Source organism: Papaver somniferum, chromosome 8, assembly GCF_003573695.1.
Source record: "Papaver somniferum cultivar HN1 chromosome 8, ASM357369v1, whole genome shotgun sequence".
Lineage (NCBI taxonomy): Eukaryota > Viridiplantae > Streptophyta > Magnoliopsida > Ranunculales > Papaveraceae > Papaver > Papaver somniferum.
Window position 1 is genome coordinate 56,725,400 of NC_039365.1, and position 71,805 is coordinate 56,797,204.

Sequence of the window (71,805 nt, forward strand, 5' to 3'; positions counted from 1 at the left end):
TCTTTGCATCACAGTGTTCAGAACTTGGAGATAATTGAGCCATTAAATTCATCACTTTGGGGCACAAGCAACAAAAAGAGGAGTGTATTTTATATGCTCAAGACAACAAGAACTATTGGGGGGTATGTTGATCCCTTGCAAATTATAAATCTTCTCGTCTGTCTTCAGTGGGCTTTTAACTCAACAAATCTCTACTCTGGGTTTGAATAGATTACATATCTAGTACCACTAATTTTTGAGGAGATGGGAACTCGCATTTTACACGGATGTTCTTTACCCAGGACTAGACTTCTTCGGGCAAATCTTTTGCAGCCTTTGAAAGATATCGAGACCATCAATGCTCGACTTGACTGCTTGGTGAGTACTAAACTAATGCTTGTCAATCTTATGTTTCAAAATTGAAGTAGAGATGTCTTCAGAATAACATAATTATGCTTATGATGATTTTCTGGTTTACGCAAACCAAAAATCAATTTATTTGTCGATAACCTTGCACTTTATTTTTCAAGGATGAATTGATGAGCAATGAGGAGCTATTCTTTGGACTTACTCAAGTTCTTCGTAAATTTCCGAAGGAAACTGGTAAGTGGAACTTAATAGTTCACATGCTTCTACAAATTTGTATATAGTTTACACTTTCATCATTGGTAATTGTTAGTTCTTCTGACTCCCAAACAGATAGGGTTCTCTGTCATTTTTGCTTCAAGCCAAAGAAAGTTACAAATCAGGTGCTGAGCTATGATACTTCGAAGAAGAGTCAAGTGCTGATATCAAGCATCATTCTTCTTAAAACCGCGTTAGAGGCCTTGCCATTACGATCAAAGGTTTGTTGAAAGTTTTTTTTTTTTGAAGTCTTTAACTTTTTCCCTTGAGTACCAAACATGTAAATAGACAGTTGAGGGTTAAAGTATACTTTAAATTCTGCCAGGTGCTCAAGGATGCAAAAAGTTTTGTTCTTGGAAATATTTACAAGTCGATCTTTGAAAATAGAAAATATGCGTCCATACGGAAAAGGTGCATATGAATACAATCTTTGTGTTTGCATATTCCTCCCTTGTAGTAAATTATGCCTTGTTTTTTGTCACTTAGATTGTACAATGAATACATTCAATGATACTCTGGAGCAAATAAGAATCTTCTTGTACCTTCTTTTATACCACGTGCTTAACTTTACTATACTTAGAGGTTCTCTTTTGCATGTCATACTTGCAGGCATTTTTTTTCCTGTGATTTTGATCGATCTTATAGACATCTTATGCGGAACTGTTTTTCTGTTTGCTATTCTGAATAGTGTAGCAAATGTTACCGCTTCGATGCTATATTTTGTTTTCTATCTTATATATTGTAGCATGTAATTTATACTCTATTTTTTCAGTATATGTGATGTCATTGATGAAGATGTACTTCATGCCCGAGTTCCTTTTGTTGCCCGCACACAACAATGTTTCGCTGTCAAGGCCGGAATAGATGGGCTTCTGGATGTTGCACGTCGATCCTTTTGTGATACTAGCGAAGGTGTTCCATTGCTCACAATTACCAAAATCAATTTATATAGATGTCACTACAGTTCTGGAAAACTAATGTCAACAATGCCTTCACAGCGATACATAACCTAGCAAACAAATATCGTGAAGATTTCCATCTGCCAAATTTGAAAATTCCTTTCAACAACAGGCAAGGATTTTACTTAAGCATTCCGCGGAGGGACATAAATGGAAATCTCCCTGGAAAATTTATTCAGGTTTGGATAGTTCTGCAATTCTTCCGACTTATCCATCAGAACTGTTTCAAACATTAGCTGACTTGATAACCATCAGCTCTTGAAACACGGGAACAACATCCATTGCTCGACTCTTGAACTTGCTTCTGTAAGTATCACGGTGCTTCCAGTATATTTTAGCTCCACCTGAATGGACTCCCATGAATTTTTTTTTGATTCATTCTTCGCTTGATTGGCAGTTGAATGTTCGAAACAAGTCTGCAGCAGCAGAGTGCTATGTACGGACAGAACTATGCCTGGAAGGTGCCATTAAATTATGTATTTGGTGATATAGTATGACTTGTGTATAAACTTGATTTCTTGCAGTATTTATGTTTCTGGGTATTTATTAAAATTATGTTCATTAATAGAATGCGAAAAGATTGAAAAATTAGATACAGGAAAACCATGCTCACTTGTGAAAGGTAAGGGATCGAATTACATCACTGTTGAATTTTGCATGAGTAAAACCTGAGTAGCCTACTGTCCTCGCCACCTATTCTTGGATGAAATTATAAAGTTTTTGTTCCATAAAGAAGTTAGTTATGCGGTAAAATAGATTTTTTGGTTTCCCTGTTGACGCCTGTAATTGATTATATCCCTGTTCTTTTACTAGTTTGTATCCCTGTCTCTAAGCACCAATTTGGGTTGGAATCTATCATTTTGGTTCAGTAGATCCTTTCAAGGCTATCATGAACCATATGTAGGGAATTCTTTTTCGCATCCACTGCCATTTAACCAGCATCTAATGCTTTTGTACTTAGATTGTTTTCTTCTATGCAGGATTAGTAGATGCCATCAGGAAAGATGTTTCTGTTCTTACACTACTTGCAGAAGTGTTTTGTCTTTTGGACATGCTTGTGAATTCATTTGCCCATACAATATCCACTAAGCCTGTTGATCGGTACACTAGGCCAGAATTTACAGGTGGTTTTCTGGTTCTCTAGCTTATCTGTTGAGAAATGCTTAAGCACAACAGAGTAAGAGATTAACTTATCACAGCGTTCCTGTTTAGTAGAGAACGGCCCATTGGCGATAGATTCTGGAAGGCATCCCATCCTGGAAAGCATACACAACGATTTCATTGTATGTTCAAATTTTGGGTTGATTTATGTAGTTAGGAGTTAATTTATGTTGATTGTTGTACAATATGCAGCTGTGTTCACCATTACCTTTTCAAAAAGAAAAAGTGGTCACCGTTATTTCTTAACGCTCTTCATAATAGTTTTAAATTCGGTATTGGTTTACAGCCCAACAATATTTTCCTTTCTGAAGCATCTAACATGGTGATCGTCATGGGACCAAACATGTAAGTGGATCTGTAAGGAGGTTTTGGTTGGTCTCTCTCAATTGATAGGATTTCGGTATTTGCAAACTGCTTGTTGAGAGCCATTTGCACTTCAACCTCAGGAGCGGGAAAAGTACTTATCTCCAACAAATTTGCCTTATAGTCATTCTTGCACAAATTGGTTGCTATGTTCCTGCCCGTTTTGCATCTCTGAGAGTGGTTGACCGCATATTTACATGGATGGGAACAGGGGATAGCCTCGAATGCAACTCTAGCACGGTATGTTTTCCAAACTTCAGCTTTTCTACATTTCCCTTCAAAAAAAAAAGGAATCTGCTCACTTAGATTCTTATTGGTAGCTATGTAATCATTTGGCAAAATTATTAAGCCCGAGGAGTGCAGTCTAAAGTGTGTTTAATATGAATCAAGTGTTAAGGAAGTCTCTTAAGGTACCTCTGTTGTCTATAGAAAATTCCTATTTAGTGAGGTCCTCGGCCTTTTCATTTAGATTGCTGTCAGTATCTGTTGGGCAACGCTTTTTCATCTTTCATGTGATGGCACAAATATCAAGTGTAGGAATTTTAGAAAACGTTCTTGTAATTTGTATGTTACATATGAAATGACATCTCTTGATTAAGCTTTTCCTATCAACACAGTTTATGACAGAAATGAGAGAGACGTCTTTCGTAATGCAAAATGTCTCTCCAAGGTATATCAACATAATCCTTCATACTTGTTTGAAATTGGGATTTTGCTAGTTATCTTGTAATACATTCTTTTTTGTGGCCTTATCAATAAATAATAAATTTTGTAATTTGGGTGTGTATAATTTTAGGAGTCTGATTGTTACGGATGAACTTGGGCGTGCTACATCGTCTGCTGATGGATTTGCCATTACGTGGAGCTGTTGTGAGCATCTAGTATCATTGAAAGCGTACCTACTGCACACTTAGATGGATGATAGTTTTTGCATTTCTACACATAGATGGATCTATTATATTCACCAGTGGATTTATCTGTTTGGAAGAAACTAGTTTGTCCATTTCTCTTTTCCCAAATTTTTTAACTGCAACTAATAGTTAGTATTTCTTCGAGCCTCAGATATACTATATTTGCCACTCACATGGAAAACCTATCCGAGTTATCAACCATTTACCCGAATGTGAAGATTCTCCATTTCGACGTCGATGTCAAAAACAACCGCTTAGATTTCAAGGTAATACGTAACAGATTCTCTCAACTGCATTTTGATGGGCATCCTTCCCATTCTTTCCTCCTTTATTTACTCAAAAATATTATCTGCTTTACCAATTTCAACTCAAGGATGGCATCAGACATGTGCCACACTGTGGACTCTTATTGGCTGGAATTGCAGGGTTGCCTAGCTCTGTAATTGAAACTGCAAGAAGCATCACATCAAAGATAACAGAAAAGGTAAAATCTACCATTTTCTATTAGCACCATATATACTCATCACATGATTTTTAAGTAGTTGGGATTTCCTTTTTGTGGACCTAACTAATCATGTTCAAATATGTGGCACAAAACATATTATTTTGACATATTTCTGTCGAGCTTTAAAACCAATGCATAGACATTTGAAAACTTTGGAAACAGCTAAACAAATACCATATGCATGCATCAAACTGTTTTATATGCATGAGGTCATCAAATGAGAATATAAGTTTTGATGTAAAACATAAATTTTTAGTTGTATTATTTAGTTCTATGTAGGATCTTTGTAATACTGTTGGGTCGTTTTGGGGGTTGTGCAGGAAGCAAGGAGGATGGAAGTTAACTGCATGGAGTATAATTCGATTCAGATGGTGTATCGAATTGCTCAAAGACTTATTTGCTTGAAATGCTCCAACCAAGATGAGGATTCTATCCGAGAAGCATTGCAGAATCTGAAGGAAAGTTGCATCGAGGAGAAGTTATAAATAGTTAGGGTTCTGACTTCTGATGTATATCTTCATTTTTGTTGTAATGATATTTGATAGTGGATGGTCAAGAAACTGAATAATGTCCTCTTTAATAGTCTTGATTGAAAAAATAAAAAATAAAATGTACAATATACATCAGCATATATGCTCCAAAAGTAGGCCTTCAAACTTGCAATTAATTCAGAAAGGCACGATCCTAGATTACACGTCTTTCACTTGAGATCGCCTTGTGAGATGCTAAATTTGAGCTGCAACACCGATGTCACAACTTGCATTTGAGGAAACTTCACTCCACTGCTCTATGTAACCAAACAGGTAGCACAACAGATACAAAGTCAATGAGAGAGCATACTAATGAATAAGCTGGATGGTATGCGCACCAACTTGGATGGTATTTTGTAGCGTACTTGATAAGAGATCAATCTATTCTGGAAATCACGTGCATCTTTAACTTAGTCGAAATGTAATTACATTTCCCATAAGCATTAGCATTTTCGGGTTTTCAAGCAGATGATTTTTCAAAGTAAGATGGAACCTGGAAGCTCAGCAAACACTAATGCAGAGGAAAATAGGCTAAAGCTTTAATGTTTAGCTCACTAACTGAAAATTGCGATATAAATGGGCACGAGAGTGGACAATATTGTAAATATATTTCTCAATCGTCTTTATAGGGATACATGTCAAGAAAAACGAGATAAGTTTAGTACTGGTCTGGCAGATCATCAATGATATATGTACCTCCATGTACTACACATTCTTCACGTATTGACCGAGAGCTGTATTAAAAAGCTCACACCTGAAAACAAAAACCACAAGAATGGGTTAAGTTGCAAATCCAGATTTCTGTCAAGGAGAAGAAGGCAGAGAAGCTTCCCATCTCAATCAAAGAGACGAAAAACAAAAAACACAATATAGTTGGCCTCAATAGTATTTCTTAAATGTTATAACTACTAACCGATGGTAATAACCTGAGCCATATGCTTTCCTGACTGGTATTTGCCAATGAACCAGATAACATAACAATGGTTCCTAAGATGAGTGATAGGTGGCATGAAAATCAAAACTATTTGTCAAATGCCCAATTCGAGTCAACTGTGGTTCCTAAAATGAAAAGTTCACTGAGTCCAGCATCTTAAACTAGTCCTGAAAATCAAGAATGGCTGTAACCTATGTTGTGTTAGGCCCTAGGCGAGGCACCAAGCCCTTCGCCTCGCCTAGCCTAGCCCCTAGGCGCGCCTGAGGAGCCCAGAAATAAAATAACACCCATTTTTGCACCTAGTGCGTTTTATTATCTAGGCGCCCTTGCACGACTCGTGCGCTTAGAGTGCCTTTCACAACATAGGTTGTACCAACAAAAAAGTATAACACGATAACAGCTATTACCAAGTTCAAGAAGATAATCATAAAATAATTGAAAAATTACCTAATTTGAGTCCCTGGGCTATAGAGGGGATTCTTGACAACATACTCCACGTACAAACTATAAATGTGCTTTAGGGATTCCCGTAAATCACCAGTTTTTGGATTTGTGACCAATATTATCTGCACGAATTAAATAAGTCTGACTAAATTACAAAAGCTCATCCTCCTCTTTTCTTTTTGCATAAAAAAGACGTATAAATTCTCAACGTACCTTTATCCCTGAGGGGGTTTCCATCAAACTTAATTTGTAGGAATTTGTACTGAAGCTATGGAATGAACATCCTTGACCTGGTAATTGAGGCACCCCAAGGTTTCCTTTGTCAACACTGAAATACAAACATATATATATAGAACAAGAAACTGAGCCGAATGTTATAAGAATGTCGAATGGTGCAGGTTTTGTCTACATTACCTGGAAGGATCCATCTTTGCAGTAAAAGATTTTAGTGAGAAAAGAAGTCCGAACATGAGCTTGTGATCTTGTTGGGAACTAAGGGTTCTCAGAGGTCTATTCCACTCTCTATACAGCAAACACACACCATTCCTATTAAACACGTACATCATGTGAGCACGGTTCCCAGCACCACTGGGTATAGGAGGTGATGGACTGACCTCAGAGCCTCCAAAGAACTGCATCCCTCAGAAACTTCAAACAGTTCTTACAGCAGTCTCTTGTAGCCTGCCAAAACAAATTCATTCGCCTCAATGCCAAATGCTTAAATATGATATGCTTTCTATCTAGAATAGCAAATAAGATGGGTAGTAGCAAGCTTAACACAAATATAATATGACATCACAGATACAAACTAGAGTAGAACTATGGAAGAAAGACATTTAGAGAAGCCGAAACTAAAGCCAAAAACCTGAACCCTTTCAGGCATGAAAGACATTCTAGAAAAGAAAAAAATCAAATATAACATAAAACTTATCAAATTAAAATGTTTCAGGAAACAATTTTAGCTAAAAATAGAACCTTTACAGCTTACACCATCATCCACGAAAGGTCAAAAGAAAAGAAAAACTAACACCCGCTTTGCAGAGTTCAAAATCAAGTACAAAAATATATACAGTGTTTTAAATTTAAGGGAACAAAATATGCGAATTTCTAGTTTTAAAGCTTCGTATTCAAACTAAATGTAGTTCCTTCAATAAACACTATCTGAGATCTTCGTAAAAAAAAAAATTAAATCTTAAGAAAACCCTATATTATTTGATGTGTCTAACATAAGATTACAATTTCAGATCTCTAGTAACAAAAAATATCAATAGTTGATCCTAAATATGAAAACATAAAAAAAATAATCAAATATACCTAAAACTTTGGGTGAAATTCAATTTCAATCGACCTAAAATTAATATCAATTCTAATCCAACCAATAATGAAATGTAAAGAATGTAAAGGGGTTGCATTTATATTATATAATTGATCAGACCATAAATTTTCCGTACCTGAATTCTGTAGTCCTACGGAGTTTTGTATATCAAGAAATGTTTTGAGGTACTACTAGTCTAGATTCTAGAACTAGAAGTAAAACCACTTTGAATCGGGGAAGAAGACAGAGGCGCAGTCTTAGGCGTTGTTTGGTAAAATTTATGAATATAGATAATTATAAATAATGGATTTTTTCAATTATGATTAAAATAATCAATTATCATAATGGTTACCAAACAGATATAGAATCCATTATAATCTGCATAATGGATTATGGGTTGATAATCCATTAAAATAATGGTTACCAAACAACCCCTTAATAGGAGCATTCATTTTTTTCTTCTTGGATTAACACGTGACGGTAGATACCAAAGGACACTTTGAGTTTTTATACTAGATTTTTGTTAAAGGGAGAGCAAAAACGGATCCGAGGAGAGCGAATATTGTTATTGACTCGTTAACTAGGATCAACTTGATATATTTGGCCGACTCGGACGAAATTTCCCTACTTATAATACAGACTCATCGCAACTTTTTGATAAAACCAGAAGATCTTGGCTAATCTTTTTGCCAAACCATATGCACGAACAAAAATTTTCTCCTACTTCCTTATTTTTCTGAAACTTGAGAAACACCGCCATAATCTGAGTCATGTTAATAGGAGGGAAACAATGGATTTGAGGAGGGAAAAGATCACGAGGAGGGAATTAAAATTTCAAAGGAGGGATTGTCTTCTCTAAAGGGAAATGAAATATCCAAAATATCCTTGACATCAAAATAGTTAAGACCATCAGCTAATTCAATCAATTCTGAAATTGTATCATCTTCCTCTAAGAAAACAGTGCAAAGTGGTAATGGAGCTTCAAAGAATAGGCATAGAAATGGACGCAACAATCAATTATATGAAACCGACGGGTCCTCATGAGATAGCCTACACGCTATCATCATCATTACAAAAACCGTTCAATTTTTGTCATTCCATCATCATCTTTTTAAACCTATGATTAATCCCCTTTGACGGGAATGAATATCTGACTTTGATAACATAAATATTGTTAGCCGTCATCTCCACAATAGATTTTAGCTTTGTTATCAGATGAATGGCATATTGATTTGATTAATCATTCTTAGGGTTTTCAATTTGAATCTAGAAAGCTTTGGTGGGTAGTGGGTAGTGTTGATGTCTATTTAATTGTTATGAAATTATATTACACAAATGATTTCAATGACCAACCGATTATGAGAATTATTGCAAGGGATTGCTGTATCGATTCTTCATATGAAGTTTAAAGCATATACCGGGGAATCCATTGACGCAAATGGAAGAGTTTTGTTTCAGAGTGGGGAATCTAAGAATCAAGTAAGGGTGCAACGCCCAAACGCATTTCAAGTTGGAGATATGGTAGTGAGAGTTGCTGCTCAACCTGCTCTGTCTGATTCCGCAGAAGGGAAAGACGAGCCTTACCTAATGGCAGAAGTTATTTTGGGAGGTTATTGCAAGCTCATCAATGCAGACAAGATAGAAGGTGTAGTAATACACACCCGGTGGCTCAAACCCTTCAATACCTAAGATGTCACGCCGCCCTTTCCTCCAACATTCCTTTTAGTGTTTCCTCTAACAATTTCCCTTTTAATACAATATTTGTAATTCCTACAAAATGATTGCACTGCTTGCATTCATAATTAGGGTTTCAATTTATCAGTTACTCGAAATATCATTTTCCTTTTAGAAATCTCTTTACTCCTGAATCATCTCAAGGCAAGGTCTCGAGTGTAAGGACCCTCAAGCTCGTTAACGCTATTCGACTAGTCAAAAGACGTCTTAGCCGATAATGATCCGATTAGTTTAACATGAACGTGAATTAATAGGAATTAATCTAATAACGAACTAGATACGAAACTAGTATCATTTGATAGGTCTCAAAAAGTTATGTGGAATGGACTACTCGAACGTCTCTTTCAGATATCGGACGAAGAAGATATCATTGGAATCGTGGGGAGGGAAAATTGTTGTTTGCGCTTAGACAAGAGATAGGATTCTCTATATAAGGTGGGGAATTTTTGAATATTAGATGGATGGTTTGATTTTCGAGGACGAAAATGAATAAGGTGAGGAGAATGTAAGGACCCTCAAGCTCGTCAACGCTATTAGACTAGTCAAAAGACGTCTTAGCCGATAATGACCCGATTAGTTTAACGCGAACGTTAATTAATAGGAATTAATCTAACAACGAACTAGATACGAAACTAGTATCATTGTCGAAAATTTATGCGGAATGGACTACTCGAACGTGTCATTCGGATATCAGACGACGAAGATATCATTGGAATCGTGAGGAGGGAAAATTAGTCTTTTCATAAATAGACCGACCTGGACTGCACCTTATCGAAGAGAGTGGGTGTACTAGTAATTTTGTTGGTCTTATCTCAAAACCGACCGTGGAGAAACTCATTTCTTTTCTTTCTTCTTCTTCTTATTCTTCTTCTTCTTCTTCTTCCTCCTCTTCTTCCTCCTCCTTCTCCTCTGCTCTTTCTTCTTTTCTTCTTTCTGTCGATTTTAAGTCGACGAAGAGAGATTGGTTTGATGTGGGAATCGATAACGAACTCTCTTGTATTCATTATTGTTTTACAAATATATCTTGTGTTAAATTCATGCATGTTTGATTTACTTTTCGAAAGTTCTGTTGCTTCTTTTAATCTTTCCATCGCTAAAGGAATTGAAATGCTTTGTTTATGATTATGAATGTTCTGGGAAATCAGAATTTCCATCTGTGGTATATAGGATACTCGCCTTCACATTTTCATTTATATCCATTTTCTTTCGAGCTTTTATGCACTATGTCTAGGGAGATACACCACAATATTACCTATTCGGTGTGGAATTGGCATCAATATTACTATTTAAAAGAAGGAGTTTGTCCATATACATAATTGTTTATTTGAGTGTTTAGTATGAGATGTGTGACCTAAACTTTATATATCCAGTATTCTATGGCTAGGGCGATATACCGCAATATTACACGGCTAGGGCGATGCACCGTAATATTATTCTTTCTTTATATCCAGTATTCTATGGCTAGGGCGATACACCGCAATATTATACGGCTAGGGCGATACACCGCAATATTATTCTTTAGCATTGTGCGGGCAACACATGTCTCTTACATGGACGTATATTGTTCTTTTAAATTGCTTAGAAAAATTTTCTACAATATGTTTTGTTGTTTTCCCGTGTTTCATCAGTTTTCAATGATTACTTGAAAGTTAGTTGTTATTCCTACTGGGCACCCCTTTTAGGGATGATGTGCTCATCCATTCTCACTTTCAGTTTCAGAGACAGATTAGAGTTGCGCAGCGGAAGCTTCGAGGAGTCGAGTCTGTTAGTTGGTTAATTTCTACTATGTTAATTATGTTGCATATTCTTTGTAAACCAAATGACTATTGTATATGTATCATTTGCGAGGAGTTCTTATATATGTGTGTATTTCAGAGCGGGGCTAGTTTTGGGTTAAGTTTTGTAGCAGATTTTTTTAATTGAATGCTTAAGTATATAATTTAGATTCGTTAGTGCCTCTTTATTTAGTTAATCTCTTGGATTAGTCAGGTGCTAACTTTGGGGGCGCTACATCGAGTAAACCCAAACCCTCATAAAATCATTACCCATTGATTTAAAACCTGAAAAATAAAACCATGAAAGAGACATCTCATATGTTTCAAAAATACCGAAGAGGGGAATACATAAAGGAAAAGAAAGAGCAAGGTGACAAAAGGAAATCACAAGCAGCCAGTACATGATTTTTAGGGCAAGCGTCCTTTGTACCCTGAAGCGCAGCCTGCTTCAACGACGAAACAGCCTCTCAATCACCACCTCAAGGAATCAGGAAGTAGCGATCTAGCGCACGTGGTACTCCTGGATTGCAACTACTTCTTCAGACGTGTCCAATCACGTCACACACGCTATTAATTGGAGATAGAGCCTCTACACCTAACAAATACGACTCTTGGGTTTCTTGTTCACGGAAGCACAACACATGTGATATACAAGGGTAATATCAAATGGAAGTTACAGGTTCGTGGCCGAATCCTCAATTTTCATCATTGCATCCTCTACTTCAAGCTGTTGTTATTAGGGTTACATGTAATAAATATCATCATGGAAGCGGTATCCGGTTACATGAAAGGAAAATACATCACCACTTTTTATGTCGCCTTCCCATCGGCCACATCGCCTCGATAGAATGGGGAGATTCTACTGTAAACCTACCGGAGAGTGCTACATCTAGAGTTTCAAGATCCGCAATCTTTCTATAATACCCCAATATTCGACAGTGGTTAGCCGAGTGGAATATAAGTAATGGTTTGTCCTTTCCTAACACCGAGGCCTTTTCAGCATAATTGGCTCTAGAGTTGGCAGAAAACTCTGCAGTTAAGCGTGCTCGGGCATGAGTAATCCAGGGATGGGGGACCATCCAGGAAGTTTCTGCTGGATTACTGCAGCGATGCCCGTTAAAAACCCCACACTTTCGGATAACCACAGTGGCTAAGTGGGGACAGTATCGATGGAAGGGACGGGTCATTACAAATGGTATCAAAGCCGACGACGGTTCACATTCCGAAGGGTGAGAGAGTACGCTGGACGGGATATGTCAGGTACTGCTCTCATGAGGGGAAGGGAACGTCGGAGATCGGGGCTTGAGTATATATATTCCGGAGCCGAGGACGACTCCAATTTAAGGTGGTGGTATTGTAATACTCCAATATTCGGTAGTGGTTAGCCGAATGAAATATAAGTAATGGTTTGTCATTTCCTAACACCGAGGCCTTTTCAGCACAATTCATTATAGAGTTGGCAGAAAACTCTGCAGTTAAGCGTGCTCGGGAAGGAGTAATCCATGGATGGGGGACCATCCGGGAAGTTTCTGGTGGATTACCGCAGCGATGACTGTTAAAAACCCCACACTGCCGGATAACCGCAGTGGCTAAGTGGGGACAGTATCGGTAGAAGGGACGGGTCATTACACTTTCTAAGAATTTGGATTTCTTATCGGGAGGTTTCATTCACTCATCCAACTGGAAATATAAAGTTATGAAAGCAGCATGAATAAAGAACTATTATTTGATAAAGTCCAGGCTCCAGTCATATAAACAAAAACCACCGAATACCAAAAAACGTCTACAAGCTACGAAAAGATGCTCATCTATGAAGGGAAATAACAAAGTGGGAAATCTAGTTATCAGCATTAACACAAGGATCAACGGCGCCTTCACTGGAGTCCTCATTGGAAGATGCTTCAACATCTTATTCACAAGCCGCTCCCACATCCTCTCCAGAAACCGTCTTCACCTCCCTTTCAGAAGCTGCTTCGGCATCTTTCTTAGAAACCGCTTCAACATTCTCTCCAAAAGTCGCTTCAACATCTTCCTTGGAAGCTGCATCAACATTCACTTCGGAGTCCGCTTCAACATCTTCTCCAGATGCCACTCCTCCTATACACTTATTAGAAGCTGCCCCGACATCCTTTTCAGAAACTGCTCCAAAAGCCTTTTGAGGATGTTCCGGTTCGTCCACGTCAGAATCGAGAATTATGATGCCGTTATGAATAGGGTAATCATGTTTATTTTCAATTGGAGGCTGCTTATGCTCAATCCTTCGTCGCTTTAGCCGAGCCGCGAATCTTTCAGCTCTGGCACTCGTTGGCTGGGACGCTTCATCGCTCCTCCACTTTTCTTCCATGCTGACCGAATCCAGGAAAGCTTGAACACGCTCTCGAACGATACACAAGTGTGCGATAGGCATAACCTGTATGGTACGACCAACTTCACGAAATGGAGGACATTTTAGCTAATACCTCCTCGAATGCGGTAACCCTGGATTTGTCGACTTCAAAACTCTTCTCTGGAGAATCATAAGAATAATCATCACCAAGAGTTCCCATCATATACTGCAGAAAAGCGTTATGGTTATATCAACAACCGACGTGGTAAAAAAAAACTGCAAGGGAATACGAAGCAATACCTGGAACAAAGAAGAGTGCAACTCTGTGATGATCGGTATGAAAAGAAAGACACAAGTGCTCCCTTTTATACTCCGCAAATCGTCAAGATCCGGGAAAAGAAAGGACTCTCTACCCATCATGTATAAAGGCCTCAGATGCGAGATATCAACCAATTAGACGCTTATCTACCTGGAGACAATTGACGTATGCTAGGAGGACAATCACTGCGTGCTTTGATACTTATTTAAACATGTCTTGCTCAAAGACCTAGCGGGCCTCTATCCTAATAACGTATGTCTACTTTGCCTCATCAGTTTTATCTTTATTTGTCACCATCTAGTGCTTACCCCGCAACAATGTCATTGTTACGTACTAAGCAGGGGACTTAATATTGATGGTGGTTTTTAGTTCGGGGCTAAAATTGTGAAACCCAGTATTTAATGTGCGGTCATTCTGCAAACAAATATAGTCATTCAAAATTAATGAGTGCATATGCCTCTTTATTTACATATGTATTGAGCAATTCAGTATATTTATATGAAATTTATCCAGAATGGTGCATGTAGCAACAATCCCAAATATTCTGCAAATTTTATTAATCTCCGACTTGCATTATTCAATAATGTACAACCTGTCGAGTATTTTCCTATGCTATGTTCCCCAGCTGAACTCTTAATATTGGCATGACATGACAATTATTGTTCACTCGCAGCGGAGTAACATGAATTTTCCGAAGTTTCAGTATTAAGATCCGCATGAAAATACTCAAGAACACGCAAATTGCATCACTCTTTGATAAAGAGGTTTTTGTGCCAACGCGCAGATAATTTATCGAAAATTGTTTGATTTTGTGTCAGCCCACGAAATTCAATTTTCTAACTTAATTTTACCTATTTGCAAAAATTAGGTTTTTGCGCCCTGCACGATATTTCAAACCCTATTGGTCGAAACTAAACCTAGGCAATCTAGGAAATTGATCCGCCATGGACAAGTAAAAGCAAAATCCTACCAAAATAGAAAACAAGAAGTAAGAGAAACATCGACAAATAAAAGCAGCAACAAAAGGAGGCGCGGCCACACCACTTGGCTGGCCGGCCATGCCCCATATTATTGCTTGTTGTCCCCTTTTCCCATCGACCAATCAGACCACTTTAAATGTGCCACATGCACTTTTAAATAAAATTAGAAGTTGGTTGGTCGACACACCTAATTCCTTAGGAAATCTAATATAGACTGCCCATGTCAGTCTTAAAACGATCACGGCCGTACGTTTTGGCCAGTCGATTTATCAAGTCTAGTCACCTCCTAACACGGTCAGACAAGCACCATCATGTACACCGACGAGCCAACTAGTGCTTGGGACAATCAAAATCCTTCCCACTTGCAAGCGGAGCCATCAAACGATTACCCAAAACAGTTGGCCGCGTGAGTTATAAAACCTTAATTTATATTAGCAGCAGTATATTGTTGCCGCAAAGTGATCTTGGTCGCCCAACTTCTCCAGCCTAATTGACTGGCCTAGATTCAATTCCAATCAACGGGCAAGGTGCGGATACGCTCACCAGCATCCCGACTATTGTGTTGGCCGGTCAAACAACTCCCAACGCGCTGCTAACACCAGAAACCGTTATCCCAAAATAGGTTGGCCACACGGCATTTAAAACCTAAATTGAATCAATGGCAGCCATTAACTGCCGCAAATCATCCCGACCACCCAACTTCGCCAGTCGAATCGGCCGGCCTAACTCCTATTTTAGGCGGACAACAAGATGTGGCCATGATCACTGGCCACCCCCCTTTCATAAACCGCAAACAACCAAGCCGCAACTTGCCTATAAGGCCCCTAAACGGTCGCCCAAAAGTGGCTAATCGCGCTGCATTTAGGAATTTTAATAAATTCAAAAACATCCATTAACTGTCGCAAATCATTTCGGCCATCCAACATCGCTAGCCGAATTGACCGGCCTAGATCTAATTTTAGGCGACCAATAAGATATTGCCGCGATCGTCAGCCGTCACTCTCCTATAAGGACCGACTGGCCTACCCTTGGTGCACGTGAATGGCTCCTGGAAGCTTCCCGAAAATGGTCGGTGGTGCTCCTTTTAAGACATTAAGCTCCGCGACTGATTTAAGCGAGTTTATACAACGATGCTTTATGAGCATCGATTACTTTTAGTTGCTTGCCTAAAAGCGATGCTTTACATGCATCAAATACATACGATTTTTGATGAATATCGTCTTCACAAATAACTTAGATATTTAACCTGAAAAGACGAGGGTACCCAAATATACCTCAATCTATAACTTTTCCACCTATAAGTCCTTTCTCCGAAAGTTATCCAGAAGCAGAGTTTAAACGCTTAGCATTCTACAGTTATGAAGAAAGAGCTCTTGCACAACATAACTCTGATGGTCTGAATGCCATCATACACGTAGTAAGTGATGATCTTCTTCATCATATTCTGTCATGTGAAACTTTTAAGGAAGCATGGGATACTCTTGAGACCGTATTTGAAGGAAATGATTCCGAGAAAGAAGCACGACTTCTGTCCCTTTCTTCTGAATGGGTATATCTTAAAATGGATGACAACGATACCTTTGAGGAGTTTAACTCTAAAGTTTTTGAGATTGTCAATGATTCTTTCTTATTTGGAAAGGTTATACCTGAAAAGAAAATAGTATGAAAAATTCTCAGATCGTTACCATCCAGATACGAGTCTAAGAAACATGCCATAATAGAAGCAAATGATCTTTCTATAATTTCTCGAAGCTCTCTTGTAGGAAAGTTAAAGATCTTTGATAGAGAAATTTTGCTGAAGAATCAAACTGAGTAACGTTGTCAAGAAGAGAAGGTACTTGTTGAAAAGGAACTTAACTCAACAATTGTGCTTTTAGCGCAACGAATTAAGGACATCTTATCTAATGATAAATATGTTCCTAATACATTATCTTTTTGTCATAGAAAGGATAGTGAAGAAATCCAATGTTTCAAGTGGCGTAGATTCAGACATATGGCTAAACATTGTTTCAACAGAAGAGCTCAAAAGTGTAACAAGGGCTATGTCTCTACTCTTGTGATATTCCGGAGAAAGAACCCTATGAAGGAATATCTAATTGTAATGCACTTATTGCCAACTATAACAGTAATAAATCCTGTGAGTCTAATCAACTCCTAAAGAACTGTTTAGAAAAACTTGATCCGGGAATTAAGGAAAATAAAAGGTCAATCCTAGATCTTGAAAACCTTTTGAAATTCCTGTCAGATAAGACCTGAAAGGTGAAGTCTAAGCAAGAAAAATTGGTTGCAAAACCAAAAGGGTCAGAAAAAGTTGTTCTGATAATATACTAAGTTCTTCATGTGGAAGAAAAAACCACACTGCAATCTTCCATGAAAATAAATTTATCAAGGCTCTTCACAAGGGGATAAGGATTCTGAAAGCTGGTAAGTTTATTAGATCTCAAAAGGAAATTGCAAACTCTTACAATTACAAGAGGAAGAAAGAACATAAGGAAATACAGTATATTGCGTTTATAAGTCATCCTAAGGATGTCTTTGTTACCTATGGTGAGAATAACTCTCACCTCAACATACACTGATTGTGTTGAAAAATGCATCCTCACTTGTTGCCCAAAATTCTGATTGTGAGGAAGCATAAATATTTGAAGGACATACATATTTGTTCCTTAAGAATAGTGTTAATCGATATTAGAGCTGCACAAGACCCGGTCCAGACCCGGTGACCCGCTCCAAACCCATAATTCCCGGACCTGTACCGACCCAGACCCGGAGTAGCCAGTACAGGTACCGGTTCTGAATGTTGATACCCGGAACAGACCGGTACAGGTATTGGTTCTGGCCTATTCCCGATCTGTACCGGACCGAAATACCCGGTAAATTAGAGCCATTGATATTTTTTAGGATATTACATCCTAGCCATCCCTTGTAGGTTTAGTCTCATCTTCAAACATAGGGTATATCATTTTATTTTTTTTCGTTTTTCCCGATCTGAACTCCTCCTTCACTGAAGAGTCTGAAGAAGAGAACAAGAACAAGTGAACAACATGCACCATAGATCGTGAAATTTCTTTGTTCATACGTATAAATTTTCACCCCCCACAGATTCAAGGTTAGTCCTGGACTCCTGGCTTGAATCTCAATTTTTTTTCTCTTTTTTTTTCTCAATTTAGAAATTTGCTTTCCTTGTTTTTCTTCTGAATCTTCTTGGGTTCTTGTTTACTGATTCTTCTACAAAGTAAACAAAGATTCTTAATAAGCTTAACGAATAAGGTGACGCACTGACGCAGTGACGCTGATGCTGTTGTTTGAGTTCTGAAAGAAGTAGAAAAGGGTAAGATTATTTAGGTTTCTGAATTGATTGATTTCTTTCCTTGAAGTTGATTTGTGCTGATAGATTAAAGATGAGTCTTCTGTAAATTTTTAGTTAGAGTTTTGCATGAGGTTTAATTTTTGAGTTTGTAGAAAGTTAGGGTTTTCCCCTGTTTTTCCCAAAAACCCAAAAATTAGGGTTCGTATGAATAAGGGTGACTGTTTTGGAATCCACAGATGAAGAAGATGAATTGGTTAGGATTGAATTTGGGTTGATAGTTTAAGGTTCTGCATAGGAGAATTAGAAACTAGGGTTTTAGGTTGTATTTAAGAATTAATTGGATTGTTTTGGGAGGAAGATGAATTGGGTGTTGCTGTTGGTGTTCTTATGTAGAAATAGATCTAGTATTGGTAAATACAATTGATAAAGTTGTTCTGTTGATATGGATTTGGGTGGTGAATGATTTGGATTCAGTTGAAGGGGTTTGTATGAATTAGTCTTTGTAATTAGGTTTGGATAGAACTTAGGTTTGGATTGAACATATTAGCAAATATTACCATTCAAAATCAAAATATAGAATCATGAGAAATCAGTGTGTAGAACCTAATGTTTGTTTGGCGTTTGATCACTGACAGTAGACTTAATGTTGTAATGTTTCTCATATAGTTTCTTGTAAGATGCTTTGATTGAAAACCTTTCTCGTTTCTCTATCTTGTTGTCTTGTTAATTACCTGCACTGAATCACTGATATGTTGCAGCCTTGTAGGCCTTTGAGGTGCTAAATGGGGAAGCGCAAAGCACCAGATGATTCCAATGATGCTGATGGCATTGCTCCTGTTAGTGTAAGACCATAATAAACTTTTTTTTTTCTTTTTTTCTTTCACTTTTGTCGAGAACATCAACTGGTGGCATTAATTTGTAGATGAGTTGGTGAAATCATGTCGTATTTTTGATGTAAACAGTAATGTGATGTATTAAAATACCAAAAACACATGTGCATGGGTGTACTGTACAATATCCATATTCTTTTAGGGTCCACTTTGCTACATTATTATCATTGCAGAAATGTCAAAGATTATTCTTTTTGGGTCCACTGTGCTATGCGTGAATGCAGTATCATACGGCACAATGAAACATTGAGCATTAGAATTTCTCACACAAGAGAACTAAGGGTCATAATGCTTCCTAATCCCAGTGTTTCTTAACTGAATTGCTTACAATTATTGTTGACCAATGTCTGCTCCCTGAGTCATTGCAGAAATGTTTATTATTGCTTAATATTTATGACCAATGCCTATTTTATTACTGCTTATTTTTAATGTTTTATTATTGTTTAATATTTGTTAGATGACATTGAATCATTGACAGTTTAATGTTTAATGCACTTAGAACACCTGACCAATGTCTGCTATTACTGTTTAATGTTTGTTAGATGACTACTCCAAATACAAGTACAACTATTGGAGCAGAAGTTGGATCATCCTCTCAAGCTTCATCTCACACAAATGAAGCTGAAACTACACCAACAAGTACAACTGAAGTTAGTGCAAGCAAAAAGAAGTATGGCAAAGTGAGATCTGGAGTTTGGTTGGAGATGACAAGGGTAAGTGACACTCAAGCTCAATGTCATCATTGCAAGGGATTATATGCTGCTGACAATGATGTACATGGCACTTCTGGATTACGGAAGCTTATCCAGTTAGTGTGCAATCTGTTGGTCTGTTTGCTAGAATTCAATCAAGGAGGAAACAACATTGGGACACCCCAAGTTGTGTTGAAGAGGCAAGAACAACTGAGCTCGACAGGTATTTGACAGATGTGATTGAAGGTGGAATGCGTGAAATAGGTCAACCTGACCATTTTGACATATTGGCTTGGTGGCAGGCTAATGCAAGCAGGTATAAGATACTTTCATACATGGCAAGAGATATATTAGCCATGCCTGTGTCTTCAGTGGCCTCTGAATCAGCTTTTAGCACCGGGAAGCGCGTGCTGACTCCATGGAGAGCTTCTATGTCTACAAGGACAGTCGAAGCATTGCTCTGTACACAAAGCTTTCTTCAAAAGCCCATTGCTCTTGATCTTCTATGTGACTATATACCTGATGATGCTGTTGAAGATGAGGCAGGTAATATATTAGGTTTTCTTCTATTTAATAGAACTTACTTTTCAAGTTTTCTTGTATTGCTTGCTTACTTTCTTGTTTTACTTTTTTGTTCCATGTTGCAGCCATATGGGATTCTCTGCTAAAAGAAGCTTGATGTAAACTCCGTGTCAGTGACTCAGTGCAGCCAGTGCCAATTGTTCGAGAAGTCCCCCATCCTTTGCAAGGATTTCTTTTCATTTCTTGTCGCAGACTTATGGAAATGTTGTTTTTAGTACTATGTTTTAATGTTGAACTTTGAACTTAAAGTGTGATACACTTATTATTCTGTGATGTTTTAAACCTTTGTTATTTTGAACTTTGTAATGTTGAACTTAGTCTTAGACTCTTAGTCTTAGGTTGTTACTTTACTGTGTGTGTTAAAATTCAGGTAAAAAACCGGTACCGGAGTGGAACCGGACCGGTCTTACCGGGACAGGTACAAGTCCAGGTCCAGGTACAGGTACAGGTCCTCAAATTGAAGAACCGGTCAACTCCGTGTACAGGTACCGGTTCCCACAAAAACCCGGTCCGAACCGGCCCATGTGCAGCTCTAATCGATATGTGTTACTTTTGGGAAAAATATATTCGGTTTCCATAAACCAAATTATCCCTTGATTTTCTTCCATTGTATATAAATATATATTTCTCTTGTCCGAAAGTAAACTATATTGTGTCAATGGAAAATTCGGCAGAAGAAGGGTCGTCTCTTGATGATTAGCACTTTGTGCATCAGTTCTGACTGAAACTCATGATGTATCTTAGCATGATAATCCTCATGATTCTCTGAGAAAACAGATTATTAAACTGTTAGAAGTAGCATTAGACATCATGAGCTGATGATAAAGGATTCAAAAGAAATACTAGTTGATCATCATTCTCAATTATTTAAGATGAAAAAATCGTCTACTGGGAAAGAAAATGCTCAGAAGAATTTGAATCCAGTTTTTGAAAGCAATCTTCACAAGAATTGAGATTAGAAAGAGGATAGACATCAGTTTTTGATTTCTTTCAATATTTATATAAGGTCTATTCTGAATAAAACTATTATTAATGAATAAAATTATTATTTTATAATTTTTCTTGTGATAGTTTTTCGGTTACATAGCATGTGCTTAAATGCTTTATATTATTGCTATGTATGTTATGGGATGTTTGATTTCGGTTTTCATAACCTTAATATTCGATCTCATATGGTGTGAACCCTTATGGTTTGTGTGACTTTTTGGTTTAGCAAGATTAAGTTCTAACACATGTTTGTAGGCTTTATCAAAGGATCATAAGGGGTTCTGATTGAAACTAATATGTGAAAAATTCACAATATGTTGAATCATTGGGTTTAGCATAAAAGCATACGAGTTTCGGGGTTTAAACTTTTGCATCGCATTAGTTAAAACCGGTTTTCAACCTTTCTCTGGTAAAGGTTGGTCCTTGTTGTTGTTCTTTTGTATTACGAGAGGATGACAACACAACGGGGGAGAGTTCTATGTGAACTTGCGATTAATGATATATCTTAAGGGGAGAAGAGGATGCAGAACTTGAGGTAACGAATTTGTTAGTTAATCGTTTTCCTGTTTAACAAAAGCCTGATTTTATTTTTTTTTTGCTTAACAAAATTTCGGTACAATTGATGTTTATTCCATTATTTGTGTATGGATGTGTGTCTGATTCAATTGTTTCCGGCTAAGAAAAACTATTGTTATCTTGCTTTATTGTTTGGTATCAATTGTTTAGGCTTGTGAAATTTCGGTGCAATTGTAGTACTATAATGTCTATGTTTGTTTCAATTGCTTCCGGTTGAGGTAAATAATTATGCAAGTCGATTTATTTGGTTTGTATGAATTGTTTATGGCTTAACAAAAAGAGTTTTCGGGATCAATTGTTTAGTCCAATTCGATTCCGGATAAGAGAATCTAAGTTAATTCTGATCTTAGTTAGACTTATCAAAGTGGAGGTTTCGGTTATTCAAGTCTAATCAAATACCTTAACAAGAAATGCTAGTTAACTAACCTAGTACTTGTCTTGTTTAAAAGTGAAAGTTCTAAGTTATTTTTTAAATAATTAGAACCTGATGAGAAAAATAGAGTTAATTCTGATCTTTATTTTTGTCTTATCGAACAAGCGATTGTATTTGTATAGTCGGTTTAGCAAAGGAACTAAGGTGCTTATTAGATTTTTGATTTGCTAAACTATTAGGGAAAATTGCTTCGGGCAATTGTTTCATCGGTAACTTATCAAAACAAAATTACTTTGTAGTTTTGATTTTGATATTGGTTATCTAAAATGGTGTGTGGAACCATCGTGCTTAACTCTTATAGGTTGCAAGTCTTTTAAGATTTGTAAGATCCTTTCGATTTGTCTTTTATTTGCTCGTACCTTTGTCATTTTGTGACAAAAAGGGGGAGAAATATATGGAGTAAACAAGTGATTTGGCATCACTAAGGAAAGGACAATGGTGCTTAAACGTTATATCTAACAAAAGAGTAAAGCATAGACTAAGGGGGAGTAACATATCATATTGATACTTGTGGTTATCTTAACTACAAAGGGAATAATAAAGAAGTGCGATTAAAAATCTACCTGTCTTACCTTTAGGGGGAGTATTAGCTTTGTTATTATAATGTCAACAACGACATTTATGGATTGAATGTATACAGGTTATTGTGCTTTTAAAACTTGGAATCAAGCGTATGTGTAATGAATTCTTGTAATTTGTTTATCCATATGATATAAGAGTTTTGTCACTAAAATTGACAAAGGGGGAGATTGTTAGAGCATTTTTCGGTTGAACCCACCAAGCGTTGGTATGTCAAGTTTGGTTGTCATATTTTAGTGAATCAAAACTCATTTAAAGAGTCACTTGACTATATACTAGAGTCAACTTCGTATAGGTTAGCTAGAAAGTTACTAGGATATGAGACTTACAAGTATTACGTGGAGACTTGAAGAATATGAAGAAGTAAAGGACTACAACGACGACATCATCCTTCCACTTGAGGTTAGTAATATTTGACTTGAACTGTTTCATTCCTAACGTATCTTTCAAGTCGTGCACATTGAAAACATAACTGCGAAGCTGTGAATGATTATACTCTAGTTAGACATAGTATTAAGGAATTACAATACGAAGTATAACGTCTATCTTTTGAACTTCGTATACAAGACATCGACATAATCGTATGAATGGTATTATAATTATGTATGGGTATGGGTGAAGATTTCGTCCTAGGAAACAATGTTTTACATTTGTTTAAAGGAAGTACAATTCATAAACTTGTTTTATGGATCGAAAGGAAAATCGCTAGGCTTATTGGTATTGTTATTCATTGAAAATCTTTGGATTACCAATATGTGTGTTTAGTATAACCGCTCATAACTTGTTTATGTATCTTGGTAAAACTATTCACAATGCCTGACTTTTGTATTGGTATGACTTCTATCTTAAGTAATCACCTGAGATGGTATGATCGATATGTTGTAATTGGTATGACCAACTCTAGACATTGGGGAACCGGTCCTAGTAAGATGTGCAATCTATCACAAGCATTGAGAATCGATCCTTATAAGAGGTATAACAAGTCTTAGTAATTGGTTACCGATCCTATGACTAGTGCAACCGAATACAAGTTAAATACCATAAATATGTGGTAACCGATCCTAGTACCTAGTCAACCAATTTTTGGAAAGCTAGTGTGACCAATCCTAGTACCCACATGGAGGTAGAACCGAAGCTTTTTGTTTTGGTAGAACTGTGAAACCCATTAATGGTGATTTGATAGGATAATCAATCACATAGTTCTTGGAAGTCAGATGAACCAATTCTAAACTTGTTTGTAAGTGTGGAAAATCGGTTCCAATATTGTAAATATGAAAAGGATTTACAAAGTAAACATGTCGACATACTTTGAACATGTGCAGTAACTCTTATCTTTTATTGTTCAAATATATTCCTTAATAGCTAAAGGAAAATCCCGGATCGAAAGAAATTGAAAATCTTTTAATTAAGGTTTTTAGTTTTTATATGCTTTTAATTTCCAGCAATTAAATACATATCTTTAGAAAATAAAAATTAGTGATGTGCATTTACTAATTGGAGATTTTCTACTGAGATTTCGGTCAATATTTGACAGTGCATTTCCAGGAATTATGAAAACCGTTTTTGCCTTTATTACATATCTTTGAGAATATTCGGTTTTGGAAATTCCTTGGTGTCCAAACTTCCTTGGTCTATAAATATTGAGGTTTGCATTTCAAGCAAACTAATCCTCAGAGACAGCAAAACTACTTAGTTGTGTTGTTACTGGTAGAGCCGTCTATTCGGAGAGGAAAGTACCCTAGTTAGGCGAAATCTCTTACGACCGCTCGTTTTAAAGACTTCTTTGGGATTGGGAAGATCTACGAGTACCATTGGTGGGAAACTAGATAATTGCAGTTTATTATTAGTTTTCGATTGATTTGATTGACTAACGGTTGTTGAACTTTGATTGCACCTAGTTTGTTTATGCTTGAGAATCTTCTCTTTTGATATAAGATTCACTCAAACTAGATTGAAGTATCGACGGGGATCTTTAGAACTGTTTGTATATCTAAGACGTCTTGTGATAATTCATTGTTAACAGACTCCGTTCTGTGTGTGATTAATCACAAGAGATTCAAGTTGTTTGTGTGCAGGTGTTTATTGAATATCTAAGAATATTTGAAGACAAATATGATTTCTTATTTGAGTTCATAATCTTTGGTGTGTGCAAAACTTGATCGGCTGGGGATCCAACTAATGTGATAACCTTGATTGATTAGTTGAATAGATCGGCATCAATACAATTCTTTGTTATTAAGAGTATTGATTGCATAGTCTACACAATTACTTTGGTAATTGTTAAGAGATTGATCTAAGAACCTGACAAAGGAGTTTATTAGGATAAACGGAAGAGACTTTTTTCAAACTCATATCACGTTGTTTGAAAAGAGTTGTTACCGAACAGATTTGTTGTTCCTTTACTGTTTGGAATATGAACCAAAGGAATTGTTCCAAGTGCGTCACTTATTACAAGTTGGAGGCGTAGGGATATTGAGGGAACTAGGTTAACTATAGGTTTAGTTGATTGGTCTCAACTATACGAAGTTGGTTTGGATTTTGTATAGCGGCTTAATTCTGAGAGTACTCAATTCTGGACTAGGTCCCAGTTTTTTTTTTTTTTGCATTTGCGGTTTCCTTGTAAACAAAATCCAATTGTGTCTTTTACTTTTCTATTTCCGCAATTATAATTGTTTTATTATAATTAGAAGTAAAATACACAAACGTTGATTCCTAATTACTTGATAGCAATCCTATTGTGTTTGGTTAAGTCCGAACCTATTATCAAGTAATCATACTTCGTTGTTGTATTTTCTCGATCTTGTATCCATATTCAATCACACAAGTTATATTGTTGTCGTATTGTCTCGATCTCGTATCCATAGACGATCACACGAAGTGTGAAGCTATTAGATGTACCGTCTCGACTCAGTCCATAGACAATCACTTTCAGAGAAATGACTTATAGGTGGAAAAGTTTTAGATTGGGTACCCTCGTCTTTTCAAAATGTATACATAACTTGCAGTCTTCCAATAGGGCTATAAATTTAATACAGGTTCCTTCTGATGTCCCTCATCCACGATCCTGTTCTTTCTGCGGGAAAAGAAATCATTATGATTCATATTGTTATGCTATAAAGAAACAGATGTCTGATCTTTAAAATCTACTTCTTTTTGCTCTTGACAGGGTGAATTGCCTGACAACATCCACAATGGATTTCATCCCTGCAGAAAACTAGAACTCTCATGCACAAGGTTTCCAAAGTCACTTTTCGAGAAATCTTTACAGGAATCGTGTTCCTCTTAATGTTGCCAATAATTACACTACTAATGTACACATTCCAAGTGCAAATGAGAAGAAGTATGGTAGACCTAAGTCTAAAAGATTGAATTTTCTCAATTTTGATCCTCTGGAACTGATAGGTGTCGTAAACACCTTGATATTTATCAATTGTTTATGCTTTCTTTGCGAGTTTTTTTGTGAAATATGTATCTTATGTTTGCTTTTGAGTTTTATAGGTGCAATGGAGTCATTCGGAGCAAAAGATGAAGAAATTAGCCATTTGCAGCCAAAAAGACCACCACTACAGCTTAGTCTAGAGAAGCAAGGAGGACAAACAACCATGGCCCTTATCTGATGAGTGGTGCCTAGAGTCACCTTGGTTACCCATTATCTGCCTTACCTGAGTGGTTATATCCACTTTCATTTCCTAATTCCTACAGCAACCCTAAATTTCAGAGAAGAACTCTTTTCTCATTATCATTCACTAAAAATTAGAAAGGGAGAAGAACTGAGAAACGGTGGCGCTGTTATTGTCTGAAGATTAGGAGAATGCTGTTACTGAAAGAAATCGAAGAACTGTGTTATGGAATTGAGGGTTTGAATGGCTTAATTGTTTCTGCTAATGCTCGAGCGGTGACGAACAGAAGGGAGATGAAGAACGAGAAGAATCAAAGAATGGGTCTCTTGTGATTTCAAGTTTGGCTGAGAATTGCACCCGTGAATGGAAATTGGAGTTGTTGTTGTTGATTTGATTAATGGAGAAATGGGTTGAATTAGGGTTTGATTCTGGTGCTGTTCTCGAATTGCAGAAGAAGATTAAAAGGGTGTTGGTTGTCTACAAGGGTTCAGGAGTAGTAGGACTGGTGATAAATGGGTATGAGTCTGTTTTGGTTTTGACAGCGTACTGATTGAAGACATGAGCAAATTGAGCTCGAGTGATGATGGGACTGTGAAGTAGAACCAAGTAGAATACCCGAATAGCTTGAGAATAAGAAGAAATGGGGTTTGATGACGTCTATTTTGTTACTGCTGGTGACGAGAGTGAGTTGGAATGTGCAAATGGAAATATAGAAGCTGATGGTGATGTTGTTGTTGTAACTGGAAGACAGTGAAGTGGCTTGAGGCAGTTGTGGTATTCAGGCAAATTGTGCCGAGAAAACAAGCTGAGCCACATAGACCGGAGTCTGGATTGGAGCTGAACCTGCTCGGGGGAATGATTTGGTGTGGCTTTGCAGGTTTGTGCAAGTAATGAATGAATGGGAGTTGTGCAGTTGAACACCAAGAAGAGTTCATACTATACGAAGACAGCAGAACGTGTACGAGGTCAGAGAAGAAATCAGATGGAAGAATCTGATGATGGGTGTTCTGTGATAGAGTATATGAAGCTGAATTGCACTGTTCTGCTGGTGTTTGAGTTCTTGAGATGGAGTTACAACTGGTAGTGCAGTACAACTGCAGAAATTGGACCTTTGCAACTGGGATGAGTCTTGAACTGAGACTGCAAGCAGCTAGAGGCAGTGAAGAGTTGATTGAAGTTTTACAAAGAAATTTGAGCTGAGAGAAGTGGAACTGAAGGAAAAGGTGGTGGCAGCTGGTGTTGGTACTGAGGATGGAGCTATTGTCGAGTGGAAGCAATGAATTGAAGTTGCGGGTGAAGTTGCAGTTCAGGTAATGGCATTACAGTTCGAATGACATCTTAGTGAAGAAATAGAGGTAGCTGGTGATGGTAAAACGGATGGTGGTTGAAATGAGCTGAGCAAGAGCTATAAATACAGGTGCAGTGATATTGTTGCAATGCATGGAAGAATGATGGCGCTGAGAAGACATGGGTGTGGATTTGTTTGAGTGTTTGCCAAGTTATTACAGGTACAGTTCAGATGCAATGGCTAGGCAGTGGTGGAAAGCTTGTTTGAGTGTTTGCCAAGTTATTACAGGTACAGTTCAGATGCAATGGCTAGGCAGTGGTGGAAAGCTGAACAGTGTGTTACAGAAGCAATGGTTGAATGGTTGGAGTCAGGTTGAAAGAGTTGGATTGTTTTGCAGCTGCATTTGCAAGTATAGATGGGCACCAGCTGGTTATGGAGTTGGTCTTGCAGGAGGTAATGGTAGTGCATGTAAGATTTCTGGGCTTCTAACTCAAAACCAATTGGCGATGAGTGGAGAGGCCCATAGTGTTATATGTGTATAGAGGCTAGAGGTATTAGGCAATGTGGGACTATTTAGTTCCCAACACTCCTCTTCACGAGTAAGGGCGATTTAAGCCTCCTAACACGTGGATCGTATACGGGCGGAATTTATATCGCTCACGTATATACGGGTAGAATTTATACCACTCACGTATGGCCTCGCTCTGATACCATGTAAGATTTCTGGGATTCCAACTCAAAACCAATTGGCAATGAGTGGAGAGGCCCATAATGTTATATGTGTATAGAGGCTAGAGGTATTAGGCAATGTGGGACTATTTAGTTTCCAACAGTGCAATCGAACAACAAGATGCAATGGAATTGTGGTGATGTATTGGTAAGGATACAGGTGAATGCGGTTGTAGTTGCTGCCATTGGGAATTGCAGTCGGATATGGAACTGGTAGAAAGAGTTTGCACTGATTCGAATGGCTAGCGCGTTGGATATTCAAGGCTGGGTTTGGTTGTCAGTTCCACAAAACTGACAAGCATATGAAGTGAATGGGCTTGGACTAGATCAGCCAAGGATTGTGGGGTATATTGCCTGGACGTTTAGAAATCGTGAAGGAGAGTTCTAGTCTCAACACTCAACAGAGAGATATAAAAAGAACGGAAAGCACCAAAACAGGTGGGATCTATATCTTCTTCTCTACTTTTGTTCTAGAGTTTAGACATGAAAACCTTTCTCTTTATTCTTGTTATGAACTCCATGAACACGAATATTTAATTTTATTATTGGTTATGGATTAGTTGGATTTCACATAACATGATTCTTTAATTCAATATATTAGTTTTGTCTCATATGTATCGTTCATGATTCTATGGAAATATAGTTATATGATCGACGTATTATAATGATTTGATTGTTTGTTTTGTCAAGTTGCAAATTGGTAGAACTTGTAATCACATCTATTGCTAGTTTAGGGTTAATCATCGAGCCTTAATCCTTGAACACAAGTATCATAAATACGGTTATAGCTTGTAGTGATACATCCTTGTAATCATATGTGAACCATGACCTTTGTTAAATTGTTTGTGCAATGTATTTCAATTGCATTGATTAGCCTAATTTCATGAATCTTAATGCTCCATGGGAATTGAACTTGATTAGCGCAAGGCGTTAGGTTATTCTTTTGGTAGAATTCATATTCGTATCTTTTAATGTGTTTGTTGATGACAAGAGGAAATTAGCGGGATATCCTTTCGACAAGGTATTCTAGGGCTTTTGATAATGAGAGATTAAATATTAATTCTAGTTATTAAGACAAGAACATGTTAGTGAATGAAAACTAAATCCTTAACCAATATCTTTACATCTTGATTTGAGTGTTTGTTTTGCTTTATTTGTTTTTAAAATAACTTAGTTTATAAAAATCAGAAAATCCCCCATTGTGTTATATAGGAAACCGAAACATCTTGACAACCTAGACCTCTCTGTGGGAACGATCTTTCTTATCCTTGCTATATTATATATTTTGAGTAGTGAGAAAGTGTAATTTATTTTTAACGCATACGACAGCGATCAAATTTTGGCGCCCGGCAGCGGTTGTCACTTGTTTTTTTTTTTTTTTTGGTTCTTAACATAGTTTTGAGAAATCTTGTTTCAGGTACATATAATGGACGGAGCATATTGGAACAATCAATACGGCTTTCAACCTCAACAACATGACAATTATCACCCTTACGGGGAGTACAATCAAAACCAATCCTTTGGTTATGGTCAATACTCCACGTACCCTTTTAGTTGTTCTCATACATTCCAACCTTCTTACAGTGGGTATGTAAGTGAGCAACCACAAAGAGGGAATGGTATTTGTGCTCCTATTAATATTTCCTCTAGTTTGGTAGATGAAATCCAACAATTTATGGTCATCATGGAGTCAGTTCGTAGACAACCAAGCATGAAACCAGTTTCATCGAATGTGCTCATAGTATGTTTGAACCAATTTCTGATCGTAGTTATGATCATTCACCCATTCAAAGGGAAGATAATTGTTCTAGCAATACTGAAGTAAGTAATTCTACTTTTCCCTTGTCGAACGAGCTTTACAAACAAATGGAACACTATATCCAGAATTTGGGTGGATCACTCCAAGAGCTTCAAAGAGGTGTTTCCGACGTAAGAAAGGGCATTGATGAATACAAAGAGGAAATGAATAATTATGTTGAAAAATGCGAACCTTTTGGGGAATTTCGTTGATAATTGTGTAGTGAACTCAACTCTTGATCTTAATAATGATCATTCACCTATTCAAAAGGATGAGTTAGATATTATCAACACTAAATTCAGCAACAAACAACATTATGTCAACTATAAAAGTGACGGTGATTATGATACATCGCTTGAACCAACTTATGGTGACATCTCCGAGGAGTGTACAATGGAGTCTTTTTAAGACCAAGACGAAGACGAAGAGGAATATGATGACACTAGTGTAGCTTACTCAAGCATTTATCTTAATAATGATCAAGAACCTATTCAAAAGGTAGAGCTTGAAGATGATGCAATGCGTGTTCTTAAAAAGTTCCTTATGGAGAGACTTGAATCCGCAGTAGAATATATGCCTTACAACAAAGAAGAGTATGTTGAGAATGAGACCGTTGTGACCAATATTGTGGAAGACCCAATTGAGCTTGCACAGGATTGTAATGATGATGTTAATGCCGAGACTTTGGTTAAGGCAGAAACGGATGCAGAATGGTTGCAAGGTTTGATAGAGGACCACGATATACAAGAGGTAAGTAATTCACTTGAGTTTTTCAAGGATGAAGAGGATTCCGTGCTACAAGAGATTGTGCGAGGTTTGTCTAACCCTTTGCGTATTGATTCTTCTCCTTTACCTCTTATTGGTTTGAATATATGTGCTTCGAAAACATTGTTAAGTGACTTTGTTTCTCGGTATCCACCATTAGAAACATTAGATTCTCATGCTATGTGATGTAGTTTTTAAGTGGTAGTAAAGTTCGTTCAACTCGGATTATGTAGACTCGATTTTAGACTCAAATTAAAATAGAAAACTTAAAAAGAAATTGTATTCAAGTTTATAAAAAGCACTGAGACTTTGGATTCCACCAATTTCCAATTTTTATGTGATTTAATCTAGTCAATATTTATGCAACTCTTTACGTTTAAAGTGATTCTAATATTTTCGCCTAGACAAGTACATTCTCAAAACAATAGTTGTAAATCGAAAGCATGGACCATCAAAAGATTTAACCTAAGCATGACCCATCAATTGAGAACACAACCACTTAATCAGAATCATATATTCGATTTCAGTTCAGTGCAAATAATCATAAAAGAATTACGAAAATTAAATTAAATAGAATTTACCACATGATAATTGGAAAAATGGATTCCTCCGTCGCCTCAACAATGGGGTTTAGCTCATCATATTAATCACTTGCTAAAAATATTTGTTTATGGTTCAAAAGTTGATTAAAAGATGAAAAACTATAACTCTGAATGTTTGCAACGGTGTATTGGAGTCGCAAAATGAATGACTGACTGTGACAAAGAAGTTACTGTAGCAGAGTTACAAATTTGAGACGTTCTTATTTGCAACGGATGTTCTTCAGCAGCAGCAGCAGAAATACGGGTTTCCTGCAACTTGATCAATTCGCCTCTGTAGTGTTACAAACTCCTCTGAGACTGCTCCAATAAATTAGTTTTTTTCCCTGGGACTTAAACACACCTTTTATACTACTCAGAAACCTAAAAATAGCGATTAATTCTCTCTTTTTCTTTTCGTGCAAGTCACAACAATAATCTCTTCTGCCGACTTCCTTAATCGTTTCTGAGACTTCCAAACCATCCTAAACTCTTCCTTAGATAGAATACTACCTTAGGAAACAATATCACGCGTTTAGTCTCCCTGGAATTCCTAAAATAATTCCACAAAGTTTCCGTGCAAAACTCAAACTCTGTTTCCTTTTTCCGGCTTATCCAGCCCAATTCGATTGATTCTAGCGCACATACCAGGCCTTTTTAGTTGAATCACGTCCAGCCCAGCAAATTTCAGTGATTGAATCTCACTAAAACATCTTCGAAATCCAATCGAAAGTTTGGTTCTTCGCTGGTTATTTCTTCCCGCCTTTTTCTGAATTTAAACGAAGAAGATGACCTCCCCCTATCCTGTGCTGGTATCCCTTTAGCAGCTGCCTGGAAATGGATGCCCCTTAGTAATTGGTCACCCCTTATCCATTTGAGGGGTCCGAATAGCAAGTGTCCTCCGGGGCCCCCGCAACTTTTCGAGCCGATTTTTCCAAAAATGTTTGTTGGCCAAAAATACCTACACACACATAAAACACCATAATAAGTACAAAAATGAGCACTATCAATATATAGAATCGAGACAAATTAGACACAAAAATGTGTCTATCAAATACCCCCAAACCTATTATTTGCTAGTCCTCGAGCAAAAATAAAATAAAAAATAAAATCCTAACTCACTGACGCAGGCATCGTCGATTGCATTTAGCGTATGCAATAAGCCTTTAAACCCCTAAGTGTCCCTAGTGGCGGAGTGTTGTCTCCGGAGGGCTTACAAGAGGTATACCCACAAAACCTTTACTCCAGACCTTAGCTATCTACGCAGAACCTTGGAAGGCACTAAAGAATCTCCTTGGTTGGCATACTTATTGACTACAGGAGGAAGTACCCTGATGCGAAATTCCAATTGTGTACACGAGTTTGCACTCAAGCATACTAAAATTCATATAAAGTGACAGAGCTCTACTCAGATAGTCGCACTATGGACATCAATATCCGGAGTCAAAACTAATCACATGGATAGATCAAGAAGATGGATATAGAGAAAAACATAGATGGTTTTGATGTTTACTAAGTGAACGGCGTTTCCCATATCTGTCTGAAGGCCTCCGCCAAAATGAACCTATCCTAATGGATTGAGATACTAGTCTGACTAATATCAACACAACTGGCATATACAAGGGAACCAGTGATCGATAATCCTAATTCTAGTTCAACACAACTGGCATATACAAGGGTACCAGTGGTCGACTTTATTCACTTTTTTTTTTGATCCGTTTGGTCTAATTGGTCTGGTCTTTTTTTTTTTTTCTTTGTAACTCAATCACTCTAATTCACCCTAGCATTGGTAACAACTTGAATCGTGGGCCCCACCTATCACTTAGAGAAACATGGTTTAAAAACAAAATAAAATAAAAATAGAAGTGAAAAGGACTCAACGAGATATGGTGAAACTATCATGTTATTTCTAACACCTGAGCTCTGTGCTTTTATGAATAGACTCTTCTAGATGTTTCCATCTAATCAGATTGGTTCCTCAACTCCTACGATCAAAATGCTTCCATCCACTTAGATTAGTTAGTGCAATCCTCAATAGGCATAAATTTCTAGGTTCTGGAGTTTATTTATTCATACTGCAACTAAAAAGTTTCTCCCATACCCCCAAACTTAAATCTAACATTGTCCTCAATGTTCTAAAGATAAAATTAAAAGCATGAACAAGGAGAAACTGTTACCATTTGAAGCAAAAGAGATAAGGAAAGATATTACCATGTTGCATGAGATTGGGTTACCTCCCAAAAAGTGCTAAATTTAAAGTCTTCAGCCAGACGTCAAATACCACAAAATGGCTAATTACCTTTCAAATCATATATCAATAGTCGAAACAACTGTGGGTCAACAAAAGCAAATAAAATTGCCACAATTATCAGACAACTGCACCAAATCAGAAAAATGAACAGACATAGCACATCCTCATCCAAGGTTTCCTGCAAGACAACTGGGTTTTTCTGTTGTGCCCATTTGGGCTTCATATGAGTGTCTTGACAAATTGACTCATTCGAACAACAAGTCTTTAGAATTTCCTCCTGGACAATATCAGGAGGATCCGGTTGCGGAGTCGGAAGTGACTCAAGTAATACCTCAGGTACACTAGGCTCGAATCCCAAGTTAGGGACTTCTAATGGAGATAATTGACCATTACTACCCCCAAACTTAGGGTAGTCAGTATTCTCGGACAAACCTCTAACTATTGCTTGAATTTCTGGATCCTCAGAGTCTTTAAAATACTCAAGAGCTTCTTCTAGTTCATTACCCCCAAACTTAGGGTCAACTACTCTCCGTAAGGCCTAGCACTATGGCTTGAATCTCAGGGTCCGTAGAGTCTTTAAAGTACTCAAGAGCTTCTTCTAGTTCAAAAGTTTGGTCACCTAACTGACTTAAGAGAATTTCCTCATCAAGTTCATCTAAGGAATCACCAAATAAAGTGTCGTCCCAATTATCCTGAGTTAGATCCTGAACTAAAGTGCTAATCATATTCACTTCTTCTAAATCATCGGAAGGTTGTCTATTAACATTAAAGACATTTAGTTCAGTGGTCATATTACCAAAGGATATGTTCATAAGTCCGGTCCTACAGTTGATGACAGCGTTAGCTGTGGCTAAAAATGGGACCTAAAATCACCGGTATTTGAGCACTAGGATCCTGAACAGGCTGAGTATCTAGAACAACGAAATCCACTGGATAAATAAATTTATCAACCTCAATCAGAACATCCTCTATGACACCACGAGGTATTTTGACAGACCTATCAGCTAATTGCAATGTCATTTTAGTCGGTTTCAACTTACCAAGACCTAGCTGGTTGTATACATGATAAGGGAGTAAGTTCACACTAGCTCCTAAGTCAAGCAATGCCTTATCTACTGAATAATTACCGATCACACAAGATATGGTGGGGCATCCAGGGTCTTTATACTTAGGGGTGTTTGGTTCAGAAGGATTGAACTTACCTGACCAGCTAAAAAGGCTTTCTTATGGACATTAAGCTTACGCTTTCGTGTACAAAGGTCCTTAAGGAACTTGGCATAAGCAGGCATTTGCCTAATTGCTTCTAATAAAGGGATGTTAATGTTTACCTGCTTAAATATCTCTAGTATTTCGTTGAAAGTCGACTCTCTCTTTGTTGGAGCTAACAACTGTGGATATGGGGCTTTGGGTACAAAATGAGACCTGTCGGGAACCACATTGGCATCACTAGAAATTTTATCGGTTTCTTCAGTTAGTGGCTCCTTCTGGGGCTCATCTTGGGAACTAGAAGGTGGATCTACAGTATGTCCACTATTAGGCATGGCTACCTTATTGTCTACCGTTTTACCACTCCTAAGGGTTGTGACAGAATTCACTTGATTAAATGGTTTTGCACCTACTTCATTAACTCCTCTAGGGTTGGGTATCGGTTGACTAGGGAACTTACCTTTTTCTCTTAGAGACTCATTGATCAGACTAACCTGGTCTTTCAATTCAGAAATGGCCTGATATGTTCTTGTCCTATCCTATTACTAGCTTCTATGCTTTGTGAAAGCAATTGACGCATATTTTCAGTATTTTGAATAAACGAGGTGAGAGTTTCCTCTAGACTTAAGATTTTCTTATCAGACTGATTCTGAAACTGAGTTGATCCTGAAGTATTCTTAGTATAGCCAAAACCTGGGGGAACATTAGAATTACTAAACTGACCTTGGTCCTTAGACCATGAAAGGTTCGGATGGTTTCTCCAACCAGGATTATAGGTTTCTGAATATGGGTCAAACTTCTGACGGTTATCAAACCTAGTGTTATTATAGAGAGCATTGGCTTGCTCTTTATTATTCTGGCATTCCCAAAAAGGCTCTACTCTACCACTAGTGTGACCCAATTCTAAAGCTTCTAACCTTTTTGCTATAGCAGCAATTTTGGCATCTGATTCATAGCCTCCTTCTACCCTATTAACGTTTCCTCTACCTAGAAGAATTGTTCTCTTGGGTTCCCTACAATATTCCCATTGCTGGGTCTTTTCGGCGATTTCATTCAAAAATTCCATCGCCGCATCAACAGTTTGGTTTTCAAAACCACCAGTGCATAGAGACTCAACCATGGTTGTTGTCGAATAATCTAAACCCTCATAAAGGATTTGAACTAGCCTAACCTTTTCTAAACCATGATGAGGACATTGGGCTAATAAGTCATTGAACCTTTCCAAATACCTATATAACGATTCTCCCTCCTGTTGAGAAAATGTGCAGATTTGCGTCCTAATAGACGATGTTTTGTGCCTAGGGAAAAACTTGTTCAAAAAGGCAGATGTAAGTTGTTCATATGTTTCTATTGAACCGGAAGCCAAACTATATAGCCACGATTTGGCTTTATCTTTCAGGGAAAAAGGAAATAACCTAAGTTTCAAAGCATCATCATCAAGGTCTCTAATCTTTAGGGTACTACAAATTTCCTCAAAATCCCTAACATGGAAGTATGGGTTTTCATTTTCTTTCCCTAAAAAGATTGGGAGCATCTGTAGGGTCCCAGGCCTAAGTTCATAATTTGCTTCAGTTTCGGCTAACCTGATACAAGAAGGACGAGTAGTCCTAGTTGGGTTCAACAAAGCTTTCAAAGTTGCCATTGCTGGCACTATCGGGATATTTGGGATTCTATGCAATCACAAAACAAGGCTGACTCAACCAAATCAAACCTAATTTTCTAGCAAACAAAAAGCATGATGGTTCCACTTAGATTGTTTCTAGACCAGCTTCTATTCTTTCGAAAAGGAACTCGTTACAATCTGAGCAAACCCCTCTGGAATCAATCCGAGTCAAAGTAAGTTGAATCGAGGCGAGGGAAGCTCAGTGGAGCTTTGATACCCAAGGCCTCACCGGTTACAAGGCGGCGCAGTCACGCATTCAACTCACAGAAACCATCATGAACTTCGAAGTATGCTCAAAAGAGTAACCAATATTTTTTGAACGACTTTCCTATTAAGCTCGTTACCCTATCGGTCTCGTTCTAGTCAAAATTTTAGGCTCAGGTTCGCGTTTGGTTTCGTTTTCTTAAGGCGGGCAAGAAGAGAACGGTGATGAAATCTGAATCCTTATCTTGTATGGCCAGTCTTTGCCCTTTACTAGGAAATTAAAGCAGCCGTTTTCAAGTCCTCAACATATATGCAAACGAAGGAATACAGTAAACCCGCTGACAGGGGATTCGCGGGTGTTTCGAAAAACTTACCTCCCGTACCAGACGGGCGAAGAACCGCTGAAGTCGACTCGGGCCACGACTCCTATGTCATGTACGAACCCGAGGGGCCGAGGCGATATCGTAATCACCGTCTTTCTCTACACACAGTTTTTATTTAAACCAACCCTTCCATAGGGTTTAAAAATAATAATGTCCCAGTCCAAAAAGTGTCCAAAAATAAAAAGAAAAATTACAAAAAATAAAACCCTATTTACAGTTTCTAAAAATAAACCAAAATAACTATATACAAAATCTTCTTCTTCACTCCTTTCAGATTCCTCTTTTCTTTCCTTCTTTGGCGATGTTTTCCTTTTATAACACTTTTTCTTTCCTTGTAGATTCGCTCGAAATCTGAAAAGAATCAAAAAATACCAAAGGCGTAAAGGAGAACAAAAATTCTAAAAGAAATAAAATAAATCTAAAACCTAAAACCTAATACAAATCCGCGTCGGCGGCGCCAAAAATTGATGTAGTTTTTAAGTGGTAGTAAAGTTCGTTCAACTCGGATTATGTAGACTCGATTTTAGACTCAAATTAAAATAGAAAACTTAAAAAGAAATTGTATTCAAGTTTATAAAAAGCACTGAGACTTTGGATTCCACCAATCTCCAATTTTTATGTGATTTAATCTAGTCAATATTTATGCAACTCTTTACATTTAAAGTGATTCTAATATTTTCGCATAGACAAGTACATTCTCAAAACAATAGTTGTAAATCGAAATCATGGACCATGAAAAGATTTAACCTAAGCATGACCCATCAATTGAGAACACAACCACTTAATCAGAATCATATATTCGATTTCAGTTCAGTGCAAATAATCATAAAAGAATTACGAAAATTAAATTAAATAGAATTTACCACATAATAATTGGAAAAATGGCTTCCTCCGTCGCCTCAGCAATGGGGTTTAGGTCCTCATATTAATCACTTGCTAAAAATATTTGTTTATGGTTCAAAAGTTGATTAAAAGATGAAAAACTATAACTCTGAATTTTTGCAACGGTGTATTGGAGTCGCAAAACGAATGACTGACTGTGACAAAGAAGTTACTATAGCAGAGTTACAAATTTGAGACGATGTTCTTATTTGCAACGGATGTTCTTCAGCAGCAGCAGCAGAAATACGGGTTTCCTGCAACTTGATCAATTCGCCTCTGTAGTGTTACAAACTCCTCTGAGACTGCTCCAATAAATTAGTTTTTTTTCCTGGGACTTAAACACACCTTTTATACTACTCAGAAACCTAAAAATAACGATTAATTCTCTCTTTTTCTTTTCGTGCAAGTCACGGCAATAATCTCTTCTGCCGACTTCCTTAATCGTTTCTGAGACTTCCAAACCATCCTAAACTCTTCCTTAGATAGAATACTACCTTAGGAAACAATATCACGCGTTTAGTCTCCCTGGAATTCCTAAAATAATTCCACAAAGTTTCCGTGCAAAACTCAAACTCTGTTTCCTTTTTCCGGCTTATCCAGCCCAATTCGATTGATTCTAGCGCACATACCAGGCCTTTTTAGTTGAATCACGTCCAGCCCAGCAAATTCCAGTGATTGAATCTCACTAAAACATATTCGAAATCCAATCGAAAGTTTGGTTCTTCGCTGGTTATTTCTTCCCGCCTTTTTCTGAATTTAAACGAAGAAGATGACCTCCCCCTATCCTGTGCTGGTATCCCTTTAGCAGCTGCCTGGAAATGGATGCCCCTTAGTAATTGGTCACCCCTTATCCATTTGAGGGGTCCGAATAGCAAGTGTCCTATGGGGGTGCCCCGCGCAACTTTTCGAGCCGATTTTTCCAAAAATGTTTGTTGGCCAAAAATACCTACACACACATAAAACACCATAATAAGTACAAAAATGAGCACTATCAATATATAGAATCGAGACAAATTAGACACAAAAATGTGTCTATCACTATGCAGGTTTTAGAATAAGAAACCGTGGAAGTTCTCGAATTTTATATCCACTTCCAAATGTGGACTATAATAAGTGTGAGGGAAACTTCTTTCGGTCGATAGCTTCGTTTCTGTTTTATATTACTAATATTTGTGCGAAGCTAGTGTTTGAAAAACAGGTGCTATGGAGGGATCCCCAACTTTTCCGATTATTGGTGTATGGCGAATTCGTCTTGCAAGTCGGGTTGACGAATTTAAACCAAGCGCTAAATGGGAGGCAACCCACTGGTTTTGTGTATATATCTCTATCTTTTTATTTTTATTTATCTTTATTTACTTATTTTGGATATTTGCATATCAAAACTCGAACTTTTAGAGATTTTTGAACAATTTAGAATAAACACTAGCCTTTCTAAGTAGATGGAATTTTTTCTTAACAATGAGGTATATATATTGGATGCGTTGGGATGAGATGCCAACTAAATAGCTTGTTGAGTGTTTATCCTCTATTGTTCAGAAGTAGCTATGAGTTGGAGTATTCAGTTTTATTTTTCAATTTTTTGTTACGCATATTATCTTCTTATTTTGTATATCATGTTATAAATTTCCCATCTTAAATTTTATTTTGGATGACTTAATTTACATTGAGGATAATAAAGTTTAAGTGTGGGGGAGTGTTTTCGCATATAGAGTTTTTAGCATTGTTAGTTTTTCCCTTTTGGATACAAAAAAAATAAATAAAAAAATATTGCTTTATACACTCCGAAACCTAGAAACATGTGCCTTTAGGATGACACTATAAATCTAAATGGATTGATCCATCTTGGCTGCAGGAGTTGAGGAACCCATTAACTAAAATGACAGAATTATTTAAGTATTAGTAATAATATGTTAGTTGTTACCATATCTCGGAATGTCACCATATCACCTTCTATTTTTACTTTTCCATATTTTTTTATTGTTTATCTAAGTGATTTGGTGGGTCACTAACATCGAATTGTTATTACTTCTAGGATGAAATAGAGTGATTGAGTTACTAAAAAAAAAGACCTGGCCAATTAGACCAACCGGAATAAAAATATGACACTTGGATAGCAATATGTGTGCGTTCTCCCTGTCTCCGTCGCCTAAACAAGCGTGAAACGCAGGATCCATGGGAACTATCATGTAATCTGCTGACAAGAAGCATGCGCTTCGATCCAAAAGATCTAATCATGTTGTCAAGTAAAAAGAAAAAAAAATAAAAATAAAAAAATAAAGAAGAAGAAGAAGAAGAAGAAGAAAAAAAGAAAAAAATTGTTATTATGGTTCAATAAATCGACTCCTTGATGTGATTTTCAAAGTTGTTGTAGTAATATGATTCGTTCAAGACTTGTGAAAGCGGATAGCAATATGTGTGTGTTTTACTCCAGTCTCCCTGTCTCCGTCTCCCCTTTTTCTTTGCCTTTTACTCCAGTCTTTAAGTATTCACCAAAAGCTTTGGCAAAATTTTCTTTCGCTCCAAATTCCAAAATCTGAAAGAAAAAGACAAAAACCCAAAAACGTAAGAAGCACAAATAGAAATAAAAAACTAAAAAAAAAATCTAAAAACTCTAGCTTAAAGACAAGTCCGCGTCGGCGGCGCCAAAAATTGATGTGATTTTCAAAGTTGTTGTAGTAATATGATTCGTTCAAGACTTGTGAAAGCGGATTTTTAGAGATTTTTTTTTAATAAATAAAAATAGCGAACTACATTAAAAAGATGTTGTGAAAATTATGGAGAGAATGGGGCTAGGATTCCACCATTGGTTCATATTAGTGATTTAATAAAACAATAATTATGCAACTCAACATTCAAATTGATTCTAATAGTATTGCCTAGACATGTAAATTTCCAAAAGATTAGATGTTAATCCAAGCATAGAATATCAAAACTCTAAAGCAAGCATATTCTATCAAGAGAAAATACACCTAACTAATCAAAAACATATAAACAATTTTTAGTTCAATGCAAAAATCATAATAGAGTTGTTGTAATTAACTAATAGAAATATATCATTTTTACCGAAACAACGGCTTCCTCCATAGCCCCAAGGATTGGGTTTAGCTCATCATGATGTTGGAAACACGCTCAAAAGTTGATTTCATTGCTCAAAGTAGGTGTACAAATGATGAAATGGAGAAAATGATGAAAATCGGGTGTTTGCAACGTTTATAATTGTTTCAAAACACTGTTACAAAGAACGATAAAAAAGAACTGTTGTTGTTGTATCTCTGTGACCCTCGTGTGGCTGTCGTTGTCACTGTTGATAAACGACTGCCTCTGATGGTCTTTTGTTCTTCGTGTTCTTGGTACAGCAGCAGAAACAGAGTTCTGAAAACTCTTGATTCACGTCTCCTGAGCTCTCCTCTCGACCCCAAACTCTCCGTCCTCCTTCTATGTGATCCTAGGAACCTATTTATACCCAGTAGCACCAAGAAATCTCGATATAACTCAAGATAATTCTCTCTTAACTCGGCCTTGATGAAAAATATTCTGGGAATATTTTCTTCCCTGATTTAGCTTCTTACGCTGTTTCCCCGCGCCAAATTACTCTTTTCCAGAAGTGTTCCAACTTGCAGCAGCCACGCGAAAATCTCTTGGTCACTCAATCAGGACTCGGAATGGAAAACCAACCCGTGATGCTCTGATTTCATATCTTGGGTTATCTAGCCAAATTTGATCGAAACAAACACCCATACCAGCTCTGTTAGGACATATCACAACTACCCATGAAGTTTCAGCGATTGAATCGCACAAAAACTCCTCCAAAATTCGATCGAAAAATCTGCCTGTGAATGAAAATGTTTTCCCGCCATTTTTATTTTTGAAGTGTTGAAGATGAAATGCCCCTATCCTTTTCTGGGGTGCGAATAGCAGATGGGTGCTGAGGACAAATTTGGTGCTGAGGATGAATTTGGGCTACGCATAACCTTGGGTGTCCCTTAGCCAAATATGGGGTCCGTATAGCAAATGTCCTCCAGGGGTCCAAATAGCACTTTTTGAGCAACTTTTTCCACACAAGTGTATTTCTCCAAAAACACCTACACAAACATAAAAACACCATAATAAGTACAAAATCAAGCACTAGAAATAGAGACACTGAGGAAAATTCAGACACAAAAATGTGTCTATCAAATACCCCCAAACTTATTATTTGCTAGTCCTCGAGCAAATCTAATATAAAATGACTACACTTAGCACGTGCAACAAGCCGTTAAACCGCTAGGTGGCCCTAGCGGCGGAGTGTTGGCTTCGGAGGGTTTACCAGAGGTGTACCCACAAAACCATTACTCCAGAACCTAGCTATCTACGCAGAACCTTGGAAGGCACTAAAGAAACTCCTTGGTTGGCATACAAACATTGACTATAGGAGGAAGTACCCTGATGCGAATTTCCAATTGTTGTACACGAGTTTGCACTCAGCATACTATAATTCATATACAAGTGACAGATCTCTACTCAGATAGTTTCTAGACATCATAACCGGAGTCAACCAATCACATGGAAAGATTAAGAAGATGGATAAAGATATGGTTAAAAGTGAACGGTGTTTCCCATATCTGTCTGAAGGCCTCTGCCAAGGTGAACCTATCCTAATGGACTGAGATACCGGTCTGACTAATATCAACACAACTGGCATATACAAGGGAACCAGTGGTCGACTTTATTGAATTTATTCCGGTTGGTCTAATGGTCTGGTCTTTTTTTTTTTTGATGTTGGTATCTCAATCACTCTATTCCACCCTAGCAAAGGTAACAACTTGAATCGTGTGCCCCACCAAATCACTTAAAAAATAAAAACAGAAGGATTAGGATTCAACGAGATATGGCGAAACTACCATGTTTTTTTTTTTTAATTCTAACACCTGAGCTCTGTGCTTTTATGAATAGACTCTTTAGATGTTTCCATATAATCAGATTGGTTCCTCAACTCCTACAACCAAGATGTTCCCATCCACTTAGATTGGTTAGTGCCAATCTTAATAAGCATAAATTTCTAGGCTCTGGAGTTTATTTGTTGTAGCTAAGAGCTAACAAAAAGTTTCTTCCCCACCCCCAAACTTAAATCTAACATCGTCCTCAATGTTCTAAAGATGAAATTAAAAGCATGAACAATAAGAAACTGTTACCACTTGATGGATGGAAAAATAAATAAGGAAGGATATTACCGTAAGCATGAGTACCTCCCAGGAAATGCTAAATTTAAAGTCTTTAGCTAGACATCAAATACCTCAAAAAGGATTGTCACCTTCCAAAGTCATATATCAATAGTCGAAATAATTGTGGGTCCATAAAACCAAATAGAGCTGACGCCAGTATGAGATAACTGCACTGATTCAGAAAAAATGAAAAGAAGGAGCACGTCCTCATCTAAGGTTTCTGTCAAGACAACTGGGTTTATCTAAGACGCGTAATTGAAATTCATATGTGTGTCTCGATAAATAGATTCATCCGAAAAACGGGTCTCTAATACCTGGGTTACCTCCTGGACAGTATCAGGAGGATCGGGTTGCGGAGTCTGAAAAGACTCAAGTAATATCTCAGATGTACAAGGCTCGAGTCCCAAGTTAGGGACTCTAATTAGGGATACGATACAATCACAAGAACCATCACTACCCCCAAACTTAGGGTTCACAGACAAACCTCTAACTATTTCTTGAATTTCCGGATCTTCAGAGTCCTTAAAATACTCAAGAGATTCTTCTAGTTCTCTACCCCCAAACTTAGGGTCATCATTATTCTCAGAAAAACCTAAAACTATTGCTTGAATTTCTGGGTCCATAGAATCTTTAAAATACTTAAGAGCTTCTTCTAAAGATTGATCACATATCTGATCTAAGAGAACGGTTTCCTCAAAATCATCTAAAGAATCTACCAGTAAAGTGTCAAGCCAATTGTCCTGAACCAAATCCTGAACTAAAGTGCTAATCATATTCACTTCTTCTAAATCATCGTTCTCAGAAGGTTGTCTAGTAACATTAGAGACATTTAGTTCAGTGGTCATATTACCAAAGGATATGTTCATAAGCCCAGTCCTACAGTTGATGACAGCGTTAGCTGTGGCTAAAAATGGGCGACCTAAAATCACTGGGATTTGACGACTTGGGTCCTGAACAGGCTGGGTGTCTAGAACAACGAAATCCACAGGATAAATAAACTTATCAACCTCAATCAGAACATCATCTATGACACCACGAGGGACTTTGACAGACCTATCAGGTAATTGTAGTGTCATTTTTAGTCGGTTTCAACTTACCAAGACCTAGATGGGTGTATACATGATACGGAAGTAAGTTAACACTAGCTCCTAAGTTAAGTAAAGCTTTATCGACCATGTGATTACCAATCGCACAAGATATGGTGGGGCATCCAGGATCCTTACACTTAGGGGGTGTTTGGTTCAGAAGAATGGAACTTACCTGACCAGCTAAAAAATCTTTCTTATGGACATTAAGCTTACGCTTTCGTGTACAAATATATTTAAGGAACTTGACATAAGCAGGCATCTTCCTAATTGCTTCTAATAGCGGAATGTTGATGTTCACGTGCTTAAATGTTTCCATTATCTCGTTGAAAGTCGACTCCTTCTTTGTTGGGGCTAACAAATGTAGATATGGGGCTCTAGGCACAAAGGTAGACCTATCAGGAATTTCTTGGGAATCCTTAGAGACTGTTTCAGTTTCCTCGTCTACGGGCTCCTCTTGGGAAGTAGAAGTTGGAACTACAGTATGTCCACTAGGCATGACTACCTTATTGTCTACCGTTTTACCACTCCTAAGGGTTGTTATCGAGTTCACATGGTTTGATGATTTCTCACCAGCTAAAGATATTTGATGGACTCCCCTAGGGTTGGGTTGTGGTTGACTAGGAAACTTTCCTTTTTCTCTCAATGTCTCATTTATCTGACTAACCTGGGTTTTCAACTCGGAAATAGCCTGAGAGTTAGCTTGTACCATCTTTTTATTTTCATCTAATCCTTGTGCAACCGATTGCTGAAATTCTAAAGTGTTCCGAGTTAACAAGGCAAGAGACTCTTCTAAACTCATGATTTTCTTATCTGAAGGGATCTGAAACTGTGCCGGAGCTGAAGGATTCTTAGTATAGCCAAAACCTGGGGGAACCTGACCATTACTAGACTGACCTTGATTCTTGCCCTTGGACCAAGAAAGGTTTGGATGGTTTCTCCAGCCAGGGTTATAGGTTTCTGAATATGGGTCAAACTTCTGTCGATTATCAAACCTAGTGTTGTTATAAATAGCATTAGCTTGCTCTTCAATAACATGGCCTTCCCAAAAAGGCTCATTTCTTCCACTACTACCACTAGAATGACCTAATTCTAAGGCTTCTAACCTTTTGGCTATAGCTGCTATTTTGGCATTTGACTCATAAGATCCTTCTACCCTATTAACATTTCCTCTACTTAGAAGAATTGTTTTCTGGGGTTCCCTACTATTTTCCCATTGTTGGGTCTTATCGGCGATTTCATTCAAAAATGTCATCGCTTCATCAACAATGTTATTCTCAAACCCACCTGTGCATAAGGACTCAACCATGGTTGTTGTTGAATAATCTAAACCCTCGTAGAGCATATGAACTAACCTAACCTTCTCCAAACCATGATGAGGACATTGAGATATCAAGTCATTGAACCTTTCCAAGTACCTATATAAAGATTCTCCCTCTTGTTGGGCAAAAGTACATATTGTGTCCTAATAGACGATGTTTTATGCCTTGGGAAAAACTTATGTATAAAGGCAGAAGTAAGTTGGTCATAGGTTTCAATTGACTCAGAGTCCAAACTATACAACCAAGATTTGGCTTTATCTTTTAAGGAAAAGGGGAATAACCTAAGTTTCAACGCATCATCACTTAGGTTTTTAATTTTCAGAGTACTACAAACTTACTCAAATTCCCTAACATGAAAATAGGGGTTCTCATTCTCCTTCCCTAAAAACATTGGGAGCATCTGTAAAGTCCCAGGTTTCAGTTCATAATTTGCCTCGGTTTCAGCTAACTTGATACAAGACGGACGAGAGGTCCTAGTTGGGTTTAGCAAAGCTTTCAAAGTTTCCATTTATGGCACTACCAAAGGACTAGGAGTACTATGGGTACTTTCCTCACGAAGAGACAGATTCTCAAAACTGAAGTTTCCAAAAACGGGGCTCTCAAAAGAAGAGTCTTCGAGCTCCCCGCCTTCACAAGAAGAACTACTAGGTCTTTCACTAATCAAACGACCTAGAGTGTTTCTTTTCCAATCCCGTTTAAAAACTTCGGGCATACACTAGGAAAAACAAAATCAAAAAGAAAAGTCCTAAAAAGGAAGGGATGTTCTATGCAAACACAATCAAGGATGACTCCACCACAGCAAACCTACTGATTTCTAGCAAACAAAAAGCATGATGGATCCACTTAGATTGTTTCTAGACCAGCTTCTAATCCTTCGAACGGTAATTCGTTACAATTTAAGCAAACACTTCTGGAATCAATCCGAGTTAAAGTAAGTTGAATAGAGGCGAGGGAAGCTCGGTGGAGCTTTGATACCCAAGACCTCACCGGTATTACAAGGCGGCGCAGTCACACATTCAACTTACAGAAACCGTCAAGAACTTCGAAGTATGCTTAAAAGAGTAGCCAATATTTTTCGAACGACTTTCCTGTTAAGCTCGTTACCCTATCGGTCTCGTTCTAGTCAAAATTTTAGGCTTAGGTTCGCGTTTGGTGTCGTTTTCCTAAGGCGGGCAAGAAGAGAACGGTGATGAAATACGAACCCTTATCTTGTATGGCCAGTCCTTGCCCTTTACTAGGAAATTAAAGCAGTCGTTTTCAAGTCCTCAACATATATGCATACGAAGGAAGACAGTAACTCGCTGACAGAGGATTCGCGAGTGTTTCGACAAACTTACCTCCCGTACCATACGGGGTATGAACCTTTGTAGTCGACTCGGGACACGACTCCTATGTCATGTACGAACCCGAGGTGCCGAGGTGATATCGTAATCACCGTCCTTCTCTGTATTTAAACTACCCTTCCGTAGGGTTTAAAAATAATGTCCCAAAATTTAAAGTCCAAAGTCCAAAAATATAAAGTGCAAAAGAAAAGGAAAGTCTAAAAAAATAAAAATCTACAAAAATAAAAATACCTCTTTTTTTTTTATAAAAAAAAAAAATCTTCTTCTTTCGCCCCTTTCGCTTTGCCTTTTACTCCAGTCTTTAAGTATTCACCAAAAGCTTTGGAAAAATTTTCTTTCGCTCCAAATTCCAAAATCTGAAAGAAAAAGACAAAAACCCAAAAATGTAAAGAAGAACAAATAGAAATAAAAACCTAAAAAAAAATATCTAAAAACTCTAGCCTAAAGACAAGTCCACGTCGTCGGTGCCAAAAATTGATGTGATTTTCAAAGTTGTTGTAGTAATATGATTCGTTCAAGACTTGTGAAAGCGGATTTTTAGAGATTTTTTTTAATAAATAAAAATAGCGAACTAAATTAAAAAGATGTTGTGAAAATTATGGAGAGAATGGGGCTAGGATTCCACCATTGGTTGATATTAGTGATTTAATAAAACAATAATTATGCAACTCAACATTCAAATTGATTCTAATAGTATTGCCTAGACATGTAGATTTCCAAAAGAATAAATGTTAATCCAAGCATAGAATATCAAAACTCTAAAGCAAGCATATTCTATCAAGAGAAAATACACCTAACTAATCAAAATCATATAAACAATTTTTAGTTCAATGCAAAAATCATAATAGAGTTGTTGTAATTAACTAATAGAAATATATCACTTTTACCGAAACAACGGCTTCCTCCATAGCCCCAAGGATTGGGTTTAGCTCATCATGATGTTGGAAACACGCTCAAAAGTTGATTTCATTGCTCAAAGTAGGTGTACAAATCATGAAATGGAGAAAATGATGAAAATCGGGTGTTTGCAACGTTTATAATTGTTTCAAAACACTGTTACAAAGAACGATAAAAAAGAACTGATGTTGTTGTATCTCTGTGACCCTCGTGTGGCTGTCGTTGTCACTGTTGATAAATGACTGCCTCTGGTGGTCTTTTGTTCTTCGTGTTCTTGGTACAGCAGCAGAAACGGAGTTCTGAAAACTCTTGATTCACATCTCCTGAGCTCTCCTCTCGACCCCAAACTCTTCGTCCTCCTCTATGTGATCCTAGGGACCTATTTATACCCAGTAGCACCAAGAAATCTCGATATAACTCAAGATAATTCTCTCTTAACTCGGCCTTGATGAAAAATATTCTGGGAATATTTTCTTCCCTGATTTAGCTTCTCACGCTGTTTCCCCACGCCAAATTACTCTCAACGCATCCAGTCATTGTCCAGAAGTGTTCCAACATGCAGCAGCCACGCGAAAATCTCTTGGTCACTCAATCAGGACTCGGAATGGAAAACCAACACGTGATGCTGTGATTTCATATCTTGGGTTATCTAGCCAAATTTGATCGAAACAAACACCCATACCAGCTCTGTAGGACATATCACAACTACCCATGAAGTTTCAACGATTGAATCGCACAAAAACTCCTCCAAAATTCGATCGAAAAATCTGCCTGTGAATGGAAATGTTTTCCCGCCATTTTTATTTTTGAAGTGTTGAAGATGAAATGCCCCTATCCTTTTCTGGGGTACGAATAGCAGATGGGTGCTGAGGACAAATTTGGGTGCTGGGGATGAATTTGGGCTACGCATAACCTTGGGTGTCCTTTAGCCAAATCTGGGATCTGTATAGCAAATGTCTTCTAGGGGTCCAAATAGCACTTTTTGAGCAACTTTTTCCACACAAGTGTATTTCTCCAAAAACACCTACACAAACATAAAAACACCATAATAAGTACAAAATCAAGCACTAGCAATAGAGACACTGAGGACAATTCAGACACAAAAAATGTGTCTATCACTCCTCGTTCCCTTGTATATGCCAGTTGAGTTGTTCTAGAATTAAGATTGTCGACCGCTGGTTCCCTTGTATATGCCAGCTGTGTTGATATTAGAATTCAGACCATTATCTCAATCCAATAGGATTCATAGGTTCATCTTGGCGGTGACCTTCAGACAGATATGGGAAACACCATTCACTTAGTCAACATTCGCAAACATGTATTTCTATATCCATCTTCTTAATCTATTCATGTGTGATTGTGGTTAGTCAGATTCCGAGTATTGTGGTTTGTTCAACTTTCTGAGTAGAGCTTAATTTACATATATATTAATTTGGATTCGCATCAGGGTACCTCCTCCAATAGCCATTTTGGATTCGTTCATATATTTTACAGAGGTAATTGGAGTTGGAAATATAGGTTTTGTAGGTAGACCTCTTGTAAGCCTTCACGAGACTATAACTCGTCCACTAGGGCCACTTAGGGGTTCAAAGGCATGTTATTCATGCTAAGAGTAACCGTATCCTCGGCAACACGGAGTTGTATGTATGTTTTAAAATTGTTTTGTTTGATTTGCTCGAGGACTAGCAAAGTCTAAGTGTGGGGGAATTTGATAGGTGTCGTAAACACCTTGATATTTATCAGTTGTTTATGCTTTCTTTGCGAGTTTTCTTGTGAAATATGTATCTTATGTTTGCTTTTGAGTTTTATAAGTGCAATGGAGTCATTCGGAGCAAAAGATGAAGAAATTAGCCATTTGCATCCAAAAAGACCACCACTACAGCTTAGTCTAGAGAAGCAAGGAGGCCAAACAAACATGACGGCCCTTATCTGATGAGTGGTGCCTAGAGTCACCTTGGTTACCCCTTATCTGGCTTACCTGAGTGGTTATGTCCACTTTCATTTCCTACAGCAACCCTAAATTTCAGAGAAGAACTCTTTTCTCATTATCATTCACTGAAAATTAGAGAGGGAGTAGAACTGAGAAACGGTGGCGCTGTTATTGTCTGAAGATTAGGAGAATGCTGTTATTGAAAGAAATCGAAGAACTGTGTTATGGAATTGAGGGTTTGAATCGCTTAATTGTTTTCGCTAATGCTCGAGCGGTGACGAACAGAAGGGAGATGAAGAACGAGAAGAATCAAAGAATGGGTCTCTTGTGATTTCAAGTTTGGCTGAGAATTGCAGCCGTGAATGGAAATTGGAGTTGTTGTTGTTGATTTGATTAATGGAGAGATGGTTGAATTAGGGTTTGATTCTGGTGTTGTTCTCGAATTGCAGAAGAAGATTAAAAGGGTGTTGGTTGTCTACAAGGGTTCTGGAGTAGGAGGAACTGGTCATAAATGGGTATGAGTCTGTTTTGTTTTTGACAGCGTACTGATTGAAGACATGAGCAGATTGAGCTCGAGTGGTGATGGGACTGTGAAGTAGAACCAAGTAGAATACCCGAATAGCTTGAGAATAAGAAGAAATGGGGTTTGATGCCGTCTGTGTTGTTGCTGCTGGTGACGAGAGTGAGTTGGAATGTGTAAATGGAAATATAGAAGCTGATGGTGATGTTGCTGTTGTACCTGGAAGATAGTGAAGTGGCTTGAGGCAGTTGTGGTATTCAGGCATGTGCCGAGAAAACAAGCTAAGCCACAGAGACCGGAGTCTGGATTGGAGCTAAACCTGCTCGGGGGAATGATTTGGTGTGGCTTTGCAGGTTTGTGCAAGTAATTAATGAATGGGAGTTGTGCAGTTGAACACCAAGAAGAGTTGATACTGTACGAAGACAGCAGAACGTGTACGAGGTCAGAGAAGAAATCAGATGGAAGAATCTGATGATAGGTGTTCTATGATAGAGTATATGAAGCTGAATTGCACTGTTTTGCTGGTGTTTGAGTTCTTGAAATGGAGTTATAACTGGTGGTGCAGTACAACTGCAGAAATTGGACCTGTGCAGCTGAGATGAGTCTTGAACTGAGACTGCAAGCAGCTAGAGGCAGTGAAGAGTTGATTGAAGTTTTATAAAGAAATTTAAGCTGAGAGAAGTGGAACTGAAGGAAAAGGTGGTGGCAGCTGGTGTTGGTACTGAGGATTGAGCTACTGTCGAGTGGAAGCAATGAATTGAAGCTGCGGGTGAAGTTGCAGTTCAGGTAATGGCATTACAGTTCGAATGAAATCTTAGTGAAGAAATAGAGGTAGCTGGTGCTGGTAAAATGGATGGTGGTTGAAATGAGCTGAGCAAGAGCTATAAATACAGGTGCAGTGATATTGTTGCAATGCAGGGAAGAATGATGGTGCTGATAAGACATGGGTGTGGATTTGTGTGAGTGTTTGCCAAGTTATTGCAGGTACAGTTCAGATGCAATGGCTAGGCAGTGGTGGCAAGCTGAACAGTTTGTTACAGAAGCAATGGTTGAATGGTTGGAGTCAGGTTGAAAGAGTTGGATTGTTTTGCAGCTGCATTTGCAAGTATATGTGGGCACCAGCTGGTTATGGAGTTGGTCTTGCAGGAGGTAATGGTAGTGCAGTCGAACAACAAGATGCAATGGAACTGTGGTGATGTATTGGTAAGGATACAGGTGAATGCGGCTGTATTTGCTTCCACTGGGAATTGCAGTTGGATATGGAACTGGTGAGAGTTTGCACTGAGTTGAATGGCTAGCGCGTTTGATATTCAAGGCTAGGTTTGGTTGTCAGTTTCACAAAACTGACAAGCATATCAACTTAGACTGGATCTGCCAAGGATTGTGGGTTATATTGCCTGGACGTTTAGAAATCGTGAAGGGGAGTTCTAGTCTCAACAGAGAGTTATAAAAAGAACGGAAAACACCAAAATAGGGGGGATCTATATCTTCTTCTCTACTTTTGATCTAGGGTTTGGACATGAAAACCTTTCTCTTTATTCTTGTTATGAACTCCAATATGAGTACTTAATTTTATTATTGGTTATCGATTAGTTGGATTTCACATAACATGATTCTTTAATTCAATATATTAGTTTTGTCTCATATTTATCGTTCATGATTCTCTGGAAATATAGTTATATGATTGACGTATTATAACATGATTTGATTGTTTGTTTTGTCAAGTTGCAAATTGGTAGAACTTGTAATCACATCTATTGCTAGTTTAGGGTTAATCATCGAGCGATAATCCTTGAACACAAGTAACATAAATACGGTTATAGCTTGTAGTGATACATCCTTGTAATCATATGTGAACCTTTGTTAAATTGTTTGCGCAATGTATTTCAATTGCATTGATTAGCCTAATTTCATGAATCTTAATGCTCCATGGGAATTGAACTTGATTAGCGCAAGGCGTTAGGTTATTCTTTTGGTAGAATTCATATTCACATCTTTTAATGTGTTTGTTGATGACAAGAGGAAATTAGCGGGATATCCTTTCGACAATGTATTCTAGGGCTTTTGATAATGAGAGATTAAATATCAATTCTAGTTATTAAGACAAGAACATGTTAGTGAATGAAAACTAAATCCTTAACCAATATCTTTACATCTTGATTTGAGTGTTTGCTTTGCTTTATTTGTTTTTAGAATAATTTAGTTTATAAAAATCAGAAAATTCCCCCATTGTCTTATATAGGAAACTGAAACATCTTGACAACCTATACCTTTCTGTGGGAACCATCCTTTCTTATCCTTTTTATATTATATATTTTGAGTAGTGAGAAAGTGATGTGATCTTCTAACTAGTGGCAGTGATCTTCCTTCGCCACCTAGAATAACGTGCTGAATTTTGTTAATCCAATGGTTGGCTGGCCGTCCGTCACGTCCCACGCTATTTCTATTAGTTCTGTGTCTTAAAAGCGAATCGCATAAATTGGGGTTTTCCATTATGGAACGTCCATCCAGTGGCAATTCTCTTTTTAACACCAGATTGGTGTTTCAATCGATTTAGGATCCCTTCCAATTCTCTCTTCATGTTCCGATAAATAGCAATCCCATCGTGTTCCGAGTAATTTATTTATTTCTCTTAATTTCCAAATTCTATAACGGATCAGAAACCCTAGGATGCCTTTGTATTCTCTCCTCAACAATCAAAGGTCTTCCAAATCCAGATTGATTTTTGCATTAACCGGATTCTCTCTATAAAATGTTAAACCCTAATCGAGAACAACAGCAGTTTCATTGAACTTGTAAGTTTTTTTCCATTGCTTCCGATTGCGATTTCCGTCCACTTTCAAATTGGTGATTGTTTTCCCGTTTCATTAATGGAAAATTGCTTAAATTGACGGCTTCAATTCCTTTGATAATGTTGTGTTGTCGTTTTTGATTTTTACTTCCTCATGTTACTTTACCCATTTTTTTTTAAATAATCCTTTATTACGTATAAACTGTATCACTTAATTCTATATTTGAATTAGGTATCTCATGATTTTTTTGCTTCAATTTTTAGTTGTTGCCCAAGGAACAAACGATATGGTATTGCAGATTAATATCAAACCCCAGCAGGTACCATCCTCAGTTACCCATGACAAGTTGAAGAGTTTGCGATATGTTGATGTAGGAAAATCAAGCTTCCTTAGTGTTCATGTTACTAGGAAATGGGAAGAATTGGACTTTATGTCCACCAACGACAGCAGGTATTGATCCCCCTGTTTCTATAAATTTACATATTGCAGCTTCAATTATGTATGACTAACGCCTTTGCTGATATAGGGAGATGACCATATTTGAGAGGGTGGTCAGTACACTATTGAGAAATTACTCTCGACTTCTGCCAAAATTCAGGCCAGCAAACAGTGAGAAGAGGGGCTCTTTCGGTGGAACACCTCACTCTCTGCGCCGGATGCTTATTCTATATTTATTCTATGCCGATTACTCCCCATAATTTCCGTATCACTGAGTTCAAAGCACTCCAATCGAATCTTTAAAACATCCATCTTACAGGTAATTCTCACTACATCCGTTTCATCTTATTTTGTATTCTGGTTCATGTAATGTTATGTTCCTGGTAGTACATAGGTTCCTTAAATTTCAATTATAGCAGGTGCCTCTTAGGTCATTACACAGACTGTTAGATGGGTTCCAATTCCCTTGGTCACTACTGGATATTTAATGTGGATGTGGTTGGGTTCTTAAAAACCATCACCAACATCCAGGTGCTTCAGAGGGATGGTGGGCAATCCTGCCGAATACGTAACATCTTTAAACCAATTTTAACATCTTTAAGAATGGTATGCAGTTGTTTTGAAATCCAAGTTCATAAGTATGCTTAGCTTTCATTAATGTTTTTAATGTTAAATTTTGGCGAATAACAATTGAGAATGTTAGATATACACAGTTTACTGTTAGCGTGGCTTAGTTTGTCATTGTACAATTTGTTTGTCTGTATATATAATTTTAACGGTTATTTTCTAAGTCAGGGGCTCAACAATGAAAATTATTATATGAGGTTCTGCCCGCTAATCAAGTTGGGAATGTCCCAATTGATTATGACTACTTCATCTCTAACCAAGGACGGAAACATCTCTAAACGTCTTTGCCGCCAACGTGCTAATATTTTATCTTAGGTAATGAATTTATCTGATTTTAATGTCAAGATTAAAAATGGCCTCTTTCAGTTCGTGTTTTACTTATGATAGATTTTTCTTCTTCTTTTGTGTTGCAGTGATAATTTTCTGATTTTTTATTATTATTTTTTAACTTCATTTAGCTCCCAGGCAGAAATACTGCGAATCTACATACAAGACTATATGGAGGAAAGCAGCGCTCTTCGTAGTGATCATTCAATTAGGATTCATATATGACTCTGACTAGCACTAATGATGTTGCCGACAGTGGAACATGTCAATGTATCACCCGTCATCTTAAATTCATATTGTGATTTACATTAGTTTTTGGTGTTTGAGATCGTGATTCTAAAGCAATTGACAGTGGCAACAATTAACTGTGCTTATACAAGTGGACGTCACACAGCTTATTTTTTGGTTTCAATGGGTGTAGACAAATTTGAGCATAGCATTTGAGGTGTATTTCTGTTTAAATTGAACTATAAGATGTCCACAAACAGATATGATCTTTGATATCGACATTGGCAATAGCCATAGCAGTTATGAATATACTTGGGATCCATTAAAAGCATATAGAAGTATTACAAAGTCCCTTTTGCATATGACTCGTATGAGTAATCGCCATTGAGTATCTCTACACTCGCAGTTGAATATCTTAGTAGAGAGTTTCCAGAGAGTATTATCTTTACTAGATATCGGTAGAAAAAAGTGTCAGAAAGCAATGAATTTGTGGCATTTCTTTTAAGTTCAATTCGTATACTCTACTGGCTTTTCAATTAACCTGGGATCCTACGTTTTTGGTAACTACAAAAACACAGTATTATAGATGAAGGGTGAGGTTCGCTGGAGTCCTAGAATCATCAGTGAGCCGCGACTTTATATGCAAATGCAGTAATCATTTATAACACCAGTTTTTCTAAGGCTCGGTTAGAGAGTATGATTACTTTTAAGGCTAAGAATATTGAAATCTTGCCAAAAGTTAAAAGTTCAGTACATATCCTATAAACATTAAAATCTTGCCGAAACTTGAAAATGTTGTTTGCACTTCTCATGCTATGAAAATTTAATGCTTGCCGATAATATCTCAGGCCACTGTTAATTCAAGTCATGGCAGTTGGAAGGTTCCCTTTTTCTTTGTCCTTCATGTCTTTTTTTTGTTAAACGTATTATGAAATGGAATCTTTCGTTGTTGTTTGTTTGTACGGTGATATAAATTTTCGCGGATAACAATTGAGAATATTAGATATACAAAGTTTACTGTTAGGGTCGCTTAGTTTGTCATCTTACAATCCGTTTGTCCGTGTATGTAATTTTAACGGTTGTTTCCTGAATCAGGGGCTCAATAATGAAGATTGCTATATGACGTTCTGCCGCAAATCAAGTTGGGAATGATCCAATTGATTGTGACTCCACTTCATCTCTAACCAAGGACGGAAACATCTCCAAACGCCATTGCCACCAACGTGTAATCGAAGGTGGATGGCATTATCTTGCCTTCCACTGAATGTGAAGGCAAGACAATGCAAAGTTGATATGCCTATCGCAAGGTAATCACCCAAAACTGTGATTTTCATTATCCGAGATCAATGAAATTTTCTCACCCTTTATTTAACTAATGAAGAGAAAAACGGTTCTTTTTATCATCCCAGGTTCAATCTTCGCTTTGAAGTGGAGGACCATGCTGGCGCGCCAGTCTTCGTGGCTCTGGATAGTCAAGTCCAGAAATTGGTTTGTCAAAAGGCAGCAGAGCTCATAGGGGCAATGAAGTTAATCTAGCTAGCTTCACGTTCACTATTTTGCATGTATCTTTGGTAGTTATTTTGCAGTTCATCTATCAGACTGAACCTTAAAATCCTTTAATGGATTGCATTCTCTTTTTCACTAATATAAGGAGCGTAAGTATAAGAACCTAATAAATAGATACAACTAAAATAATAATTTGCAACGTCATTGATTATACCTGTTTCTATCTTAGTAGAAAAACACTTTGTATGACTAAGCTGGGAAACAGAGCTCAATACCAGCGCTTGCATGTCGTCCACTACCTCTAATAAGAGTTTGATATAAGAACCTTTTAGTTCCATCATCTTTACTGCATGACATATACAAGAGTTTGACTTAACAACCTAGCTTACAAACACATTACATATTATGTGATTACGTTTTTGCTAACACGATGTATGCCTACTTAGAACTGCAGATAATGGAGGTGCAAGATTTAACTGTCACAGCTTTGTTTGTGGCGAAAAGCATTTGAGATACTGAGCAACAGTGGATCATCAGATAATGACGTACATTTGTCCTTACGCTACCCAAGGAAAAGAACAAGAGGCGTTACAATCTGCCAACAGCGGATGAAATTGCCATCATACTGAGGGGAGAACAAAGTTTGAAATCAAGAAAAAAAAAAAAAAAAAATTTTTTTTGATAGGCTAAAGCTGGACCCAGGCCCCTACCAAATCCAGTTGGACTAGCCCACTGCTAGACCCAACCCCGCCAAACCCCTCTATACAACTAATTAAATACAAACCTCTATCACGGTGGGGATCGTACCCCTGACTTCCTCCTTATTGGAGTTGATGGGATACCACTAAACTATGCTCTTGGACCCTTTTGAAATCAAGAATACGGGATATCCTTTTGTACCTTAAGGAAAGCCGTGGGTTAAGGAGAATAAAGGAATGCCACCTTGGGTACCTAAGACTCCACTATGAAACTTTTTTTTTGAGATATCCACTATACGAAGATGGATTCGATCAATTGTGGATAAAAATTTGATTGACCGCTTGAAGTTTTATAAAATCAAATTAAAATGAAACCAATTTCAGACAAAAATGAAACCAATTGAACACAGAAATTTTCATTAAAAAAAACACACAACTGTGTGACTTAGGCGAAACAAACCAGAGGATAACAGAAAGAAGAAGCCAGATGTGGTGCGAAAACAAATCCCCCCAGAATATAACGGTGTGAAATAGCCCGTGTAGTATTTTATATTATTTTTACTTCCCTAATTAAAAAAAATGGAGAACTCCTCAAGACCTCAGGACGTGGTGAATCTTGAGATGGAAAAGACATTAAAGGATGCGATTCGGTTCAAGAACTTGGCTTAAAAAAGATAATTGAAAGGAAAGAGGACAACTCTATGTGAAAGTATTGTATGGCTCCGTAAGTTCTCTTATGTTGGGCATTTCCGATTAAATTAATCATGGGTTCCCTTGTGGTAAATTTAATTGGTTTTCTGGATAAAAAATTCACGTTTCATGTGATTTGTTAATGTCCAAATAAATCCTTCTTTTCTTGTGAAAGTAAGGTCGTTCTTGTTGTTCTTTCGGGAATGACATTTTATGGGGGAGAGTTCTTAATTGAACTTGTGCGTAATTGCCAAATCTTTGTGGAGAGTGCGTTGTGGATATAGTAGGAATTTTCTTGTATCTTTATAAACTCCTTGATGAATACACTAAGTTTCGACTATGTGAAATCATAGAAACAAAGTTGATATGTTCTCTTTTAGTCATGAAGTATCTCTATGAGAAATTCATTATAATCCCTCCAGTTTTCGTACCTTTGTCATTTTATATTGATAAAAAGGGGGAGAATTAATGTGTAGTTCACACTAAAAATACATATGGTTTACAGATCATTATGTAAAGGGGAGTGGTTTTCATTGTGAGATGAAGTATTGACTAAGGGGAGCGATACATATCACCGTAGTATTATTGTCAAAGTTGTGATACAGTTGGACTTTGATGCTGTGTAATAATACTATAACACTGTATAATAATAATTGAGAATAATTTTTTCTTATTGTTATGGCTACAGATCTTCAACAACTATGATGCTGAGTTGAACACGTTCAGAATCACTGGAGTACTTGGAAGTGACTAAGATTTCGAGTAATGTTGAAGAACCAAGGAAATCAAGCATTTGAATGAGAAGCTACCAAAGATTATTTATTTTGTAATTTATATGTATTGATAGTTTTGTCCGTAAAATTAACAAAGCGGGAGATTTTTAGAGCACTGCTCGGTCGAACTCGCAAGCGTTGATATCTCAAGCTTGTTGTCAAGTTTAGTTTCCAAAACTATAAGTCTTGATTTCTAGTTTACTTATAGCTATGCATGTCTCGGATTAGGATAGAATGTGTAGTTGAGCATTAAACTTCACGACGTACATTGATTGAAGTCGAAGAACTACTAAGGGGATTGTGTAACTTCATCAACAAAAGGTATGTGGAGACTTGAACTCATCTATCACTCAGGAGTCTATTTATAGTATATCTCCTATTGAGACCAGAGTCGTATAGTTATATATACTTTACATTATACACATTTAATATTTCGAGTCCGCCTTGCGAAAGAAACAACTAGGAATACTTCCTCTCTTAAACTCGTGTGAAGTGAAATAAGCGCCCCACAGTTAAAGGCCATTCGATTGTTGAGTTTAGCTCGCTTACATATTTCTCGAAATATGTATTGGTAAGATTTTGCTTTAACCAAGTTTATCTTTATTCTTGACGAAAGTCAAAATATGATCATGTCAAAATCACCTAGTAACATCTTACATGATTTGTGTGAAACATTTATTTGATGTAGACTCGGAATGTTTCGTATTAATCTATTGATCACTTGAAAATTGCTTGAAGCTAATAGTTTGTGTGAGACAGCTATTCCCGTCTTCCAAGAATGTTTCAATGATTAAGATGAAGTTTAGAATGATTAACCATTGATTGGATATAACACGGTATGCGTACTTGTATACTAACTGTTGCAAGTTATTCAAAGTCCGGAAACCATAGTGTTAGAGCATTGCTCGGTCGAACTCGCAAGCGTTGCTATCTCAAGCTTGTTTGTCAAATTTAGTTGTCAAAACTGTTAGATCATTGCTCGGTCGAACTCGCATGCGTTTCTATCTCAAGCATGTTTGTCAAGTTTAGTTTCCAAAACTATATGTCTTGATTTCTAGACTACTTATAGCTAAGTCTCAGTTTAGGACAGTTTAGTGTAGTTGAGTGATAGACGCATTTATGTGTCTAATATGTCTCTATTGTATGTATTGTTAGTGCTCAATTTTGTATTTATTGTGTTCTTTTATGTCTTTGTAGGAATTTTTAGAGAAATAAGCCCTTGCGGCGAAATGGGCTCAAAAAGCAGTGTTTTACACCCTGGAGAAATGTATCGTAGGCACCCCAGAAATGCACCGAAAGCATCCCAGAAATGTCCCGGAGGAACCCATAAAAATTACTATTTCCACCCAAAAATTACTATTTCCACCCAATTGTTATTCGCACCCAAGCTCTGGTTAAGGGGCATCCATCTTCTCTTTAAATTCAAAAACAGCTTTTTGACGGGAAAAATATATTTAAAACTGGCAGATATGTGATCGATAAAATGAAGGTGTTTTAATGCGATTCAATCGCTGAAATTTGGTGGGAAGTTGTGATATGGGATAGGGAACACATTGTGGGCATCGGATTCGATCGGAATTGGCTGGAAATCCTGGTTTGAGTCACGAGATCAAAACAGAGCAACGTGTCCTGTAACACGAGTTTGATTGTGTGTTTGCCATGCATGGAGTGTTTTGGAGGAGTTCGATGACTTCGGAGGCGTGGGGAAGGTTAACTAGAGCGTGCAGGATCAAAGTTTACGTGTGTAGAAGCCAAAAATGGAAATTATTGTTAAATATGGGCAGCGAGCAATGACGGGATTAATGGGAGATTATACGGTGTTATGGTCGGATATTTTTGTTCTAAAACACTATAAATACAAGGCTAAAGAGTTTAGAAGAGTTGGAGAGTCTTTGGGAGAGTTTAGGAGCCGAGAAGAATCGAAAGAAAGCCACGCAGGAGAAAAGCTTGCTGCTGGTGCAAGGAAGAACACGAAGAACATAATACCCTCAGTGACAGTCGTTGATTAGTGTCGCTTAATTGCGACAGTACTCAATTCCTTTCCCCGACTTCGGAACAACAGCACCTCTGTTGTATCGTTCTTTTTGAACGCTCTATATGTGTCGCAAACACTGTTGTAAACCGTTTTTCTCCATTTTCTCTTGATTGTAAACAACTTTTGAGTATCAATGAATCAATTTGAGAGGTTTTTCATCATGAGTAGCTAAACCCAATCCCAGGGGTGACGGAGGAATCCATTCTTCCAAAAGTTATGTGGTAAAATTTATTTAAATTTATTTATGCAACTCTTTTATGATTAGTTGCACCGAATAAAAATGGAGTAAATGATTTTTATTAATCAATTGTGTTTTCTCTTGATGGAGTATTCTTAGTAAATTTCTTTTGATACTTCATGCTCGCGATTAACAGTGGATGTTTTCAAAATCTAATTTAGGCAATGATTAGAATCACAATTTCCTTTGATTGGAGTTATATTGTCTAGAATTGCATGATAAGAATTGTTATTGAATCACATAAATTTTGGTGAATGGTGGAATCCTGATCCCCGGTAAAAATTCTCTCCCATATTTTGTTAATATTGTGCATATAAAATTATTTATTTATTTTTATTAAGTCTAAAAAAAATTATCCTTCACAAATCCGAGAGTTTGAACCTTCACTACTACAACCCCAGAAAAAACAATAATCATTTTGGCGCCGCCAACGCGGAATTATGTTTAGGTAGAATTTTTTTTTTTAGATTTATTTTTCTTTGTTCTTTTTTACGTTCTTTGGGTATTTGTCTATGTGATACAGGTTTTGAGGCTTGGATCGAAAAGAAAAAGAAGAAGAAGAAGTTGTCAAAGATTTTTGGCGATTTCATAAAGACTAGGAGCAAAGCTTAAAGCAAAAAGAACGGAAAGAAGACGAAGGACTTTTTTTTTATTATTCTTTTTTAGATATTTTTTTTTATTATTAAATTTTTCTTTTTTAGAAACTGTAATTAAAGTTTTTATTTTTGTAATCTTTTATTTTTGGACATTATTTTTTTTTTCCGGACATTGAACATTGGACATTATTTTTAAAACCCTACGGAAGGGTTATAAATTAAAAAAAATAAATTAAATACAAACTGTTTGCAGGGAAGGACGACGATTACTATATCGTCTCGGCCCCTCGGGTTCGCACACTAACACCGGAGTCAGTGGCCCGAGTCGACTACAGCGGTTCTTCGCCCGTCTGGTACGGGAGGTAAACTTCTAAACACCCTCGAATCTCTTGCAAGCGGGTTTACTGTTTTCCTTTAGGTGAATATATGCTGAGGACTTGAATACGGCTGTTTTAAATTCCTAGTAAAAGTCAAGGCCTGGACAAGATAAGGGTTCGGATTTCATCACCGTTCTCTTCTTGCCCGCCTTAGGAAACGAAACCAAACGCGATCCTAAGCCTAAAATTTTGACTAGAACGAGACCTATAGGGTAACGAGCTTAATAGGAAACTCGTTCGAAAAATATTGGTTGCTTTTTAAGCACACTTCAAATTTCATGATGGTTTCTGTGAGTTGAATGCGTGACTACGCCGCCTTCTAATGTGGTGAGGCCTTGGGTATCAAAGCTCTACTAAGCTTCCCTCGTCTCTATTCAACTTACTTTGACTCGGATTGATTCCATAGGGGTTTGCTCAAATTGCAACGAATTCCCTTTCGAAAGATAGAAGCTGGTCTAAAAACAATCTAAGTGGAGCCATCATGCTTTTTGTTTGCTAGAATTTATAGGTTTGATTTGGTCGAGTCATCCTTGTTTGTGATTGTGTAGAATTCCTCTGTAGTTTGTGTTTCCTCGGGGATGAATCCTTTTCAGGAGACGCCACCTGAGATGACGTTACGAGAATATATGTCTAGAAATTCTCGTTATCAAGAGACGTCTTCGGAAATGACTCTTGGTGAATATATGCGTGGGAAGCAATATATGGATACTCCAACTTTTATTGAGGAATCACCTCTAACGATCTATGAGAAATATTATAAACATAGACCATGTACTTGAGAACAAAGCTTGAGAATTCGTGAATATCAAAAATTATATTGTGATGATGATGAGGAGGAGGATGGTGATGATGATTATAATGATATTTCTAGTTCAAATCCAAATAATTTTAATAATTATTTACCTATTCAAAAGGACGAGGATTTGACTAGAAATACCCCCGTTTTAGACGATGATTACGAAACCGATGATGGTTTAGAGGAACCAGTTTATCTTGAGAGTACTGTTTTCCAGTCAAACGATTTAGAAACAATAGTCTTAGATGAACTCGTAGAGATTAGCGGGGATGAACCTGACTTAGAAAAAATCAATCGCCCACTTTCAGGAATCTGATGACCTAGAAATTAGGGAGATTATGACCAGTCTACCTAGAGACGCCGAAAACTCTAAGTTTGGGGGTGATTATCATTCTCCATGTTCTTTAACTCTTACAAAAATCCCTCACGTGGGACTTGACATCAATGCCTCAACCATCTTACAAGACTACCTTCGTACTCGTTTTTCCGAACTTAATAATATTCAACACGAGTATCAACTGTTAGAAACCCATCCTCTGGTTGATGAGGTTAGCCCAGGCAATAATACCAAGATTGACTTTGTTTTCCCACCAAAAACTTTTCTACCAATTATGGGAACATATAAATTTCAGATGTATCAATTATTAAGTTTTGAGACTAAACCTAATTACTTTAGGAGATTAGGGTCGACACATCTGTTTAAGGAAGACCACCACTCTCTTTGTGGTCAGCTGTGTAATTCAAATCTGATTGACTTTAAGGATCCCCAGTTATTCAGGTTGTTATTATTTTTAATTGAGTTTTTCCAGACTTTTAAACCTGAACTGTTGGACCTTAGATATGAGGAAGCATCCAATGAAAATATTCTATCAAGATCCTTTCATAGAACCTGAACCTGAACCATAATGGGACATAGGTATCTTAATCAGGAAACTAGATAAGGGTATGCACTACATGTTCATTTTCTTGGCTTGTTGCAGATTCCTGTTACTTGTGATAGCTCTATTTGGTTTCGATAACCCACAGTTATTTCGGCTATTGCTATATGATTCGAGGTGATTAAACCTTTCTTAGTCTGGCTGAAGACTATAAACTTAGCACTTCTTGGGAGGTAACCCAATCTCATGCAACCCGGTAATATCCTTCCTTCACTCTTTTGCTTCAAATAGTAACTGTCTATCCTTGTTCATGCTTTTAATTTCATCTTTAGAACATTGAGGACAATGTTAATTTTAAGTTTGGGGGTACGGGAGAAACTTTTTAGTTGCAATAAATAAACTCCAGAGCCTAGAAATTTACGCCTATTAAGGATAGCACTAACCAATCTAAGTGGATGGAAACATTTTTGTTTTAGGAGTTGAGGAACCAATCTGACTAGATGGAAACATCTATAGAGTCTATTCATAAAAGCACAGCGCTCAGGTGTTAGAATTAACATGATAGTTTCGCCATATCTCGTCGAGTCCTTTTCACTTTCTATTTTTAGTTTTCTTTTATTTCAAGTGATTTGGTGGGGCACACGATTCAAGTTGTTACCTTTGCTAGGGTGAAATAGAGTGACTGAGTTACCTTTTCAAAAAAAAAAAAAAAATTTAGACCAGACCAGTAGACCAATCGGAATAAATACTAACACTTAGATAGCAATATGTGTGTGTTCTCCCTGTCTCCGTCGCCTAAACAAGCGTGGAATGCAGGATCCACGGGAATCACCATGTAATCTGCTGACAAGAAACATGCGCTTCGGTCCACAAGGTCCAATCATGTTGTTAGTTCTTAAATAAATGTGTGTTTAATAAAGTCGACCACTGGTACCCTTGTATATGCCAGTTGTGTTGACCTAGAGTTAGGATTATTAACCACTGGTTCCCTTGTATATGCCAGTGTGTTAATATTAGTCAGACCGGTATCTCAGTAATTTAGGTTAGGTTCATCTTGACAGAGGCTTTCAGACAGATATGGGAAACACCGTTCGCTTTTCAACCATCTACATTTTTCTTTTTCCATCTTCTTAATCTTTTCATGTGATTAGTCTGACTCCGAGTATGATGTCCGTCGTGAAACTATCTTAGTAGAGCTCTGTCACTTATATGAATTTTAGTATGCTTGAGTGCAAACTCGTGTACAACAATTGGAATTTCGCATCAGGGTTCTTCCTCTTAGAGTCAATAATTGTATGCCAACCAAGGAGGTTCTTTAGTGATTTTCAAGGTTTTGCGTAGATAGCTAGGGTATGGAGTAAAGGTTTTGTGGGTACACCTCTGGTAAACCCTCCGGAGACAACACTCCGCCACTAGGGCCACCTAGGGGTTCAAATGATTTTCCTTTCTAGAATAAATTTGCTCGAGGACTAGCAAATAATAAGTTTGGGGGTGTTGATAGACGCATTTATGTGTCTAATATGTCTCTATTGTATGTATTGTTAGTGCTCAATTTTGTATTTATTGTGTTATTTTATGTCTTTGTAGGAATTTTTAGGGAAATAAGCCCTTGCGGCGAAATGGGCTCAAAAAGCAGTGTTTTACACCCCGGAGAAATGTATTTTAGGCACCCCAGAAATGCACCGGAAGCATCGCAGAAATGTCCCGGAGGAACCCATAAAAATTACTATTTCCACCCAAAAATTACTATTTCCACCCAATTGCTATTCGCACCCAAGCTCTGGTTAAGGGGCATCCATCTTCTCTTTAAATTCAAAAACAGCTTTTTGGCGGGAAAAATATATTCAAAACTGGCATATTTGTGATGGAGAAAATGAAGGTGTTTTAATGCGATTCAATCGCTGAAATTTGGTGGGAAGTTGTGATATGGGATAGGGAACACATTGTGGGCATCAGATTCGATCGGAATTGGCTGGAAATCCTGGTTTGAGTCACGAGCTCAAAACAGAGCAACGTCTCATGTAACACGAGTTTGATTGTGTGTTTTCCATGCATGGAGTGTTTTGGAGGAGTTCGATGACTTCGGAGGCGTGGGGAAGGTTAACTAGAGCGTGCAGGATCAAAGTTTACGTGTGTAGAAGCCAAAAATGGAAAATATGGGCAGCGAGCAATGACGGGATTAATGGGAGATTATACGATGTTATGGTCGGATATTTTTGTTCTAAAACACTATAAATACAAGGCTAAAGAGTTTAGAAGAGTTGGAGAGTCTTTGGGAGAGTTTAGGAGCCGAGAAGAATCGAAAGAAAGTCACGCAGGAAAAAGCTTGCTGCTGGTGCAAGGAAGAACACGAAGAACATAATACCCTCAGGGACAGTCGTTGATTAGTGTCGCTTAATTGCGACAGTACTCAATTCCTTTCCCCGACTTCGGAACAACAGCACCTCTGTTGTATCGTTCTTTTTGAACGCTCTATATGTGTCGCAAACACTGTTGTAAACCGTTTTTCTCCATTTTCTCTTGATTGTAAACAACTTTTGAGTATCAATGAATCAATTTGAGAGGTTTTTCATCATGAGTAGCTAAACCCAATCCCAGGGGTGACGGAGGAAGCCATTCTTCCAAAAGTTATGTGGTAAAATTTATTTAAATTTATTTATGCAACTCTTTTATGATTAATTGCACCGAATAAAAATGGAGTAAATGATTTTTATTAATCAATTGTGTTTTCTCTTGATGGAGTATGCTTAGTAAATTGCTTTTGATACTTCATGCTCGCGATTAACAGTGGATGTTTTCAAAATCTAATTTAGGCAATGATTAGAATCACAATTTCCTTTGATTGGAGTTATATTGTCTAGAATTGCATGATAAGAATTGTTATTGAATCACATAAATTTTGGTGAATGGTGGAATCCTGATCCCCGGTAAAAATTCTCTCCCATATTTTGTTAATATTGTGCATATAAAATTATTTATTTATTTTATTAAGTCTAAAAAAAAATTATCCTTCACAAATCCGAGAGTTTGAACCTTCACTACTACAACCCGAAAAACATAATCATTTTGGCGCCGCCGACGCGGAATTGTGTTTAGGTAGAATTTTTTTTTTTGATTTATTTTTCTTTGTTCTTTTTTACGTTCTTTGGGTATTTGTCTATGTGATACAGGTTTTGAGGCTTGGATCGAAAAGAAAAAGAAGAAGAAGTTTGTCAAAGATTTTTGGCGATTTCATAAAGACTAGGAGCAAAGCTTAAAGCAAAAAGAACGGAAAGAAGACGAAGGACTTTTTTTTATTATTTTTTTTAGATTTTTTTTTTATTAATTTTTTTTAGAAACTGTAATTAAAGTTTTTATTTTTGTAATCTTTTATTTTTGGACATTATTTTTTTTTCCGGACATTGAACATTGGACATTATTTTAAAACCCTACGGAAGGGTTATAAATTAAAAAAAATTAAATACAAACTGTTTGCAGGGAAGGACGACGATTACTATATCGTCTCGGCCCCTCGGGTTCGCACACTGACACCGGAGTCAGTGGCCCGAGTCGACTACAGCGGTTCTTCGCCCGTCTGGTACGGGAGGTAAACTTCTAAACACCCGCGAATCTCTGCAAGCGGGTTTACTGTTTGCCTTAAGGTGAATATATGCTGAGGACTTGAATACGGCTGTTTTAAATTCCTAGTAAAGGGCAAGGCCTGGAATACAAGATAAGGGTTCGGATTTCATCACCGTTCTCTTCTTTCCCGCCTTAGGAAAACGAAACCAAACGCGATCCTAAGCCTAAAATTTTGACTAGAACGAGACCTATAGGGTAACGAGCTTAATAGGAAACTCGTTCGAAAAATATTGGTTGCTCTTTAAGCACACTTCAAAGTTCATGATGGTTTCTGTGAGTTGAATGCGTGATGCGCCGCCTTCTAATGCGGTGAGGCCTTGGGTATCAAAGCTCTACTAAGCTTCCCGTCTCTATTCAACTTACTTTGACTCGGATTGATTCCAGAGGGGTTTGCTCAAATTGCAACGAATTCCCTTTCGAAAGATAGAAGCTGGTCTAGAAAACAATCTAAGTGGAGCCATCATGCTTTTTGTTTGCTAGAATTTATAGGTTTGATTTGGTCGAGTCAGCCTTGTTTGTGATTGTGTAGAATTCCTCTGTAGTTTGTGTTTCCTCGGTGATGAATCCTTTTCAGGAGACGCCACCTGAGATGACGTTACGAGAATATATGTCTAGAAATTCTCGTTATCAAGAGACGTCTTCGGAAATGACTCTTGGTGAATATATGCGTGGGCAGCGATATATGGATACTCCAACTTTTATTGAGGAATCACCTCTAACGATCTATGAGAAATATTATAAACATAGACCATGTAGTTGGGAACAAAGCTTGAGAATTCGTGAATATCAAAAATTATATTGTGATGATGATGAGGAGGAGGATGGTGATGATGATTATAATGATATTTCTAGTTCAAATCCAAATAATTTTAATAATTATTTACCTATTCAAAAGGACGAGGATTTGACTAGAAATACCCCCGTTTTAGACGATGATTACGAAACCGATGATGGTTTAGAGGAACCAGTTTATCTTGAGAGTACTGTTTTCGAGTCAAACGATTTAGAAACAATAGTCTTAGATGAACTCGTAGATTAGCGGGGATGAACCTGACTTAGAAAAATCAATCGCCCACTTTCAGGAATCTGATGACCTAAAATTAGGGAGATTATGACCAGTCTACCTAGAGACGCCGAAAACTCTAAGTTTGGGGGTGATTATCATTCTCCATGTTCTTTAACTCTTACAAAAATCCCTCACGTGGGACTTGACATCAATGCCTCAACCATCTTACAAGACTATCTTCGTACTCGTTTTCCCGAACTTAATAATATTCAACACGAGTCTCAACTGTTAGAAACCCATCCTCTGGTTGATGAGGTTAGCCCAGGCAATAATACCAAGATTGACTTTGTTTTCCCACCAAAAACTTTTCTACCAATTGTGGGAACATATAAATTTCAGATGTGTCAATTATTAAGTTTTGAGACTAAACCTAATTACTTTAGGAGATTAGGGTCGACACATCTGTTTAAGGAAGACCACCACTCTCTTTGTGGTCAGCTGTGTAAGTCAAATCTGATTGACTTTAAGGATCCCCAGTTATTCAGGTTGTTATTATTTTTAATTGAGTTTTTTCCAGACTTTTAAACCTGAACTGTTGGATCTTAGCTATGAGGAAGTGCATCCAATGAAAATATTCTATCAAGATCCTTTCATAGAACCTGAACCTGAACCACAATGGGACATAGGTATCTTAATCAGGAAACTAGATAAGGGTATGCAGTACATGTTCATTTTCTTGGCTTGTTGCAGATTCCTTTTACTTGTGATAGCTCTATTTGGTTTCGATAACCCACAATTATTTCGGCTATTGCTATATGATTCGAGGTGATTAAACCTTTCTTAGTCTGGCTGAAGACTATAAACTTAGCACTTCTTGGGAGGTAACCCAATCTCATGCAACCCGGTAATATCCTTCCTTCACTCTTTTGCTTCAAATAGTAACTGTCTCTCCTTGTTCATGCTTTTAATTTCATCTTTAGAACATTGAGGACAATGTTAATTTTAAGTTTGGGGGTATGGGAGAAACTTTTTAGTTGCAATAAATAAACTCCAGAGCCTAGAAATTTACGCCTATTAAGGATAGCACTAACCAATCTAAGTGGATGGAAACATTTTTGTTTTAGGAGTTGAGGAACCAATCTGACTAGATGGAAACATCTATAGAGTCTATTCATAAAAGCACAGCTCAGGTGTTAGAATTAACATGATAGTTTCGCCATATCTCGTCGAGTCCTTTTCACTTTCTATTTTTAGTTTTCTTTTATTTCAAGTGATTTGGTGGGGCACACGATTCAAGTTGTTACCTTTGCTAGGGTGAAATAGAGTGACTGAGTTACCTTTTCAAAAAAAAAAAAAAAATTAGACCAGACCAGTAGACCAATCGGAATAAATACTAACACTTGGATAGCAATATGTGTGTGTTCTCCCTGTCTCCGTCGCCTAAACAAGCGTGGAATGCAGGATCCACGGGAATCACCATGTAATCTGCTGACAAGAAACATGCGCTTCGGTCCACAAGGTCCAATCATGTTGTTAGTTCTTAAATAAATGTGTGTTTAATAAAGTCGACCACTGGTACCCTTGTATATGCCAGTTGTGTTGACCTAGAGTTAGGATTATTAACCACTGGTTCCCTTGTATATGCCAGTGTGTTAATATTAGTCAGACCGGTATCTCAGTCATTTAGGTTAGGTTCATCTTGGCAGAGGCCTTCAGACAGATATGGGAAACACCGTTCGCTTTTCAACCATCTACATTTTTCTTTTTCCATCTTCTTAATCTTTTCATGTGATTAGTCTGACTCCGAGTATGATGTCCATCGTGAAACTATCTTAGTAGAGCTCTGTCACTTATATGAATTTTAGTATGCTTGAGTGCAAACTCGTGTACAACAATTGGAATTTCGCATCAGGGTTCTTCCTCTTAGAGTCAATAATTGTATGCCAACCAAGGAGGTTCTTTAGTGCTTTCCAAGGTTTTGCGTAGATAGCTAGGGTATGGAGTAAAGGTTTTGTGGGTACACCTCTGGTAAACCCTCCGGAGACAACACTCCGCCACTAGGGCCACCTAGGGGTTCAAATGATTTTCCTTTCTAGAATAAATTTGCTCGAGGACTAGCAAATAATAAGTTTGGGGGTGTTGATAGACGCATTTATGTGTCTAATATGTCTCTATTGTATGTATTGTTAGTGCTCAATTTTGTATTTATGTGTTTTTTATGTCTTTGTAGGAATTTTTAGAGAAATAAGCCCTTGCGGCGAAATGGGCTCAAAAAGCAGTGTTTTACACCCCGGAGAAATGTATCGTAGGCACCCCAGAAATGCACCGGAAGCATCCCAGAAATGTCCCGGAGGAACCCATAAAAATTACTATTTCCACCCAAAAATTATTTCCACCCAATTGCTATTCGCACCCAAGCTCTGGTTAAGGGGCATCCATCTTCTCTTTAAATTCAAAAACAGCTTTTTGGCGGGAAAAATATATTCAAAACTGGCAGATTTGTGATCGAGAAAATGAAGGTGTTTTAGTGCGATTCAATCGCTGAAATTTGGTGGGAAGTTGTGATATGGGATAGGGAACACATTGTGGGCATCGGATTCGATCGGAATTGGCTGGAAATCCTGGTTTGAGTCACGAGCTCAAAACAGAGCAACGTGTCCTGTAACACGAGTTTGATTGTGTGTTTTCCATGCATGGAGTGTTTTGGAGGAGTTCGATGACTTCGGAGGCGTGGGGAAGGTTAACTAGAGCGTGCAGGATCAAAGTTTACGTGTGTAGAAGCCAAAAATGGAAATTATTGTTAAATATGGGCAGCGAGCAATGACGGGATTAATGGGAGATTATACGGTGTTATGGTCGGATATTTTTGTTCTAAAACACTATAAATACAAGGCTAAAGAGTTTAGAAGAGTTGGAGAGTCTTTGGGAGAGTTTAGGAGCCGAGAAGAATCGAAAGAAAGTCACGCAGGAGAAAAGCTTGCTGCTGGTGCAAGGAAGAACACGAAGAACATAATACCCTCAGGGACAGTCGTTGATTAGTGTCGCTTAATTGCGACAATACTCAATTCCTTTCCCCGACTTCGGAACAACAGCACCTCTGTTGTATCGTTCTTTTTGAACGCTCTATATGTGTCGCAAACACTGTTGTAAACCGTTTTTCTCCATTTTCTCTTGATTGTAAACAACTTTTGAGTATCAATGAATCAATTTGAGAGGTTTTTCATCATGAGTAGCTAAACCCAATACCAGGGGTGACGGAGGAAGCCATTCTTCCAAAAGTTATGTGGTAAAATTTATTTAAATTTATTTATGCAACTCTTTTATGATTAATCGCACCGAATAAAAATGGAGTAAATGATTTTTATTAATCAATTGTGTTTTCTCTTGATGGAGTATGCTTAGTAAATGCTTTTGATACTTCATGCTCGCGATTAACAGTGGATGTTTTCAAAATCTAATTTAGGCAATGATTAGAATCACAATTTCCTTTGATTGGAGTTATATTGTCTAGAATTGCATGATAAGAATTGTTATTGAATCACATAAATTTTGGTGAACGGTGGAATTCTGATCCCCGGTAAAAATTCTCTCCCATATTTTGTTAAT

At 37.5% G+C, this 71,805-nt stretch overlaps 3 protein-coding genes and 1 long non-coding RNA gene across 20 annotated transcripts in view; 3 read left to right on the top strand and 1 right to left on the bottom strand.

Moving 5' to 3' along the window:
* The window catches only part of LOC113301222 (DNA mismatch repair protein MSH4-like), a 7,093-nt gene extending 1,965 nt beyond the window's left edge, over nt 1-5,128 (top strand). For 4 of the 10 annotated variants that reach the window (XM_026549977.1, XM_026549975.1, XM_026549979.1 and 1 more), the window contains 18 exons: nt 15-122; nt 282-357; nt 510-582; nt 679-824; nt 929-1,014; nt 1,376-1,515; nt 1,602-1,741; nt 1,818-1,868; nt 1,960-2,023; nt 2,543-2,686; nt 2,775-2,845; nt 3,010-3,068; nt 3,170-3,326; nt 3,704-3,756; nt 3,883-3,981; nt 4,149-4,263; nt 4,371-4,481; nt 4,823-5,128. In XM_026549977.1, coding sequence (XP_026405762.1) covers nt 15-122; nt 282-357; nt 510-582; nt 679-824; nt 929-1,014; nt 1,376-1,515; nt 1,602-1,741; nt 1,818-1,868; nt 1,960-2,023; nt 2,543-2,686; nt 2,775-2,845; nt 3,010-3,068; nt 3,170-3,326; nt 3,704-3,756; nt 3,883-3,981; nt 4,149-4,263; nt 4,371-4,481; nt 4,823-4,987 — 1,858 coding nt within the window. In that variant the 3' untranslated portion in view covers nt 4,988-5,128. Of the gene's footprint in view, nt 1-14; nt 123-281; nt 358-509; nt 583-678; nt 825-928; nt 1,015-1,375; nt 1,516-1,601; nt 1,742-1,817; nt 1,869-1,959; nt 2,024-2,542; nt 2,687-2,774; nt 2,846-3,009; nt 3,069-3,169; nt 3,327-3,703; nt 3,757-3,882; nt 3,982-4,148; nt 4,264-4,370; nt 4,482-4,822 lie in introns of those variants that run through there. The other 6 variants (XR_003336102.1, XM_026549976.1, XM_026549981.1 and 3 more) reach the window with 6 other exon arrangements.
* Nucleotides 5,064-7,997, bottom strand: LOC113301224 (trafficking protein particle complex subunit 1-like). Of its 4 annotated transcripts, none has more exons than XM_026549986.1 (6): nt 7,862-7,997; nt 6,825-7,091; nt 6,624-6,738; nt 6,414-6,532; nt 5,729-5,786; nt 5,064-5,284 (listed from the first exon to the last, which is right to left on the bottom strand). In XM_026549986.1, the coding sequence occupies exons 2-5, from the start codon at nt 7,046-7,048 to the stop codon at nt 5,738-5,740; spliced, it is 507 nt and encodes a 168-aa protein (XP_026405771.1). In that variant the 5' UTR covers nt 7,049-7,091; nt 7,862-7,997; the 3' UTR covers nt 5,064-5,284; nt 5,729-5,737. The 4 variants fall into 4 exon arrangements, with proteins under 4 accessions (XP_026405771.1, XP_026405770.1, XP_026405768.1 ...); XM_026549985.1 differs by having other exon boundaries at nt 5,064-5,289; XM_026549983.1 differs by lacking the exon at nt 5,064-5,284 and having other exon boundaries at nt 5,420-5,786.
* Nucleotides 7,998-26,615: 18,618 nt separating this feature from the next.
* Nucleotides 26,616-52,208, top strand: LOC113301226. Its single transcript, XM_026549987.1, has 2 exons — nt 26,616-28,269; nt 51,723-52,208. Exons 1-2 carry the CDS (start codon nt 27,996-27,998, stop codon nt 51,767-51,769), a joined length of 321 nt encoding a protein of 106 aa, XP_026405772.1. The 5' UTR covers nt 26,616-27,995; the 3' UTR covers nt 51,770-52,208.
* A 527-nt stretch (nt 52,209-52,735) lies between these two features.
* LOC113302038 lies at nt 52,736-55,316 on the top strand. 5 transcript variants are annotated; one of them, XR_003336622.1, is made up of 5 exons: nt 52,739-53,368; nt 53,629-53,815; nt 53,892-54,409; nt 54,595-54,745; nt 54,889-55,316. It is a non-coding gene; the product is annotated as an uncharacterized LOC113302038 (long non-coding RNA). The 5 variants fall into 5 exon arrangements; XR_003336619.1 differs by having other exon boundaries at nt 53,892-54,122; nt 54,223-54,745; XR_003336620.1 differs by having other exon boundaries at nt 52,741-53,368; nt 54,599-54,745.
* Nucleotides 55,317-71,805: the final 16,489 nt, after the last annotated feature.

What these genes read in the sequence shown, in the direction of transcription:
- LOC113301224 (XM_026549986.1), bottom strand. Translation starts at nt 7,048, where the DNA reads ATGCAGTTCTTTGGAGGCTCTGAGGTCAGTCCATCACCTCCTATACCC. An exon ending in GCAAAGATGGATCCTTCCAG is followed by an intron (nt 6,739 to 6,824) that starts GTAATGTAGACA and finishes TTTGTATTTCAG; the next exon opens with TGTTGACAAAGGAAACCTTG. An exon ending in AAACCCCCTCAGGGATAAAG is followed by an intron (nt 6,533 to 6,623) that starts GTACGTTGAGAA and finishes TAATTCGTGCAG; the next exon opens with ATAATATTGGTCACAAATCC.
- LOC113301226 (XM_026549987.1), top strand. Translation starts at nt 27,996, where the DNA reads ATGGGTGTGGATTTGTTTGAGTGTTTGCCAAGTTATTACAGGTACAGT. An exon ending in TGGAGTTGGTCTTGCAGGAG is followed by an intron (nt 28,270 to 51,722) that starts GTAATGGTAGTG and finishes GTCTTGCAGGAG; the next exon opens with GTAATGGTAGTGCAGTCGAA.